This window comes from Centrocercus urophasianus, unplaced genomic scaffold (assembly GCF_019232065.1).
Source record: "Centrocercus urophasianus isolate 14NV4802_14NV808 unplaced genomic scaffold, USGS_Curo_1.0 seq_12, whole genome shotgun sequence".
NCBI lineage: Eukaryota > Metazoa > Chordata > Aves > Galliformes > Phasianidae > Centrocercus > Centrocercus urophasianus.
In genome coordinates, this window is record NW_024884364.1 from 31,381,762 (window position 1) to 31,453,850 (window position 72,089).

General features: G+C 42.0%; 1 protein-coding gene across 1 annotated transcript; it reads left to right on the forward strand.

Annotated features, from left to right (window-relative positions):
* The first annotated feature begins 27,735 nt into the window (after nt 1-27,735).
* Nucleotides 27,736-42,105, forward strand: ETS2 (ETS proto-oncogene 2, transcription factor). Its single transcript, XM_042810590.1, has 10 exons — nt 27,736-27,943; nt 30,881-30,952; nt 33,524-33,644; nt 35,689-35,808; nt 36,245-36,445; nt 37,150-37,233; nt 38,042-38,284; nt 38,418-38,681; nt 39,344-39,462; nt 40,407-42,105. Exons 2-10 carry the CDS (start codon nt 30,881-30,883, stop codon nt 40,620-40,622), a joined length of 1,440 nt encoding a protein of 479 aa, XP_042666524.1. The 5' UTR covers nt 27,736-27,943; the 3' UTR covers nt 40,623-42,105.
* The last annotated feature ends 29,984 nt before the right edge of the window (nt 42,106-72,089 follow it).

Genomic DNA, 72,089 nt, shown 5'->3' on the forward strand with positions numbered 1-72,089 from the left:
ATCTGGAATATCTAGGTACCCCTCTGCTCTTTGCACGTCTCTTCTCTGGTGTCATCAGCTTTCACTTTAATTCCACAGGTGTCAGAAATTGAGCTTAATCCTCTGGAGCGCTCCACCAGCCAACCATGCTCAGAGTACAGCTAACATGGACTCAGTTTCCTCATCAAAGGAATTTAAAAACGTTTCTTTTAAATAGCACTATAGCAGGTGGAGGTGCACAGCTTGTTAGTGTTCAACCATGCCTTCCAAGGAAATGAAAGGGCTGGAAACAACACACTCTGCAGCCTGTGGGGAGTCGAATGTGCTTTCCAAAAGAGCACATTAATCTCCAGGTTGACTGAGGAACGCCATACCCTCCTGTTAATGCTGCGTCTGTGTGAATCCGGGAAGGCGTGTGCTGTCAGGGCTAAGACATGCAAGCAAGCAGTGGAACAGCACTGAGGGGCAGAACGATTTATGACACCAGGGTTCATAACTGCTTCTGAGTTCTCAAACCCTCATATAACCTCATGATACTACGAAGAAAAGAAAGATCTATCTGCAGTAGTATTGAGACAATTTCCAAAATGCTCTTGCTTAGTTTTTTTTTACAGTTAGTTTGTATGAGGTCTTGCCTTGTCCCTGAAGATGTTCGTGGCCAGGTTGCATGGGGTCCTGGGATCTAGTGCATGGCAACCCTGCCCAGATCAGGGGGTTGGAACTAGATGATCTTTAAGGTCTTTTCCAATCCAACCCATTCTATGATCCTATGTTTCCATAATAATATGATTCTATATTTCTCTGGTTTTATTAGTTCTCAAAAAGCAGTTTATTCAGCCTAAGAAGTGATAAGTTACTGTGTTTTGATGGAAGTCATTCAAGTGACCACAGTGCAGGCTTGAAAATGTAAGGAAAACTGAATTACTCAGCCCTACACAGTCTCACCCATGAGTACAGTATGCAGATTGACTGCTATCTGTGATTTCACTACTTCACCTACTGTGAATGACTGTTCTAATTTGTCTCAGAAAAGCTCAGGAAGGCCTGGGGAGAGGCAACACAAAGCAGGCCTGATGTGCATTACAATTGTTTCTAAAAGGAACTATGGAATTAAATAAGGAATTGGTCAAAATTGCTCTGCATGTATTAGTAATCTGTGTGCACAGGTATGATTAATATCACTAGCCAGTTCAGTTTTCTCCTTTAAGTTTCAAAACCTGAAAAAACTAGTTGGTGTCATGACATCTGTGAGAGAAAAGAGCAACCCAATAAACCTTGGCACATTTTGATGGGAACAGATTTTCCCTGAAGGAACACATATATAAACACAAATTGCAGAAGTAGGCACTAGGGCTAGGCACGCTTGCCCATTCCATTTCTGCAGTAGCATGGATGGGATAAACATGCATTGCCTTGTGGAAGGTGTCTACCCACACTAACATCCCCTCCTGCCATGCACCGCCAACATTTGTAATCTCATTACAACCACCCCAGTGTTTGCTCGCTTCTCCACTCCCCTTCAAATTTCAGTTTCAGAAACCGAGAAATTGTGTGAAGGTTTTCATTTTCATATTGTTTTTTTGTTTACTTCAAAAGTAGCTCAAAAGGATAAGACAAATTCATCATACAGGCTCTGAAAACAAATTCAAAAGCCTCAGCCTATGTAAGAAATAAAATACAATCTTAAGCTCAACTGTACTTCCAAGGAAATACCATGTTTTTCTCTCTCTCTTTTTTTTTTTTTTTTTAATATATATATAAAACATGGCCATCTTTGTTCTAATGATTTATCACATCCATCTCTTCAAATATATTAAAAAGCCTCTGAAAAAATGCTAAACAGAATGCATTATTTTGTCACAGTGAATTGCAAGCCACAACTCCTTAAGGAGGAAGAAAATAGCTGCTTTCTTGAAAGACTGACCTATCTCATGTGACCTCTATTTTACTCCTAAGATAGAGAGAATAGAACATTTGCTTTCATGCAGATATCATTTCTTTCCCTCTCTGAGACAAAGAAACCAGAGCAAGACAAATCAAGAGTATGTCTTGCATTGTAACTGCATGGGCAACCTGTGGATTCACTCCATGTCAAGCAACCCACCAGTGGTGACATGGATGAAGCCATGGTGCTGAAGCACCGTGTTAACCATAGCAACCTTTGGAACAGTTTGTCCAGTGAGGTCGTGGAGTCATTATCTCTAGAGGTTTTTCAGAAAAGGGTAGATGTCACACTGAATGACACTGTTTAGAGCAGTCACAGGTAAGGGCCGACATTTCGTCTACATAATCTTAGCAGTCTTTCCAACATTAATGATTCTGTGATTCAAGCTCAAAGAGGGTAGATTTAGGTTATACGGACAAGATCTTACAGTGAAGGTGGTGAAGCACTGGAACAGATTACCTAGTGCTGTGGTTGATGCTCCATCGCTGGAGACTTTTAAGGCGAGGCTGGATAAGGCTTTGGGCAAGCTGATCTAGCTGTGGTGTCCCTGTTTGTTGCAGGGGAGTTGGACTAGATGGCCTTCAGAGGTCCCTTCCAACTCTAAGGATTCTATGATTCTATGATTCTCAGACATCAGCTTCCAATGTTGGGCTGCTGCTGGCATGCATGGAGCTTGCTCCATGGAAATGCAGTATGAGCACACGCTGCTGTGACTGTGAGGAGCAGCAACACAATTAGAAGCAGAAACAAGGAGGTGATGGGAAATGGAAAGATTAATCCCATTGCACTGCAACTTCTTTTTTATTCAGTGAAAAGGAAATACAATTAGGTGGAACACATTAAACATACCTACACAGATATCTGAGCATCTCCCCGGTGCACGAGAATTCATGCCTGCAGATGAAACAGGCAGGCTCCACTTCCTTAATCTAATTAGAAAACTAAACTTAAAATTATCCTCCTCCAGAGAGACATTTACACCTCCAAATATGTTCAGCAAAATAGAATATGAAGCTGAAAGGAAATCACTGAATTATTTATTATGGTTTTCTAATGTGCTGGGCTTACAGCTTCAGACAGTAAAAAATACAGTAGAAAATGACTGATTACAGTGTATACCGGAAATTTTGGGGAATTAAAAGAAAGCTGCTTTTGCATAATTGCACACTTCCATTTCTTGTGGAAAATTAAAAAGCCATTGCTTCTCACTAAAGATGACTATAATTGCAAATAAGGGATTTTGGAGGCGGGAGGGGGAAGAGCAAGGATAGAGAAGAGAAAGAACAGTGGCAAAGATTCACAATGTGCTTGTGGAGGCTAATGCATGAAATTAAGCAATGCTCAAAAATACAGCTGAGGTCCAGAGGAGCAAAAAGCTTGCCTTCCACAACTATGCCAGACAGTGGGCCACTTCCATGTGTATGGCTCTGCCACAGGGCGCTTCAAGTGTGGTGAGAGTGGGAGAAGGGAGTGAAGAACCATCAGCACTACTGGTTCGGGGAGTTTGCATTAGCAACTTGCAGTTGTGAATTGGAGAATGCAGGGACACATTATATATTCTGCTGCACTCATAAGGGATGGTTTCTCTTCCTTCTTCAACAGAACAATTAGATACAATCTAAGGAGACTCAGAAAATCTCTCCTCTGGTCCTCTCAGGGACTTTCGTATCAGAAACAGAGATCAATCTTTGCTGTTTATAATATTGCTGTGTAGGGATTTCTTTAAGTCTTGTAGATGAATTAAGCATTACCGAATGTAATAAAGTCTAATGTTTACAGATAGCAAATGCTTTAGTATATAAATGCACCTAACGAATTCATGCTTACATGTGTGTAAGCATATGCATATTAACACATGTATTTTTATATATTATTGTACAGTTACAGTAAAGCAAATTTACACATCCTAAACCTAAGGTTGCATTTGTCTATGCTATCTATACTCAATTATTTTATGTTTACATATAACAGAAAAAAATAAGTCATTATTAAAATTGCTTGCTGCTTTCCAAATATCAACCTATAAAGAAATTTTGCATCTTTTTGTCAGACTAGTGCATAAGACACAAACAATCATGTCATGAGTGTGCTAAAATGCATAACAATAGACTACAGAATTTGCACCTGGACACTTTATTGAAGACAATGTTCCCAAGTGGCAGGCAGCCCTACAACTCACAACCTGGAAATAGTCCCACTCAGGTTTCTGAAACAATCAGAGGAATTGCTCTCACAGCTTCTATCACATATGTTTTTTCCTGTACTTGTTTGACACGGTTTTGTTTTATAGTAAAAACATTAGCATGTCTGTACAAAAAAAAATGCTTACAACTTAAACCTTGGTATCTCATCCACATAGCCAGGGGCTAGGATTCCCCTCAGAAACATTCTATTTCTTGGAGAGTATGTCACTGTTTAGGTAAATCTTGTGGCATGATGATGCATGTTTCAGTAGCCTGCCTTTCTCCCTGAAAGGAGGTGGTGGAAAGATTCTCAGTGTTACCCTGAAGATTTGGGCAGTTCAGGAGGAGTCTGCCAGCCCACTGGTTTTTCAGATTGCCCTGCATGGTTTGTGTGTTATGTTAGAGGTGCCTTCAGGGGAACTCACTGAAGTGCTGTCACAAACTACTCATAAATAGTAAGATGACTCCTGGATCCAATCCATTTTGGAAGACGTTCCAGCAGAAAAGTTGGGTAATCTTTACATGGATTTCTCTCAGACAAACACACACGTTCACTGAGTCAGGAATCATTTCCAGACATGATCAAAAGTTTCTATGATGGCACATAGGTAACTGACTGCCTAGATGATCAAAACTATGGTTTACAATGTGCATTCTGGAAAGTTCTTCAAGACTGTCAGACATCAAACAAAAATTCAAACAATGAGTAAATAAATAAATGCTAGTTACACCCAGTAAAGTCAACCCTGTGCTCTGCACACCTGGAAATGCCCCCAAACAGCCATGCTCAGAGCAAGTCTGTTTGTTAGATGTCCCCTAGTTCTGAAGCTGCCAACGTTGACACATCTAGGCTAAAAGGAATTCACTGACCCTAGAGTATCATTTCTTCCTGGTTTTTACAGGGAGAGAGTAGATTTTGTAGCAGTCATAGGAGGAGGACCTGCATTTGGCTCAGTGAGGTTTCCAGTCCTACTCCCAAGATGAAGTGGCACAGGAACATGTGGAGAGATGTCCCAGCTGAAGCCTCCTTTCACCCACATGCAGGCTTGTCTCACCAAACTGTCTCTGCCATCCTCTCCCACCCAGAGCCAACAGTTGAGGATGGAAAGCCACCATCTGCAGGGCAAGGTGGAGGAACCAAAATTGCTCCCCCTAAAATACAGATGGAACGGAAAATGGTGCCATGGGGGAAGCAGAACAGGTCCTAAAGGAGTATGGGTAAAAGCATGAGGAGACGTTATTTCCTGATGTTTGAGAGCTGTGACACTGATGCATTTTCAACACAGAAATCCATACGTCAGTGAGTGACAAATCCACAAAGATAATCTCAATTTAAGTTAGTATAAAAACAGATTACATGGTGGTCAGGCAGTAAGTGCCAACACAATGGGAGGTTTTCACTTTGAGTCAGCAAGGAAATGTCATTTTTTCCCCTTTGTTCTACTTCCAGTCACCCAAAATCTTGCTGGCCCAACTTTCTGCCATAGAGTATGTAACTAAACAAAAGTTGTTTCTTAACTGTGGGAAAGGAGTGGAAAAATCTTCTTCCCCTCTGGACAAAGCAATTCACTCCCAGAGCCTTCTTGTCTTGGCTGGCTGAAGAGCTAACTCAGCACATCAAAGATAGACTCCCATCAAGTTTGCCTTTCATTTTTCAAAGCTGTTATTCTGAAATGTCATTTAAGGGAACAGAGAGAATTTACATTGTCACGGGAAAATAATGGCACTGACCTCATCAAATTATGGCACCACTGTGGATTAAGTACCAGATAGTCCTATCAGCAATGGTAGTCCAAAACAGGATATGTTAATGTCAGAGTGGAACCCACACTTTTGATGATTATTATTTTTTTTAATTGATATCAGGGAGAAGTAAAGAAGTTTCACTTCCATGCAAAAAGGAAAAAGAAAAAAAAGCTTGTTCAAGAGATGATGCCACTGCTAATTCCAGTGAGAGTGTGACAGCCCGAATTACTGGGAGATGGCAAACAGAGCATTCTTTCATTGTTACCACGGTACAAGATGTGGAGAGGAGGGGAAAGATATATATATATTCTTTCACAAACTGCCTTGCTACACTGTGCAATTTATTACCATCGGATGTAATGGCAGCCAAAAATACACATGGAAAGATTAGTCCAATTCATGGAAGAGAAGTCCGCTGCAAGCTGTTAAACACAAAAACACAAACGTGGTCTCTGGATAAGGAAATCCCAGTGCAGCTGGCTTCCGGGAGCGGGAAGGAGGCACTGGAAGAAAGGGTAGCATGTGCCTGCTCCAGCATCTAGTGTTGGATGGCTCCAGGGCAGAGCAGGTCTCTGGCAGCACAAATTTTCTTCTGCCAGTGGAAGAATACTTAGATTAAAACTTCCAGTTACCCAGGAATCTGAGTCGTATTCAACACTTGTCAAGCTCCGAGTGTAAAATTTGTGCAAATGCTGAGGCAGTTTCCTTCAATTTCTATAACTGTTTTCAAAAATCTCATGTTTGCAGCAAGGGTGAAAAAATAAGCAGTGAAAGTGAGTGCAGTTCTCAGGGGAAGGTAGCCAGACTGGAACTTGGGCATACAAACACAACCATAGTGAATAAGTGGGGTCATCTGACCATCTAAAAAAGTCTGAAAAATCTAGGTACAATCAGAAATATATCATCTATACATGTTCATTAGCTGTTTGGAGGAATGTACAGGTGGATTTCTTGCTAAAGTCCAGTGCTGTTAGGCCTGTTGCAGCTTGGGAAAGGAGACACTATTTGCTCTTCTACTTTTCTTTCTAGCTTAACACTTGTTCTATCTATCTCTTGTCAACAAACATTTTTAGTATAAATTTTTAAATAATCAGAGATATAAATATCAGAAAATTCCCAGAAAATAAGGCAACTGAAGCCAGTGTTTTACCGTCCTATGTGTAAACAGTATCTTTCCTAACCAGACCATGGGAATTGACTTTATTGAGACTTTTTACAAAAATCATTTGTTAAGTGGAAACAGCTTAAAAAAGATAGAGATATGCTTAAAAAAGAAAGAGATATGTGCTTGTTATGTAACTTACTTGAATCTCTTTTTCTCTTCTTTTTGCCAAGATCTGCTTGATAATGGTGTGAATTGTTTAGGCATGCAGCCTACAGACATATGTACATACAATCCTTAACAGAACTTTCTGTTCCTTGTTCCCAGGTACACACCATATCATGTTGGATATTTAAAAACCTGCTATAGCTTGTTAATGGAGTGTGGAAATAACCCTGGAGGATAAAGCACACAGAGTTTATTACATAAACGAAGAAATTTTGGCCAGGAGAAATTGTTGATCCTATTAAATATGTTTTAATGAAGTCAAGATTTAGGTGATTTTTATGATAATATCTTCATTCCAGTTGCTGTTCCAGCATGCCAAGTTCTGTGTCCCATTAGCCCATTCATTACCAAAGAACAAACTGTTATTGGTGGACTTTACTTTTAGCTTTTATTTTTAAAGGGCAGGATGGGAAGTCACTTATGTTGACTCTTTCTTGATACTATTATTCCCCCAAAATCTGACTATAAAGGGAATTTCAGTGAATCCATTAATAAGTGAAGCAATAATAAGTAGTTCTGAAAGAAAAGCTCATGGACTGTCCTTCACTGCAAAACTTATAGCTGAAATGCTGCCTTTCAGTGGAGGCCTACTTTGCTTGCATATGAGTAACTTTTAAACCAATCTCAGTTGCTTTACAGGAAAAATAGGTTAAAGTTTCAGCTAGCACACAGTTTCGCTTGCTAACAGAACAATTTGGGCAACTTTTTTCTTTTTTTTTCTGGGTACTCCTCTAACCTGGGTGCTGAGATAATATTGTATTAAAATTAAAATTAAATTAAATTAAAATTAAAAATTCATGGTGTTGTTCAAATTAATGTAGAGATGCCCAGGCTAAGCCCTATAGCAGTCTTTGCACAATACATGCTTGAGTAGAAGACCAGTAGGTAATCAACAGCCCAAAATTCATTTCATGGAGGTGCTGCTTTTATCTACAATGAAGTAACATGAGACCAACATGAGACCAAACCAAGACAAGCAAAACCAAATTAAACCAAAACAAAACAAATTGAACTTTAGTTAATAACACTGAAGTTAAGTCAGCAATGAAGACACATCTTTTCTTTGACAGCAAACTGAAATAGTACAGCCCTTATGCCATGTCACTGGTCTTAATACTAAAAGGTTGCATTTCAGAATTTTTGGACTGTGCTTCAGATCTCAACTGTTTTATACTCTGCTCTGAAGCACATCAAGCCTCATGTTTTCTGCTGCAATTGACTTTGAGGAAATGTTAAAATGGGAATACTAAATGAATTGCATTGAAATCTTTGATTTTCCACTGAAAATAGTTCAGTGAATAACGTGCCTGAAAACTCATTAAACGTAGGCATCATCTGAATATCTTCATGTTTTTCATAGTATTTGATGAGGTATTCAGTCATGGTATTTATATTTTTTACTGAATATTCTTGATTACTACAATAATGAAATCATTTCAAAATCCTGGTGAGAACTGGAGGAAATTCCCCTGTACCTGTAAATGGATCCATGATGAAATTGGAGCAGTGTAAAACATAGACTGTATCTTTCCAGTCATAATCTGGCATGAGTTTGACCCTCTTCATGTGAAGTTAAGATTTTCCATTTTATACTGGTGTGCCTGCCACTGAGATGGGTCCCACAGCAGAGCTAATACATGAATACCAAGAGAGATCTCTCAGTCCTTCTCCCCCATACTCTTTTTCTGAAGTGAATTTCCTTAGGCTACACTAACATAATCTATGAATGCCTCTTGTAGAGAAAGCTGAACAACTGGATGCTTTCATAAATTAACTGATCATATCACTGAAAGAAGAGTAATTTACAGAACCCTTTGCAGTTTGCTAAATTCTTTTATAATATTTTTTTTCCAATACTTTTTTCCCTCTTTGGCCTGGGGTGTTCTCATCCTCACACCTTATGAGGACCAAATAACCATAACCCCATATGTTGTTTCATATGGAAAGCACGTGGAGTTATATATTGCATAGGTGTCCTGAGGTAAACAAATAGCCAAGTACCAAAAAGCCATTATGAAAAATATAATAAAAACATTTAAGACTGGGTAAGATCAATTACACACTCATCAGTAAAACTAAAGACACTGAAGATTGCAAGAGCTCCAGGTACATGTCATAGGGCAGGTTGCCAAATGCTGTGAGTGTTTCATCTGAAGAAACTATAAGCTACATTAGCATCAGGGAAAAAAAAAAAAAAAAAAAAAAGAAAAAAAAAAAAGAAAAAAAAAAAGGAATGAAAGGACCTACGCTACAAGAGCTATTAAAAAAAACTGTTCAAAGCACAATACAAATGCACATTTTCTTGTAGCTATAAGTTGTGATTCAGGCTTAACTTACACAGCTACATGGGATTCAACTCCATCAGCAGGACTGAAGTATATATGTATACATATGTACAAATAAAGATAGAGGTTTCTGAGTCCAAAGACTTGTGTAAGATTTGGTTTAAACATAATCTTTCAAAAGTGACTTTTAAAACTCGTCCTTTCCAGTGACAGCTGAAATTCAACACGTTACTTACAGACATAATGGTCTCAAAGCAATATGTTTCTAATGTAAGACTTGCTAAATTCAGAATGAAACTTCCTTCATCCATCATCACAACAAACGTATCAGGATATTGCTGCTACAACAAAGCCTCCTGTTTTTTAATGTATAAAAATAAACATTTCCTGACCAGCAAGCTCAATCCATTGTGTTTCAGGTCTAATTTTTAAGTCAGATGAAGTACAGAGACATGGAATGGGCACAACTGCATTCAATAGAGGAAACAATGAATAATGACAGGCTCTCACAATAGAATCTGACAGATCTTGCTTCTGCGGGTTTCTTATCATTCTCATCTGGCTGTCCCGCCCTTCTGCTGAAGATAGCCACCCCACGGCAGAGATGCAAGAAGCCATGTGTGCATCCCAACAGCTTTGCTCTGGTCCACTGCCTGCAACTGCCAACAGGTTTCTTTCCCAGGAACGTGGGGTTGCACCAGTATTGTGAAGCAGAATAGATATGGGTTCATATTCCACTTTTGGCATTGTTTTGGGGGCAGTAACATCCGTCAGAAGGGTAGGAGCAAAACAGCTAGAGCAGGCAAGAACCTCTTAAACTACCACAGCTGTTTTCTTAGGGAGTGTGCGTCACTCTTTAATATAGCCTTTGTGACTTGTCATTATACTTTGGTTTCACCCTACTCCTACTGAAAATCAGCAAAAACTTTGAAACTGATTTCAGAGGGAGCAGAAGTCAGGTCTTTGCTGTGAAGCATAGGAAAAAGAACACTAAAAATGTTGACTTCTTGCTGTTTCCCCTGCCTTCTTTCCCACACCTCAGCAGAAGCATCCTTCATGCTGGCTTATGATCCCCAATTGAGCAATGGTGACTGTAGGAGCTAAAACCAGTGAACTTAAGAAGGCTTTATGGGCAGCTTTCAAGTGTCTATCGAGCACTCGTTTCAGCACGAGCAGCAGCCAGCTGGTTCTGTGCTCTCTCAATCTGATATTTGCAGAGCTCCTTTCTGCCAGATGACATTTAAGGCCTTGGATGGTTTCACTCTATTCGCTTGGTTGGGTTTCAAGTTTACACATAAACAGCCACTACATGAAATGCCAGCAAACTTTGACTCAATTCCTCATCAGAAAACAATTTTGTACTCCCACACTGATTACACAAATGCATCTGACTCTCTAATAAACGAGCATTCAAAACTTGCTTTCTGTTAGAGGGCCAAGACCTGGCCGGCAGCAGAGCACCCTTTCTCAAACAAGAAGGTGCAGAAAGACCCTCAACACCCATTTTGTAACAGAAGTGCCCATTACTGTTCTTATCTTCTCTTGGGACCTAACCTTTTAGTAGCCTTACAGAGAAGGTGAAACCTCAATGACATGCTACCACGAAACACCTGCCATTCTGCCTTTTCCAACTCCTCCAGTTAATTTGTACACCAAATGACGAGTCAGAGACCTACGAACATTACCACATACTTTGATTGGTAGAAATATAATTACAGCTGAGGTAAAGCCAATCTAAAAATAAAGCTGTGCCTAAAAACGATAGGAGAGTTCATACCAGGAAAAAGCAAGTCCTGAACGCCGGGCATCAGTTTACATAGCCAGTGATGTTCATGAGTGCAGTGCAACAGGAAGGAAGCCCAGGGTTCCAGCTCCTTTCTCAGCCTACGTTATTCACCCTGGCAGCTCTTCGGGGGAGAGTATCCTTATGCACTTATGTGGCTTGTCAGACACAAGGGCAAAAGTTTCCATTGGGACCCTTTAGGTGACATTCTCTTGTGAAAACAACTTGTGCCCAAACAGGCCCAACAGGCCAACCCTGTGGGGAGGGATTGCTTGGCTGAAGCACGAGGATAGCTGGCATGTAAGTTCACCCAGCACAGCACGCAAGGGGCTGGCTGCAGCAGCACCTGCAACCATGTATGTGACGTGATGCAAGCCCTTCTCCAAGCTGACACAGACCCAAATGCAGCCTGTCTGTCAGAACTTATCTGCCAGGTAGTGCTAAGGAAAGTTAAGGCATAAAAGTGTCAAGGCACTGAGCTCAGGATGAAATATGTTCCAGATCCTGAAGAGCTAAAGACCTCATAGGCTTCCTTCAGGATTGCATAGATCCAGTTAGCAAGAACTTTGTGTGTACTGTGTGAGGTAACCTGCTCATTTTTAGTCTTCACAGTCCTGCCAAAGAAACAGATCCACCAGATGTGACAAGTAATAATTTTTGGATGGGGGAAGCAGAGATGAGCTCCATTTGGTGCAGCTGCAGACAGGATAAGGCATACATCCATAGCTCACACTTCAGCTGAGGGTTTAGGATTTTCATTTTTCCCCACAAAAAATGTCAACGTATATGAGCCAGCCTAATTCTCACAGGTTTAGTTTGTTCTGATTTTCTCTGTTTACCTGGTTTTGACCAGCTCCAGCCCACAAAAGTCAGTTTCTCTTCCTATTCTGAATTTTCTTGCCACAAAGAAATAAACCATGCAAAACCAGCGGCTGGACTGGGAAGGAGAGAGTGAGAGGACTGGAATGGCCTCCTCTGTAATGCACAGGAATAATCTCCATGATTTTCATAACCTGAATGTTTTACATAGGTGGGAGGAAACAGATTCTTCTAAAACCTAGTGCTATTTCAGTAGCACATTTTCAGTAGCACATTCAGTAGCACATATCTCGTTAGGTACCAAATCTGTGATTCCCAGAAATAAGGAGTTTGTGCCCCTTCTCCAACTTCCAATTCCCTGTTAGCCCAGAGGAATGGCCTGAACTAGAAATATCCCTGGAGAGACAGAAACGGGAGAAAAAAAGATGAGCTGCTAAATCCCTCCAATTTCTACATTCAGGTGCAGCAAATGCTAGGAGCTTTCCAGGCTGCCTTCACAAGTATCACTGACAAACGAACAAGAAGTTCAGACATGTCCCCTACATTTTACAGAATACTCTAACAACAACACTAATAATTCTCAGAGGCTGCCACAGGGGAAAAAAAGAAAAAAGACTACTTTTGTCTATGAGCTAAACATCAAACTGAAGATCAGACTACATCTGTTCAATTCAATAGCTGAAGTCTTTCCGGCCCAGGAAGCTGAAAAGCTAGCTCTGTCCAGATGTTTCCACACCACGCTAGCTGTATCAGACATTCACTGAGAGACACCTTTGAGAGGATTTCAAATACTCAGTAAAGTTTAGAGGCAGCAGGATCACATCACCCTTTTCCATGCAGCACTCCCAGCTCTGGCCTGGGAAGTGTTCAAGACAGCACTTAACGCCATGGGTTAGAAAAAAAACAAAGAAGAATAACAGTCCGAATTGAAAACCAAGGAAGCTAGGCAGAAAACAATGACTGAAACTGGAACTTAGCCAGAACTGCCTGGCTGAACAATCTTAGCCTTGCACTCATACATAAAAAATGCCATCGGATAGTTATGAATGATGAGTGGCGAAGATCTCAATTTTCTGCAGAAGACTGCAGAGTCTTATTAGTGCTTTGATGGGACAGAGGTTCATTAATAGCTGAGAGAAAGACTGTCAACTGCTTAATCACCAAAATGCTTCCTGCAGCACCCACAGGCTGTGTGATGAAACTGCACCAAGTATTGATTAGTCCCAGCCCTACTAGGCATGCAAGATCAGATAAGGTCACAGCTCAAAGTGATTCACTGCTAACTTGGAAAAAACCTTCATACAAGGAGCAACACTCATTAGCTACACTACTTAATGGAAAATATGCATTCTAGAGGAAAAGAAAAACACTGCCAGGATTACTGTTCTAAATCCAGTTACACATTGCTAAGCATGAATGAGCATTTACACACAGCTTTAAAATAGTTTCCGTTGGAAAACTCAGTTCACATGGAAGATCGCAAAGATCTACTGTAGTAGGGTATGAGATGAAGGTCTCCAAAGTCTGATCAAACTCTTAGATATTCTTTAACAAATCAACGTATCACAAGTACAATTAGTAAATGCCATCGGATCATCCAGGTGCTTCTGTGAGTCTTTCATTCAAAAGCATCTGATACTGCTTACACTGATTCATCAATCTACCAGGCTTTTTCACTTGGGCTTTGTCTTCTCACAGGTTACAACCAACGAAGAACAGTGACTGATTAGAAAATTCCAACTTTAACTTCTATCTTACCCATACACAACATCCACCACCTACAACAACAAAAAAAATGTCGTGTTGAAAGTTTCTTGATGACAATCAAAGCAAGTGAAACATGAAATAAAAATGCAATGAACTGAATCAGTCAGCAGAAATATAACAGCTTTTCAGTACAGTACAGCTTGTATATATCCCAAAGAAAAGATGTATTAAGAATGTTTACAAGGTAGAAAAGTGAATGCTTAGTTCCAAGTTTATTAGATGAGGAGGAATTCTCCAGGGTTAGAGCTTTTCTGCAACAGATGTTCTTCACTACATAACCAGGAGTGCTTCTGAACTCAAGAAATGTGAAAGTCTCTCAGAGTTGTTCATTTTCTCCATTACATATCTTTCCCACTCTGTACTGTGACACCATCACTAGATTTTCACTGTTATTAATGATGGGGCACAAAAGCAGATACATTGCTCTACTAGAGTGGTGGGACCCTCCTCGTTTAAGGATGGTTCCTTCCAATTAAGGCAAAGAGCCTGTCTTCTGCAGCTACTGCAGCCCCTTCATACTACTGAAGAACATAAAGTGGCTACTTTGCTACCTGGACATTCTTTGGCCACATAGGTAAACTTTGCACAGTGCATGTGTTTACATGCAAGGCATACCTGTGCCATTGGTTTTGCAGACCCAGCATAGACCTGTTTCCTAAGGAGAGGATTTGTGGATGAGGGAACATGCATGTAGGCATCTTCACATAGCCTCCGTGCAGACCACTACTCCTCAGCATTGTTCAAGGAGTCAAATCCTCTCACTGAGCAAGATGCAGACATGGGAATATCATCCCTCGGTATTATGCTTTCTGATGAGGATCCATGGAGCTCTGGGGAATAACGTGGCTCTCTTTGACTGAACTGTTCACATCAAATGGAGTCAGAATCCCAGAGGTCCCTTTTTGGGGTCAGTGGCTAGGGAAATTGGACTGTTTATTTTAGCCAAGCTCCTTTCCATAATGTACAGAAGTACATGCCCTGAGGACAAGCTCCATGGCACACTGGGAGTCTACTCAGTATGATGATCTCTATGCTGACCATGGGCCGTCACACTGAACAGTGAGCATGTTGTGGATATCATCATACTTTGCTTGTTTTCTCAGCATGTTTAGCTCTTGAAAAGACAAGTGTTTCCACTGAAAGAATATTCTTTCATTTCTTTGTGATTCTGAAAGCAATGTCAAAACACACTAAAATGAGATAACTTTACCTGAAGACATGAGTAAGTCCTGCTCTAGGCCACATTACATGAGGACTAATCAAAATTGCAAATAGCACCTCAGAAATAAATGTAGGCTCTGTCTGCAGGGCCAGAACTTCCATTGGTATGGTCCGACCGAATTAAGTGAGGAGAAGCTGACACAGCTGCACTGTATGAAGGATGATAAAGTCTTGCTTTAATCTTAGGCTTTTGCATTTTTTACTACATTTCAGCAATTCTGTTTTCTGCTTAAAAAAAAAAAAATGGTGTTGGAGAAAGCTGCACTCAGTTTCTGTAAGTGTCTGTAAGTTTCTGTAAGGTCTTTGCTACTGTAATAATTGCCAATGAGCACCAATTTGACTTTAAAAATAACAGTGAAGCAGCAGAGGCACAGCTGAGCAGAGCTTAACAACACACACTGCACAGGAGTGCAAAGAGACAACTTTTCAAGGTGCCCACAAAAGCAAGGAGCATGAACCCCCTCCCTCTCCCCATTTCACAATCCTCCTAGAAGATCCAGGAGGGGAATCTTGTGGGTGCATACAGGGAGCATGGGCAGGAGGAGGATGGGCAGCGGGGTGGCTGTGCAGCCTGCTACCCCTTGTATGTCACCACCGTGGCCATAAATGGTGGTGCCAAAAAAACCCTGGTTTTGTCAGCAATAAGATGACCATATCAAATAGGAAGGAAGTTCAACAATTATTCCCATTGCTTAAGGTAGGGGCTGACAACATTGAAAGGACTGATAATTAAAAATACAGCAATGCTTTCCTGAAGTCTTTTGCAAACTTATTTCCTCTTTTGTGATTGGTATTCTACAAAGCGTAATTTTATCAGCACCTGAAAATATCTCCACGCTGTCTAGCGGCTGTTCCCCTTGCACAGAACACCAAATCATGAGCTTTCTCATTCTGTTTGATTTAACTGCATAAAGAACTGAAGCAGGGATAGGAGTGAGGCAGTCTGTCAAGGTCCCATGTCTGTGCATGTGCCTAGCATTAAGTGTGCAGAACTTTCACACCTCCAGGGATGGGGCATCCATAGCTTCTTTGGGCAACCCCTAAAGAGCCTCAGATGCCCTAGTCCTGGGATGGGAGTGGGTGGGGGAGGAGCTGATGCCCCCCAAGTAAAACCCTTTCTCTGTAAGGCACTGTGATTGATACTGGATGGTATCATGACACGTTTATTTGGCAGGCGAATTGGGAAAGATGCAGATAACATCGCCCATCACCACCCGATGATGGCATTGAGCAAGACACCCGACCGCTGTCCAAGGAGGCTTGGGGCTGGCTCTTCTCCCTGAGGCTGGCTTGCTTAGGCAGCTCCTATTTGCATCCTCTGAGTCATGGATGTTTCCCAAAGTAGGGATCAGAGGCTGACACCAGGCAGGAGGGCTGCGCTATCTAGTTCATCTACCTCAAAGCAAAGTGCTGGCAGCCCTGGCTTGGAAGAAGTGTGCCTCTTTTGTAAGTCCAAGATGATGTAGGAAAGGCAGGAGGGGAGGTTTGTTCCAGTTTCTCCTCACTGTGTGCACTACATGATGTATTCCCCCTGATTTCTCCTGCACGTGACACAATCGCTCCAGCTGTGGCCAGTGAGCACATGATGACAGAGAGGTGAGTTTGCATGGCGTGGGTGTATGATTCCCTCACACCCTCCTGAAGTAAGTAATGAACAGGGAGCAGGCTACAGGAGGCATGGGGACAACAGAGTAAGTGCCCTGCTGAGACACGAGCACCAGCCCCAGCACGCTCAGGAGTGGTAAGGACTGTTACTCTGCCAGCAGCACCATCCTGACCACACAAATTAAGGATTATAAATCAAGATGATGAATGCTAAGAGAGGGAAATGTGTCAACAGCTCAAGGATTCGTGGGGATATCCTAAAATGACCATGTCCTGACAACTGCTGGGATGCCCGTCACCTCAGTGGCTGCCCACAACATCTGAAAACTTGAAAAAACAGATTTTGTACTTGCACCACCTCACTTAATTTATATTTACAAAATTAAATACCAAACTGATGTTCTGTCCATCTCTGCCTAGAAGATTAGCAATTATTCCATATTTTCAAGAAGCCGTATTACAAATAGTCAGTTCTAACTAATTGCTTTAATTATTCAACCCCTGATTTAAATGCAAGTTTTTCAGCATTACTGCTGGTGAGTTAATTAATTGTAATTATGTACAGGTCACGTTCCAGATATATAATCTTTATAAATGATAGGCAGATGAGTAAGGATAGGAATCCAGATCGCCAAACACAAGTTCAGCCCCCAATTAAAGAACTGTGTGCATCCCAAATGTAAATGCTGCACACTAATTATTTCTATAAATAATAGTATCTGGAGAAGGAGCTGATGACAGAGCGTATCCCAATAATTAGGAATGACTCCAACTTTGTTTACTATTCCCTCGAGATGCATGCCTATTGCTTTGGTTTCTAAATTAGATGCTCATCCAGGTACCTTGGAGTATGCTATCAAATATTCAAACTGTCCCTTCACATGCCTGCTCCTCACAAGCCTGCCTCTCAGGGACGTCATGACTGGGGCTGAAGCAGTGTGCTGTCCCTGCAGAGGAACTGAAGCGTTAGCCAACAGCACAGCACATTAACAGCACATCTTAGAGCTTATTTCTTAACTACTTGTTCACCAAAAGCCATTTCTGACATGTTTTAATTCAAAAGAGTAAAGTAAAATGCACTTATTTCTTTAAGTAAAACATAGACTATGTGATTTGTTAAGGCAAGTTGAAAAACCATTGAGTTGATTCAGATATTTTCCTACTTTTTACCTCTTGACTTTCCTCTTGAATTCTTCACCTCAAGTGCTACAGAAACTGCTGCCTCTGAAGTCATCCTAGTGGTTTGTCACTTCACCACCTTTTTTCCTCAAGGCTCTATATCACATTAGCCACAGGCATCCAGCCCTTACCAAGGACTTGACTCATGGCATTTAGTCCTTCCTACACACCAATCTTTGCACCTTCTCACCTGCTCCTGGAGCCCCCACTGTATTCCAGACCAAAATGACTTTGTTTCTTTTTCCACATGAAAAATACAAAGCATCTGGCTATCCACTGGTCTTCTTCCTGAGGGTGAACACACAAACACACAGAGTAAAAAAAAAAAAAAAAAAGAAACAAGCAAACATCAAATAATGGAGTTAGACAACTAGTTGTTATCCTCTATACATTAATTCACTTCTCCTTCAAAAATCTTGAATTGAAACCTACAAATCTTGAATTTAAACACTACAAAGTTCTAGCCATGCTTGTAGTCCACTGTCATCTTTAAGCTGGACATCAGGTCTTTGGAAAAGGAATCAATTCCTTTTTTTGTACAAAATGACACAGATAACAGCTTCACGGAATCCCTAGGAGCAAAAGCAAGCCAGTGAAATGAAAACTGAGACCCAGAGGATGCAAACAAACACAGAGTGTAACTTTGAGGTTGATAAGGAAGATTAGGATTAAGAGCTATACAAAGTTTGCTCTTAAATTTACTGTTTACAAAAGATGTCAGAAATCTGAGAAAAATAAAAAAAACAAATTTGGAAGTCCAAAGACAAAAGATGTCTTAGATTCCAAGTTTCATATTGATAAGCACACATAATGGAATTAGAATCATTATCTGATGATCAGTCTTCCAAATATCAGAAATCAGAATGCATCTTCTATCCTACCACTTCTGGTTAAGGAGTATACTCTTTGTAACAAACATGTATATGATAAATTCTTCTTACTGAAATATTGAAAACATGGGAAGAAGTTGAGATGAAGGTTAGGGAGCACTGAAACCTGGAAGAAAGGCTGTCGCAGCAGGGAACGGAGTGCAGAAAGAACTCTGCCACTTTCCTCACTTCCACCATGAGGTTCCCAAACTACTCAAAGAAATTGCACACAACAAACAAACCAAAAAAAAAAAAAAAAAAAAAAAAAAAGAACAGTGAATGTAGGTATTTAACTCCCTGAATTGAAACAAGATATGCAATTCACTCTCTAGGGATGGATAGGTGCCCATTTACTATTCTTGCTCATTCATTCCTGCTCAGATTTGGCAAACCTAAGTATCAATGGCAGTGGCCATTTGCCAAATAGGTTCCCAAATGAAACTGCCAACTCACTAATTATTAGCATTTGAATAGTCTTCAGCCAGTAATGACATTCAGCCACCATTGATCTTGTTTGGACAGGAGCGTGTCTATTTGCCATCTTCCCATGAGGTCTGGGAGGCACCCAACCCCACGACTTGTAGGTCTGGCAAACGATTTAAGGTTGATCCTTGCAATTCAGCTCTTCAGTCAACAACGAAACAGCAACAAAAGCCCAAGTCTCCTTTCACATGTCATCAAATATTCCCATAAGAGAATAAGCTGGCTCAGACAGAGCTTCAGTAGTGATGAGAAGCCACTAAGTAGAAATAAAATACTATACTTTACCAAAGCAACAAGTAGTTCTGCAAAGAGGAGAACAAATGATGCCCTGCTGCTGTGATTCGTGTTGTAGGTTGACTTATCTCACATCTAATAAGCTACAAGCTCTTATCTTAAGCCTCATAAGGTGTGAGCTCTGATCAAAGGTCCTCCTTAATAGCATTTCTTTCTTGTGTGATTCTCTGGAAACAAACACAGTTGAGCCCATGTTTCTGCCTTTATCTCCACAGGGGCACTAGCTCTGGTGTCTTTTATCTACTCTGCTGCCTTTTATTTCTGAGAAGTATATGCACTTTATTTCCCGTAGGAACACGAGCTCCCTTCCAGGGTTGATTAAAGCTGACCAAAGGGTTCAAAAGTTGTTGGGGGGAAACAGGAAGCCAGAACAAAAAAATGGCTGAGTGACTGCGTGACTCTCATTTCCTTGAGCAAATCTTAAGCTACTACATATCACTGCAAAAAAAGAACGAACCTAAATAAAAAATATTTGATAAACAAACTACGAGGACATATTCCTTACAAGGGAAAATAAATGTATACATGTAGAAACGTGAAATAGATGAACTAGAAAAACTAAATTCATATTGGTATTCTCAGAATCCCTGAAAACAGCAAAAGGAGTGAAGTAGGCTCATTGAGAATCTCTTTATCCCTTTATCAATAACTAAACTTTCCACTGGAGCACAAAACAAAACAGGATACAGAGGGCCAAAGAAAGTGAGGGAAACTTTAATTGTTAAGTGTCTGATATGGGAAGCAGGCATAGCATTTATGGGGCAATTTATACATAATTCTCAACTCTTTTATAGACATATGTATATATGTATATACCTGTATATAGGTATATATACAATATATACAGGTATATATACAATTGGAGGCACATAGGAGGCCCATACTGCACAAATGCTGGCCTTTGCGGTTGAGAGTCCAGCAAGGTCCTTTTGGGAAGCATCCTCACAGTGCAGATTTGCCTGTGCTTGGAGGCTGCCAGCAGCAGCAGCTTGACCAGAACAAGGCAGGGCTGCAAGCTGCACAAGCGCTGGGAAGGCATGAAGAGCCCAACAGAAGGGAAAGGGCATTTAAAGATGATTGCTGACCTCCAACCCTGGTACAGGCTGAGTGTGATTTCCCAGAAACTCTGGGTTCCTGAGGGAGCCCAGGAGGAATTTAAAGAAGGTGGGTCCACAATCTTTGTCTTCTAAAACCCATTTAGTTTGCTTCCTGCACGACCAAAGCATGTGTTCCCCTGAGATAAGAGCTCCACACCGCAGTTAGCTTTTCCTTGGTTGACTTAGGAACATTAAAAGCAATACAGATTATGCTCACAGAAACCCAATGGAAATCAATGGAGTTCACCACCCAGATGGGATCCAAGAGCACAGCTTCCATACCAAGAGCTCAGTCTCCATACAAGCACAAAGTTATAGCTATATTGTGGATAACAATCCCTTGGATGACAGAGATGAGAAAGCAAATGAATAATTACCATAGAGGTCACAGTAGAATATATACACTTATTTAAAGTCCTTTGTGCAATCATCAGCTCTGTTAAAAACAAAACAAAACAAACAAAAAAAAAGAAACAGAAGTGCTTTGTACAGGGATGAAGGAAAGATACTGCAAAAAAAAAAAAATAGAGAGATAGAAAATTTGTAATCAAGTGGACGATTTATTTCTCTTCCAATTAAAAGATTTCTAATGCTGGGGAAAGGCAGTGAAATAACAAATTCCTATGGTTGCTTCTCTGGGCAATTCACTTCACACCTGCATCAATCCAGAAATCTCAGTGCTGTCAGCAGGACCAACCCCTTAATGATGGGAACACTCAGCTGTAGGAGGAGAATAGGGCATCTGGCCCAGAGTGGGGGAAAAGCTGCACAGAGATTTGTGCATAGAGAAACTGTCTACAGTACACTCTCACAAGATGATTCCTTTGCTTGGTATGTCCAGAGCTCCACCAAAATCCACTTTCATAAAAAGACAATTTAAAATAAATACATTTTAAAAAATTTAAAAAATAAAAGCCAGAAGCAAAAAGAATGCAAAGGTTTGATCAATCACAGCTAGCTTTGCTTTGTTTTTAAAGTTGGGTGGGTTTTTTTTGTTTTGTTTTGTTTTTGTTTTGTTTTGTTTTTTTCCAAAATGCAATTCATTGAGTAGTTTTGAGACCAATTTTTGTTGTTCCTCTGGGAAAACTGCCCAAGCTCCAACAGAATCTCATGGATTTCAGCCTAGTTCTGTGTCAGCCTGGCACAGAGGAAATGGGTTTTATGCTGTATGCTATGAAGTGCCTGCAGAGAACTCTCAGCACCTGGGCTTCATATGTGACTAGACAGCCACAGCCACGTGGGACACGGCCACTCCATGTGAGAACATCTGTTTCACTGGGATGCTGCTCAAAGAGCAAGGGGACCACCATGCCCAAGCTTTTCCCATGAACAGAACTGCACGTGGGATGAGTAGCCTGGCCCCAGCCTGACACTGCTGCAGGATATCAGCTTGCCCCACACCCTATAATCAGTCTCCCCTAGAAGCTAAGTATTTTGAACTCCAAGTGGGGAATTTTCTAACTAGGGTTAATCAGTGCAACTAAGCTCATTTTTTGTTCTGCTAGTAATAACCAACCAGTATGATTTTCAAGATTCCTGGTATATGGCATATGCCGTATGTCCTCCACAAACATTAAACATACTCCCACCCATCCCTTCCATATTTCTACTTCATTTACTGTTATGACACAGATATTCTTTAATGAATCTTAATGACTCACCTCAAATGTTGTTTTTTTGCATTCTGATAGCACAGGGCGGGATGACGAATATAATACTATATGCAACACCTAGACAGCATGAGCAATTCAGCGTTTGCTTAAGCCATATTAGACACTGATAACAGACACAGGCATTGTACCTGCTCCACTGTACAAAGCACAAAACAAAATAAAATGACACCACAGGACAGATACAGCAACTGCTGCTTCTATTTGTATAAAGCAAATTTGTCTTGTCAGAGTTCCAGAGAACATATGTTGTGGCTATTATGAGCCTTTCTTCTCTTATAAAAATGACTAATTTGACATTGTGCCCTTGGGGAAGAAAAAGCAAAAGTTAGCCAGCTTGGCTAGGACTAAGTAGCGCTTCACAGTGAAGATGTCTGCTAGTCAAAGGTGGGTGGCTTCCAAGACTAACCATGTACACAGTGACAGACACAATAACATATATACTCCCTTACGGCTAAAGCTGGTACTCCCTTTCTCTTCCTGCTTCTTTGAGATTTAGGTTAAATTACTTGAGATAGAAGGCCAAACAATCTTTTAACAGGAGAGTATTAAAACGGGATATAGGTTTTGCATAGGTGCTAGTTAAGGCCACACAATAGGTATCTTCCCATCAAGATGAGATCCTCAGCACTGAGCAGGCTGGATGACCTCAACAACAGTGTTCTGTGTCTGAATTTTTGCTGAGGTCAAGAAAGAGGATAGCATCTTCTTCTATAGGTCCCAGCATGTGGTACCAGCCAGGCTCAGATCCATAATTTTAAAATATTGTGTAAAACAAGCTATCTCTCTTATTCGCTAATCACAATAAGACACACCGCTGCTCTTTCTGTAAGAATGTGTGCAGACATTAAGCATGCAGCAAGAGGACATATGGATGCAATCATTGCATTTTCTTGTCAGAAAGAAGCAATCAGTTAGACGTGATCCCATGCTCCCTTTCTGTTCCACAAATTCTGCCAGCACCTAGCTCTTCACTTGTATCGTCGCTATATAACAGTAAGTCGATGAAATAAAAAAGCAAACTGTTAGGATTTGCTCTGGAAGATAGGAGATGGGAAAGAAGCAGGCTGAGAGACGGTAATAGATAACATAAAACCTAGTAATGGTCCTTCATATTCTGTAGCACAAACGTCATTACCAATTAACCTGGAACAAACTTAAGTTTGTAAAATGCTTGTGGCATCTTACTGCTACCAGCACACAGCTTTACAGCCACTGACAAACAATGCAAAACTCTGATATTTTTGGAGATGGGGAAGGAGAAGAGGAATCATGTCAACCACAACACAAAGTACTGCCCTAGAGAAGTACTTCTGTCTACCCAGATGGGAGTGAAAATGTGGTGATGCAGGTCACCTCACAGTTGTTCGTGAGCTGAACAAGAGGACTGTAAGCCTAGACACAAGCAAGGTAGTTTTTAAATGAAACCAGCAGTATGCATAGTGCAGGGAAAAAAGAAAAGCTCTGATGCCAAAGGATGCTAAAGTGTATTTTTTTAAGTACAGTCATCCAAAAGTAATTATTAGCTCTTCAGTTTCTGAATACACTTGGCCTTAAAGTATTAACATGTGCTTTTTATTTTATGCCTCAAATTGCATGAAATGAATTAAATACACACCAAATGGTATGAGCAATCTCTTAAGCACTAGCTAGTTCAGTGACTGATCTTCTGCTTTAGTATGAAGGGTAAAGGTTTATTTTTTTCTGTCATATGATCCATCATCATACAGTTCATGTGTTAGGAATCTCTCTCTGTCCACTGGCAACATTACTTGAAGCATGCTTGTAACATTTTCGCTCAGTTAAGAAATGAGAAGCAGGAGAAACACTTGCGAAGCTGGCAGTTTATTTAATTTCCTTCAGTTTTATGCAACATGAAATGCAGCAATTTTTGTTACCGCTCAAACATGCTGACAGAACTTTGACATAGTATTTTTTTTTCTCCGTGGTAATTACTAGTGTTGGTTTGCATGTGCTAAGAATAATGACACACATGAATAACTTGCTACACTTTATGACTCACGGAGATGCCTTCGCAGAAATGATCTTGGTCACAGTGTGTTTGCCAGGCACTGCGTGGAGAGCTTTTCAGTGGGGATGGTTAGTGGTGTTTTATTTTATCAGCTTCTCCCTCATCAGGTGAAGAATACACTACCTATATAAAGACTGCTCGAAACTGCCCTTCCCCCAGCCCTGTATAAATATTTTGGTTTAGCCCCATTTGAATCACAGAGCCAAGGAGTTTCATCCTTTGTTTCAACCATAACAGTGTGTTGTTTGAAGTCACTCTTTCAAACTGAGATAACCAGGTCTCTGCTTTCCAAAGCCGCCACTTCCCGAGACCCTTGAGGCTGTGATCTTACACATGCTCCCTGCTGGCATTCCATTGGTAACTGTTTTTGGGGGAGGCACACACAGGCAGCCCCCCCTTCCCAGTGCAGGGGGAAGTTGTTGTTCACCTTAATGGCTGCAGTGGGACACGGTGGCCAGGCACCAAACATAACCCTGTATTGGGCACCCATGCTCCAGGGCACCTGGAGATGCTTCAGCCCACGCAGCTGGGCAGGAGGAGGAGGAGGCACACACGTGCGCCAGAAACACTCAGGCAGGGGAGCTGAGCCAAAATGCAGATGAGTGCACGGCACATACTTTGAAAGCACGACAGGGTTTTCACTCCTGAGTGTCCTCTCCAGTGTCGCAAGAGAAATTCTGGAGGAGTAAGTCATACCTTCGCTGGAGCGCTGGCTGCAATGCAGCTCTGCCACATACCTGCCACCTCTCGTTCCCTCCTTGTGCTTTAAACCTCTACATTTTTAGGACCTTATTCCCACTCTGTTTTGGCAGCAGTGAGAATACTTCCCTGGGATGCCCAAACAGTCAGCTATTCCTCCTCTCCTCCAGTGAACTCCCAAATGAGCACTGCAGCAGCTTGGAGGGACAAATCAAATCCTTGGATAATGGTCCATTGTGTTCAGCACAAGATGTCACGTACCTTAATATTTTTAAAAATGCTAACAAGTTTCTTTAATTCAGTATGAGAGAGCATTTTTTGGCCTAATTCTGAGGCATCATTGCTGAAAACAACAGAAAGCATCAGTGGGTCTTCAACAAAACATCTCCAAAGTTTACAGCCTGGTGCTGACACCTCGACTGTGCATTAGGTTATGCAGAACTCCTGTCATCTCTCATTGTCAGTATGTCAACATTCACACAAAAGCACAGATAAGGACTAAAGCGATTGTGAGGACGATTAAGCTTCCTAAAAGAGAATTAAACACATAGGTACACTATGGAATTATTTCAAGACAAAACAAAAACTATTCTTATCTTTAACTCTCTAGCTTAAATATTTTGAAAAAGTGTAGTACAGTGGTATTATAGAGAGAACAATAGAGAATAATTCAGGTTGGAAAGGAGCTCTGAAGGTCTTTGTCCCAATCTGCTCAAAGAAGGGCTACCTACAGGGCTCAGCCAGGCTGCTCAGAGCTTTGACCAGCCCAGCCCAGAGAGACCTTCAAGGACACAGCTTTCCCTTGCTCTGTGAGCATTAATTTCTGTATATCCAACTGGCATGCTCTCTGCTGCAGCTGTGCTCCTCTGAGAAGAGTCTGGCTCCTTCTTTGCTAAAACTTCCACTGAGTAGTTGAAAGCAGCAACAAGATTCCACATTAGCCTGCTCTTGTCCACACCAGTGGAACCCAGATCCTGCACTTGTAAAGGAGTAACAGAGAACTTTACACTAAGTGGTAATGAAATTAAATACTGTATATAATAAGAATGACTTAAAAAAAAAAAAATTAGAAATTGAATAGAGGAAAATACAGCCAAGTTAATCATTTTGCTCTGGATCCGGAACATCAATTTAGCAAGAAATAAGTAACACCCAGCCTTTCATCTTATCTTTTTGACAGATGTTTCCCCTGTATAAAGGGTGGCACAATTGTTTTTGTCAGTATTATAATTAAAATTGCTATCCAGCCAACACAAAGTTTTTAATGGTTTCCCTTGAGATTATAACAGATGTTGCCTTATTAGATAAGAACTCTCCCAAAGTGAGAAATGTTACTGGCATAAAACTTTTCATTCAATCTCAACGTGTGCTGTCACGATTCACCTGGTAACATTTGGCCATAAGGAATGAAGTACCAGCCACCGTCCTGAAGAGAGAGGAAAAGGCATCCTGAAGGTTTTGGAAGAAGTACTAGAAAACCAAGAGTTGTGGTTTGATCTTTGCTATGGCCAGAAGTAGATGGAGAGCATAGAAGGAGGTTGCCTTGTCAGCTGCACCTCCACCAGCCAGATACTACAGGTTCTTATCAGTATAAATAACCATCATTTAATCATTTGGCAGAGGGTCTTTGGAAATCTGGTGAGTAGCAGTTTTCTGGTTCCCGTTACAAGAAAAGATACAACTGCATGCTAAGTTGAAATGGCAGCTAGTTTAAATAAAGCAACATGTAACGGTGAACTCCAAGAACGCTTTGCAAAGGCAGCTTAGGTCCCTGACTCTCACTGAACAGCTGGAGAAGTGGAGGGTGGAAGTGCTGAGGTGCTGTGGTGCTCAGCCTGCGTGTCGGTGGCACGGGGCTCCATGGCACCCTCCCAGGGCTACCAACTTTGTGTGAGGTCTGAGAAGCTGCTTAGCCGATTGTAGTCCCCAAGACATCTACAGAACATGCAACATGGCACAACTGCTGAGTTTCTTTAAGTAATGTGTCCCAGTGTATTATGAAATACACTAGTCATACAGATACTTGGGATTTCATGGGTTGATTCTCCTAATCTTAGCCCTCCCGAGGACAGGTATTAATTAACCATACAAAAATATTTGCCAAGCGCTGGCACAGCTGCCGGGAGAGGCTGTGGTGCCCCATCCCTGGAGGCGCTCAAGGCCAGGTTGGATGGGGCCCTGGGCAGCCTGAGCTGGTGGGGGGCAGCCCTACCCAAGGCACGGGTGGGGGTGGGCAAGCTTTGAGGTAACTTCCAAACCAAACTGTTTTGTGATGCTGCGAGCTCTTGTACAGCAAAGGGAAGAAAGCTGCCTTTCTGAACGACACCAAAGATCCTATCCTCTTCCCATGCTCCCCAGCGAATCCCGCAGGCCCTACTCTGAGCACAGCGTTAAACCAAACACTCCTCCCGTTGCCCGGAGGGAACCTCACTCTTGTGCTGACAGACTGACAGACAGACCTACACACATACGCACACAATCAGCGGGGGATTCACAAGCCCCCGGAGCAGCCCCGCCAGACCCAGCGAGGCCCCCGGAGGGCCGAATCCCACCCCGCTGCCCGCCGCCCTAGATGAGCGCCGAGGCAGGCCGCACGCAGAGGCCGGCCTCCGGGGGGCGGTCCCGCCTCCGCCCCCGCCCCTGCCCGCTGAAAGCGCCCGGCAGGCCAGGCGGCGCGGCACAGCGCGGCACAGCGCGGCAAAGGGTGGCACGGCCCTACGAAGCGGCCAGCGGCACGGCCGGTAGCGCCCACGCAGGCGCCCGCCTCCCGCCCGCCCCTTTTCTCCTCCTCCGGGACTCTCCGCTGGGATCGAGCCGGCCGTGCCGCTGTTGTTGTTGTCGGTCGGTTGTGCCACATCGAGGATATTTTGGCTCCCGCAGAGGCAGCGGCGCTTTCTTTTATCCGTTTTCTGGGGAGAACTGCGTGTGCGCGGCGCCGCTGCGAAGCGGAGGACCAGGTGAGCCGGGCTGCTCGCCCCGTGCCGTCCCATCTCACCCCCGGGCGGCGGCGGGGACCTGGCGGCGGTGGGGGGAAGGGGTTAATAGGGCGCTCTGGACTGGCTGCGGAGAGACCCCGAGGGCTGAGCTGTACCATCGCTGCGCCCAACTTTGAGGTGGGAGAAGAGCGCGCGTGGGGAGGCGAAGCTGTTCTCTGTTTCCGGGCCCCCGGGAGCTGCTGTGTCCGAACCGATGGGGAGCGAAATCTGTCTGTCGGCTTTCAGGACTTGCCGTGGGATCGCGGCGTGCCGGCTGTGGGTGCGCACCTGGTCCTCGCTGAAAAGGAGTCGATCAGAATTCAGGAGTATTAGTTAATAAGTGCCTGATCCTGTTGACCCTGTTCTGGTTCACCCACTCAGCTATGCGGGGGAGGCGAGGAAGGTGTCCTGCCGGCTAAACCAATTACAGCTGGCAGGGAGCAGTCATCGGCGTTGCTGAGGAGCTGGGAGCCAGGCCCAGGCACACCGTGTGTCTTGTCTGAACTCAACTCAAAACCAGCTGCAGCTCTCTGCATCGCTGGAGCTGCTCTGTCCTCTCGGTGCCGTGGTGCCTCCTCAGGTGTTTGGGGCTGGTGGTGCTGAGGGAGGGAGAAAACTGGAGCGAAACAGCTCTTCCTGTGTTGTTGGTAGAGCAGAGAGCTGCATGCCTTGTGAGAAACCTGATGGGAAGGCCACAGAATGAACAGTCTGACATAGAAATACAAGGAGCCAGGTTAAGGAGCAACACTGGGTGGTGAGGGCTTCTTGGAGATCTTTTATCTCAGCACCCAAAGTGCTTCTGAGGAAACAGAAAAATCAGGAAGGGAAGAAGCTCTTAATCACAGAATTGTAGGGCTTGGAAGGGACCTCTGGAGATCATCTAGCCCAGCTCCCTGCTAAAGCAGGTTCCCTTCAGCAGGTCACGCAGGAGAGTGTTCAGATGGGTCTTGAATATGTCCAAAGAGGGAGACTCAATCAATGGGAACGTCCCAAAGAGGAGTCCTGTGAAGGCCTGGCTAGCACCTGAATTGTCAGAAATTCTATCCCCCACTGGAGATTGGATCTAGGATTACTGAAAATGTGCATAGTGTCCTCTTGAATGCCTTCCGATTGTTGAGGCTTGCAGCTAGTTTTCCTATGTACCTGTAGAGGTTACAAAGGCCGTTAAAAATTCCATATACATAGGTTTGTTTGTTTGTTTGTTTTTTACAAAAAGCCCATTTGAATTAAGGATGAACGGTTGTTTAGACTTGTGAATTTAATGAGAAAAATGAGGATGCTTGCTGAGTGAGACTCATGCTGTGTGAAATTCTTTGGTGCTCAATGAGATGTGTAATTTAGATCAAATATTAGTGCATGCTATTTGAGGTAAAACCCATCTTTCTGTGGATTGCACTTTTGGGTAACATTAACGAAGGATAAGTGGACTATTCCTTTTATATTGGTCTGATTTATGTTGCTTCAGTGATAAGCCCCATACATCTAATAACTGTGAAGTTGAAATGGGCCTCTCAGGTTGAGGACTCTTGACTTTTAAGTGATTGCAAACATAGGAGGATGAAAGGGATCTGTGGCTGTTGGGTATTTTTCTTCTGCTAGGTGGACAGATGTTGAATGTGTGTTGTCATTTTAGCAGCTCTACTTGTTTTGTGGCTTTGGTTTATTTGTTGTATTGTTGTTTATTTGTTTTTTTTTTTTTTTTAAGCTCTAATTTGCCATCTTTTTTCAAGTTCAGGATTGTACGTTGGTTTTTGTGTGTATTGAAATGGCTTAAGAGAAATGGCTTGTATTTAGTAATCACAGTTTTGTGGCAATAATAGTGCCCTCAGTTGCTTTGTGTAAATTGGAGTACGCGTTTTCAGACAGTTTCTGTGGAACAAAACAATGCAGCACAATGCAGTGACAAAGTAGAAGGAAAATTGTTGAGACAACTTGCCACAGTCTGGCCTGATGAGGTATCATTTACCGACACCTGAATTACAGCGTCGTGATAAACTTGAACAATGGCAGTAAAATCTGCATTATTCATTGCATTTGATCTCTCATGGGATAAGGATCTTATCACTGTGTTCCTTGAATCATATATAAGAGAACATGTTATACAGCCCTCACACAACCCTGCTTCTGGTGGCACAGGGAACTTGATAGCCTTGACTTGAGCAGCATGAAAGTGCTGTTGGTGGTCTCAGCGCTGAGAAGGGTGTTTTATATCGTGAACCCTTTTTGACTAGTATGCCTTTAGCAAGCTCAAGTTTAAGTGTACTAATCCAGAGTTCATAAAATAGGCAAAATAATGCGTGTCAGAGATGCTGATCTAATGAAGAAAGCAGGTTGTTGGTATCTGGAGCTTGTTTTCAGAGATAATTCATGAGATGAGTGAGCAAGGCACATGTCAGTCTGAAGGTGCTCCAGTGAGCACTGCTGCTTCTCTTCAGTACTTTAAAGGCAAAGTCCAAAGTGAATTGTGGTGTGTAAGCATGAATATAGTAAGTGAAGGTAGACAGCACTTCATGTTTAAAATAATGGGTGGAAGGCACTGCAAGCTGCATAACTGCAAGCAATAGGTACTTGATGGACAAAGGACTTACGAAGGCTTTCATGCTCATCTAATGGGATGAGCTACTGAAAGCACTCACTTAGGGTACCAGAAGTTAATCATCCTCTTGTGCACTCGTTTCACAAGACTGTGCTGATTCCTGGGAGAAGTCTTCCAGGAAAAGCTGTGTAAGCAAGATGAGAATTTTGCTGTATATGATTGGGATGCAAACAACATGAGGGGTTGGGCGGGGGAACAGAAACAGCTTTGCCTTTACCACACTCAGAGCTGTTCTGCGGTCTGTTGTAAAGCAGTAAGATGCCTCTTAACATCCTTGCTTTCTCAGTAGCAGTGCATCTCACATAATCCTTCTTGTTTTTCAGATGAGTGAATTTGCAATCAGAAACATGGATCAAGTAGCTCCTGTCTCCAGTATGTACAGAGGAATGCTCAAGGTGAGCTCTCCTGAGTGAGCAGCTGCTAAACCCCTCTGATCTCATCAAATTTTTCCTAAATAAAGGTCCCAGGACTGGCAGCATGGTTGACCTTTATATGTCTATTTCGAGGAGAGTAGTGAAGTGCTGTTCTGATGCGACTAGTTAAGTCTAATTTGTTCAAGAGCATTTTATGAAAAAAGGAGGTTATTCTCTTACTACATGCAACTAAGTCCAGCACTTAGGAAGAGACCAAGGCTAGTTATTCATTATATTTTTATTGGTAGATAAGCTGTCTCTGTTACCTTGTTTTGAAATGAACTTACAAACTGAAGAGAAATCGGAAGCAAACTACAAAGATTCCATTTATTAAGTGCTTCTGTCCTGTTATTCACACCAATTACTTTTTTATCCCAATGTCATTTTTTTAACATAGCATTTATTAATGTGAACTAGGCAAGGATTAGGAGGACACTTTCAATTCTCATTAACTTTGAGCAATGTACATGTTTTGAAGAATCATTTAGTGAATCTTTAGTATTCTGACTCCTGATGTTTTATGGCCACTCTTACCTTTTTCTGTTGCCCAAACAACAGCAGTAGGGTACAAAAGAGATCCCCTAACTTGACAGCTGTGTACTCCTGGATGCAGTAGCTGTTTTTAAGCAGATGTTCAGTTGTGATATAATTAAGTCAAAATCAATATGTAGGTTCTACTACTCTGTAGCTGCTTTTTTTTTTTTTTTTTTTTTTTTTTTTTTTTTTTTTTTGTTATTTTGTTCTGTGGTAATTAGTCTTAACATATGTTGAAAGGCCACATAAAGTGGTTGCATGGCTGATAGGGCAAGCAGAGTTTATTTCTACATTACTTTGTTTTTTCTTTCCTTCCCTTTGGTTACCATTAAAACAAGAACCTATTTAAACGCTAACCCTTTTTGAAATATGAAACTAGTGCAGTATAGATTTTACTCATTCACATGCCACAGCATTTTTTCCAGTGACTCAGGATAAGGGTCAGCTATTTACACAAAATGCAGGAGTTTCCAGATTATGTTGAAAGAACTTGCCCTTTCTTCTAGGTACTAGCAATGAGTCAGTGCTTTTATCTCGTAGCATACCAAGTATTCTTTATTAACAGTTGCCCAATGTGCCAGTAGCTTGTTTTGTGTGGCTGTGAGCTTTTTTTCCATGGGTTGGCACTGAGTCTTTCCAGTACCTGTGGTGGGCACCTGGACTGATTATATGGAATTTGTCTCCACCGTCTGTCTGGCTCCCAGTGGGGATTCCTGAAGCCAGTTAACCCCTAGAGACATATTATGTTCTTCCACAGCTTTTTCTTGTTTTTTGTCAAAGCCTCATAGAGACAGCAAAAGAAAAGTTAGTGGGTACATGGAAATACCCTTGCAGTTGCAGAAACACGATTCAGATTGCTTTTGCCTCATAACTGAATACTGCCCTTAAGCGTGTTTGTACTTTGCTTTGGCATAAGCTGGTATACCACTGCATGTATGAAAGAAGGAAGTGTTTGGAAGGTGCCTTAGTCTCCACATCTCTGAGCTGCAATAGCTGCTGTTTGTGCTATAGCTTTTCAGAACAGTTTTCTATCTTCAGATGCTTTTAAAATCTCAGGGGCATCTTTTTACCTTGTTTTGCTTCTGGATATGACAGATACTGTTTCCTTGTGACTAAAGGGCAAGCTGCATAAGTTGTTTTTAAAGTTATTTTCTACTCTTTTGTATTTTCCTCCCTTCCCCTTACGAGGCTGGAGAGCTCTAGTGGTTGTACTCTGTGCTTCTAGGATGCACACTTGTCAAGTATGTCAAGGCAAGAAACTTAAGTTTTTAAAATGCATCTGTATCAGTATCTGTAAGGCTGCCATATATGAGTAGAATTTGTTTTTATCTGGACTATTTTCATTATGCTCATGTTTGTCCCTTTCTGTACAATTTAATTAGCAGTATTTCACTGAATGCTTGAAGACTGCAGAATGTAGTGGCTGGCAAATCATGTAACTCACAAGCGTAGAAGTCCTTAAGTCTTCTAAAGATGGCTGTACTGCTTGAAGATACAAGCAATGATGTACTTCAGGCTAGATTCTGTTTTTGTTGTTTTTTTTTTTTCTCCTGAAAATTACATACACCTATTGTAGGCCATGCACTACCAATTGCTTCTCCATCACTTATCCTGCCGTCAAAATCCCAAGCGATTAGTGAATTTCACAGAAGAAATGATAAGATTTCTTCAGAGCATATCTGAGTGTGTGTGTGTGTGTGTGTGTAGATATATTTGCATTCTCTATTGTTAAAAGCATCAATCACAGGAAACCTAAGAATATCCTTCCTTGGCTTTACCTGACTTGTAGAATGTGCTGCACAGTTAGTTCTGTGTTGTGAGCATTGGCTTCTTGTACGTGAATACAAAACAGCCGTGTTGCAATTGTGTTCAAGTATTTCAAAGGTAGGGGTTAGTTGATTTGAGGTAGTGGTTGTGCATGATCTCAAAGTTTAGGAAGTGGTTGGGTTTGGTTTCCTAGCAGCAGTGCTCTAGAAGAAAATCTAATGTTGGGGCTTCTGTTATTCTGTTGCTTTGCAGCGGCAACCAGCGTTTGACACCTTTGATAGCTCCAACTCCCTGTTTGCTGGCTATTTCTTACCGCTAAATGAAGATCAAACACTCCAGGAAGTGCCGACGGGATTTGATTCTACTTCTTACGGTAACTTTTAACTCTGTTCCTTGGTCCAATCTGTAGGTCAGAAAGAAATATGTGGAGTCTGAGTGTCAGATAATTTCCCTAAAAACAAACAAAAAATAACACTTTGTTTTATTACGTGGACTTCTGTGTACATATTTGATTTAAAACGTGTGAGTTGCTCTGTTGGTAGTTGCTGTTATCTGCTCTGAAAAAGACCGGGAACTGGGGCTGAGCAGTTTAAGATAGATTGACACTCCACAGAAGAGGCCTTAACTGTTATTAAAGTAGATCTAGTTCAAGCCCGTTTAAAATATTTAAATTTAAACAAAAAAATTATAACTGTATAAACTTAAAAATCAGTTATGGTTGAGGCATTGCAAATATTCGGCAAGCTCCTATTTTGACCCTCTGGCATTAAATCCTAGAACACAGGAATGCTTGTTTCCTTTCCTACTTCTCTTTTCCTTAGGAGTTTGTTTTAGTCCTTACCTTAAAAAACAGGGGATGTTTACATATGTGTGTGTGTATAGGACAGTACCTGCCAACAGTTCTGTGTAAATCCTAGCCTGAACTCCCTGGCTACTATTCTAACTGCCCCAACCCCCCCCAAAAAAGTCAGTATGTCAGTATTCTACCCAATGCTGCCTTTATTTCCTACTTGGAAAATGGATTTGGGGAAAGAAAAAAAAAAAAAAGCCCTAAAACCTATGGAAAAACTGCCAGTCCTTTGTTCTGCTGTGATTCTAATCAGTCACCTTCTCTGGTCAGCAAAGCAGGTCTTAACTGATATTTAGGATGGGTGTGGTGCAAACAGAAGCAAAAACATGGCTGGCATGAGCTCTGCTTGTTGGATCAAGTGGAGCCTGTACCTAGTGAGGACCTAGGAAAACGAGAAGAGCCACACACCTTCCTGAATGGACTTGAAGTCTGGCTTTACATACCTTGTCACCGTTATATGCTTCTCAAATAGCAGAATTTTCAAGTGCTACCTGTGTGCTAGTGTTCAGAAGCTTCCAAATATTATTCAGGGGTACCATAGGGAGGTGGTTCAGGTGTCCATAAATTATTCCTAGATGAGCAGTGTCAATCACAAACAAAATACCATTGAAAGATTTATTTATTTATTTTTTAATCTGAAACATTCAGGTGGTCTGGCTGACTTTTTTTTTCATCATCTTGTGAGCACTTTCAGAATAATCTGAGGCATCTTCCCATGAGAATTCTCCAACAAGATGGAGTGGAAACAAAACTTGTCCATAAAATAAATCTGGGCAGCCTGATCTGGTGGTTGGTGACCCTGTGTGTAGCAGGAGGTTGAAACTAGATGATCTTTGAGGTCCTTCTGAACCCAGGCCATTCTATGATTCTACCCATAATAGTAATCAATTTGTCATTTCAAATCTAGCTTGACTATAACTAACAAACATAAAAATCAATCATGTGGATTAGTAATTTGTGGATGATGTTGTTTTTGGATTTCATTGTATTATTTTAGGCACTGAGTGACAGCTTGTGACCAGTCACAGCTGTTTGGTTGAGGTGATTTGAGGAATACATGGGAAGGTTGGAAACAGTCCACTGGATCACATCGTTGAGTAGTGCATGCTAGTTCTTCATAACCCTATTATCAGTTGCATAGCTCTCAGACTAAATTAAGGCTGTCTGGAGTTATAATAAAGAAGTCTGGGGTCAAATTATAGATGAGAAAATAGGGATAAGCAGTCTCATATTTCCTTTAAAGAAAAAAAAAATACAGTAAAAGTTCACTACAACAAGGGCATGTCGTGCAAGTATGAACAATCAGTAATGATTTATGTGATGAACAGCAGCAAAGCTTTAATTTAGCATGATGCAATTTTAGCAACCCAGCACTACGAATTCTGTAGTGTTGAAAATATGTTAAGATAATTTGAAAACAGATCTACCTTGTTTGTTTTAAAATACCTGGTTTCTAGCAGCCTTTTATTATTCTTCAAACGGCACAACAAAAACCTGTCACTTCTTTGACTGGCCTAAAAGCTAATGCATCTCCTTTTTCCCCTCCTCCCCCTATTCTTTCTTGTAGAGTCCAACAACTGTGAATTGCCTCTGTTAACCCCGTGCAGTAAGGCTGTGATGAGTCAAGCCCTGAAAGATACTTTCAGTGGTTTCACAAAGGAACAGTGTCGGCTGGGTATACCAAATAGTAAGTGTTTTCTATTTATAAGGTCTTTTTTTGATGCTAAGGAGGGCACTGAATAGCGGTTCTTTCAAAAGAGAAAGAATGATGTCAGTAGGGAATACAAGAATGGATCCTATGTGAATCTGGCACAGCTTGACTTGGAAGGAGTGAACTTGCTGGTATTAAAAATGGGTGCATAGACAGCTCATATTTTGGCAGCATAAGAGAGTCGACGAAGCTGAGGGCATCTCTGATTAGAAGTGAATGCAGAAAGAAAATAGAGAGCTGCTTTTCTTTAAGTTCAAGAATACATTCATTCTGAAGCTTCATTCTAAAGCTTAAACTTCAGAAGTAACTGGGTTAAAAGTTTCTTTCATTCACTGCCTTTTAATGAAGACTATTTCAGGAGCTGACAAATGTTAGGATTTCTCTCAAATGCTGGATGCTTTCTGTCTTTCAGATCCCTGGCTGTGGACTGAACAGCAAGTTTGCCAGTGGCTTTCGTGGGCTACCAACGAATTTAGCTTGGCAAATGTGAACATCCATCAGTTTCTTATGAGTGGCCAAGACCTCTGCAACTTGGGCAAGGAACGCTTCCTGGAACTTGCGCCTGACTATGTGGGTGACATTCTGTGGGAACACCTGGAGCAGATGATAAAAGGTATCTATGGAGCCAGAAAAAGCTAAGGCTTTTCTGACAGAAGCAGAAATAGGATTCTTTCAAAAGCTAATGTCACTGTGAAGCATTTTTGTTACGTATCAAAAGTCAAGATGAAGTGTAAAGCGTGGTTAATGAGAGCATTATCAGAAGTAGTGCTGCATCCATCATAAGAAAAGTGCAAATGCAGGTATCTGCTGAAGTCATTCTGTGTTCAGGCAAAGTACCTCTTGCATTTGTGTTCTATTTGCATTAATAATTGAAATAATGAGATTAAGGCTACTGTAATACTCATTTATTAAAAATACATGTAGTCAACCAGAAGTAAGGCAGAACTTGCATATGGAGTTTTAGCAGCATCATCAGTGTTCACCCATGTGCTCCCTTGCTTTTGGAGCATAACACTCTATAGTTGCAAATGTTAAGATCTGGACCTTTAAATTACTGTTGTTTCATTGTTAAAATACCATTCATATGGAGATTTTCAAGTGTGCTGGAAGTTATGAGGTTTCTTCTGATGTTTGTTTTTCTGTGGGATTTTGGGGGCGTTTTAGGGGTATTTTTTCCCTTCTGAAAGAGTTTGATGCAGTACACTAGTAAAGCCTATGTAAATGATGACCCTAAAACACTTGAGTCTGAATCTTTTCTTATATGTGTCAGATCTTTAGAACTGTAAAACCAAGCTTTCTTTTTTCTCTACCTCTCAGACAGCCAAGAAAAAGCACAGGATCAATATGTGGAGAGCTCTCATCTCACCTCAGTTCCTCACTGGGTCAATAATAACTCCTTAAGTAAGTATCTTAAGAAATTTGACACTTCAGATATTGTAAGTTTATTCTAAGAAAGTCACAGATCCTTCTTTGAAAAAGCACCAGAACACTTACTGTGCATCAGGAGAACACTTCAATTGCTGCAGTTCTTTTTCCTACTATTGTTTGTCATCTAACTCATACCAGAAATCTTTTGAAGACTAAAGGGTATGGAAAGAAAAAAAAAAAAAAAAAAAAAAGCCAACAAATTTCCTCTTGGAATGCCAAAGCCTACATCTGTGGAGCAGAGTGACCACTCCCACCTCTAGCAAACAGCCAAAAAGCAGCAGCAGGAGCTATGTTTAGCTTTTCTGAGGGCTGTGGAAGCGTAACAAAACGTTTGACAGTGTACGGTATAACCATAGAGACCAAGTGCTAGATCCTTCAGATTGTGCTTTTGGTGCCATGTTTTACTGAAACCACAGTTTGATCTCTAGATTAGCCTTATTGCATCACTCAATGATGAGAGCCTGCCTCAAAACCACTTAAGTTTCTCCAGCTTTTTCTGCAGCCCTGCAGTGTCTTTCAAGAACAAACAATATACGTATTTGTGGTGTGAAGATACAGATGGAGATTAACAGAGTCTGACTTGGAGACCAGTAAATGGGAGTCTCATCACTGATGTCAGTAGCCATTCTAGGAGGTCCACAGCATCTAATAAACCTCTGTCAGATTTCTAAAGAGGGAAACTACTTAGTGGCACAGCTTTTGTGGGGTTCTTGAGGTGTATTAGTCTGTTCAAGGAGAAAACCACTTTAATTCATTCTTTCATATTTTTTTTTTCTTTCAGCTGTTAATGTGGATCAGACCCCCTATGGTATGCAGATGCCTGGGTACCCTAAAGCCCTCAGTTATCCCAAACCCAATCTCCTGAGTGATATCTGCCAGACTTCCACAGGACCAAATCTCCTTAATCCAGAACAAGACTTTCCATTGTTCCCCAAAACCCAAGTGGATGCAGTTAGTGTGAACTACTGTGCAGTAAATCAAGATTTCACAAGAAGTAATCTGAACTTGCTGATAGATAATTCTGGTGAGTTACTGTCTGTATGACAATAATGGGTTCAAGGCAATATTCTCTGTCTTTTCCTCCCTTGCATAGTTTATATACAAGCTTGAAAAGAGAAGGAAAAACATTTTTCTTTTTTTTTTTTTTTCTTATAAAGGTAAACTTAGAGAACATGAATCTAGTGAAAGTGGTGCAGAAAGCTATGAAAGCTCAGATTCGATGCTGCAGTCCTGGAACAGCCAGTCATCACTAGTGGATTTACAGCGTGTGCCATCCTATGAGAGTTTTGAAGATGACTGTAGCCAGTCCTTGTGTATGAGCAAACCTACAATGTCTTTTAAAGACTATATTCAAGATCGAAGCGATCCTGTAGAGCAAGGGAAACCAGTTATACCAGCAGCGATTCTAGCTGGCTTTACTGGTAAGTTGTGAAGCAAAATGGTCACTACTCATGCTACAAAATATCTTCTATAAATGCATATTGGTGCTGATAGAGTTGTGTAGTTGTAAAGTATGTCTTATAGTGTGGTGAAAGTCCACAACTCTTGAAGGTTTTCAATTTTAAGTGTACATAGGAGAAGTCTTATGGGACTATCTGTCTAAAGCAAGAAAACTTGGGTACATCAGAATGCTGTGAATATCAAATGCTCCTTCTGATTATTTTGAAAAAAGAAAAGCTTGGACAAAGCCTTCCCCAGTTCTGGATTCCTGCAGATGATGGCTTGCCTGTTAGGACCTTGTTCCTGCAGTCCTTGCTAAAATCAGATTTTCCTCTAGAAAGTCTGCCAAGCCAAGGGAGTGGAAGGGAGGGATGAGGAATCTACTTGCAAACAATGGAAGACATAGCTTGCATCAGATCCAATGTTTCCATGAAAAATGTTAATTTTTAACCTATCTATGAACAGACTTGTAGAGGAAAAATCTTAACAATAAAGCTTTTTTCCTTCTATTTAAAAACAAACAAACAAAAAGACTAATCACCAGATTGACCTTGTGATCTGAATATGGTTGCATATATTAATGGTGATACGAGCTTGCAGAACTATTAATTATGACTTCTCCCCACCCCTGCTCTCTTAACAGGCAGTGGACCTATACAGCTATGGCAATTCCTGCTGGAGTTACTGACTGACAAGTCCTGCCAGTCATTTATTAGTTGGACTGGAGACGGATGGGAATTTAAACTTGCTGACCCAGATGAGGTATGTGTTTAATTGTGGTGTACAGAAAGATTTTAGGGTCTCATCTGTTATCTCTGGGCTTCCTCTAGACTATAAAGCATTTGTGAGATCAGACACTTGCTGAAATCTCTTCATCTGCAAATACTTTACTGTGTGGTCAGGACTGCTGTGGGATGTGCTCCCCCTCTCCTGGGATATCAGCATTTGCTTATAGTAATGAGAACACATTGTGTAGCTTGAAACTTAAAGCATATGAAGTTAGATGTTTTGACAGGCTAAGCAATACTGTAGGCTAGCTTACTGAATACAGTTGAATCAGCAACGTCTGGGATTGCACAAATTCCCAGGGAAAAAGCACTGAAGGTATTACAGCTCTTCTAGTAAACAGCCAATGTGATAGTGCTGCATTTTAAACTTGTTGGGAAATTATGGCTTTAGTCATGAAAAATTAGGAGACCATACCTTTGTTTCCTGACTGCTGCTACCAGTAGGAAAGTTACTGCATTAGGAGATACGATTTAAAGTCCCCTGAATCCTGTTTTATTTCAAGAAGGGAAGGGGAATCATCAACTCCAAGGAACTTCTTAGAATTAAACTTCTGTTTAAAAAGCTGTCCCTTCTTCTTAATAGCAAATTAAATCTTTAATTGTGTCTTTTTTGAGAGAGGTGACTACATTTCACTTAAGCTTGATCTTCTTAAAGATATTTGGGCCCATCCTCTGCAAGGAAGTGTTCTTGCCGTCATTTGCAACCACCACTTTGTCTTGTATGACCTACTTTGTCGTGTAGCTCATACTTGTCTCGGGGTTTGAGCCACCAACTCTGTGTTATCCAAGTTTGGGACACCCAAACAAGTAAACTGCTTTGATTGAAATGGGGTTTTAATAACTGCCTTTATCAGCTGCTGACCAGAAAAGTGTGACTTGAACAAACCCTTTACATTTGTTTTCTTTTTGTACTGGCAGGTGGCACGGAGGTGGGGAAGGAGGAAAAACAAGCCAAAAATGAACTATGAGAAACTCAGCCGAGGGCTGCGCTACTACTACGACAAGAACATCATCCACAAGACCTCGGGGAAGCGCTACGTTTATCGCTTCGTGTGCGACCTGCAGAACTTGCTGGGATACACGGCGGAGGAGCTGCATGCGATGCTGGGGGTGCAGCCCGACACTGAGGACTGAGCCCAACCGTCTGGTGCTGCACGAGCAGGGAGCGCTTGTTGGGACTGTGACCAGGAGCCGTCTGCAGTCAGTCCTTCTGGCTGTTCGGATGGGTGCAACTGTGATGAAATAAGGACCTTGACTGATTTTGTAACCAGGGAAAGTTGGAAGGAAGTGGCCTTATTTCATCAGTGGCTTCAGATGTTGCTGTGTCAGGCACTTGAGCAGCATGGAAGTCGATACAGATCACAGCTCTGTCACGACGACACAAAAATGCTTTAGGGTTGAGCGTTTTGACCACCTATTCTGCCATATAAAATGTTTTGGCTACTTACACTGCCATGTAATGATGGGTTGGCTTTAAAACCAAAGGTTGGATGAGGAAACTGGTGATGGAGCTGAACAATTGCTCAGATTCTTTTTTCACATGCCATCATCCTTGCTTCCATCTCCTATCATGCAATTATTTAAGAAAAACTAATTTATTTTGAAAGAGCGGTAAGAAGAATTGATATTAATGTTTTGTTCTCAAGCATGGTTTTTTTTAACTATTATTATTATTACTCCAGAAATGTGCTGCATAGGTACATCAACACTCTGTGTCCAAAACCAGATGTAGCAACTGTCAAAAACAGAAAAAACCCTCATGAGAAAGGAAGGAAAATCATACCATTTCAATATTCAGTTTTGTATATATTCTGTGATTCTTTTTGCAACTACGTAATGTTCCTATTTAACAGATCTGTATAGTGTAAATTAAACTAATTGTATGTGTGTTTGTTTTTTTTTTTAAATAGGACGAATGTAAATCTATTGAATGGCTATTTCATGTTTGTCTAGGATATACAACCTTCTGCAAATATTTAATTGGCCTCAGAGACAACATAAGTACTGAGTATGCATGCATATGGTATGCCAATGCCATGACACTGGGGGGTGGGTGCGGTGGGAAGCTGGCTCAGTGTTTTGTTAAGACTGAAGCTGGCAGTTCTTTGTGCATTTTGGCATTTTTACATGAAACTAATATTATATTCTTGGACATTAAGGGCCTATTTGTGGTTTCTTCTTTAACTGAAAATGAAAATACTAATATGGATAAAATTAACTTTTTCCTTTACAAATGGCATATGTTTTTCAACTTCTATGCATGTCCTTTTAAAAAAAAAAAAAAAAAAAAAAAAAAAAAAAAATTATATACAAGCCTTATTTTTTCAGTTGACTTGTCTCTTCTTCCTGCAGTTTATCCTGTATGATTAAGATATGAATTCTATTTTTGGAATAACTGTGACTCCTTTTCAGAGAACAGGAGGGATTTATGTAGCAGCTATTTTTACTGCACAAAAAAAAAAAAAAAAAAAAAAAAAAACCACCATAAAACAATTCACTGGAAAAATGTACTTTGTAAGAAAGCTTTATTTTTTATCTGAGCTTGGTGTACATTTAAATGTTGTAAAGTGTGAGAGGTTTAAAAATGAGTCCTTATTAAAACCTCTTGAACAAGGGAGAGGAAGGTACTGTGCTTCTTTACCTCGATATTACGGAGTGTAAGGGAGGGTGGGGGGAGGAAGTCCTCCAGCCTGGATCTCTGCGGAAGTATGTGGGGGGAAAAATAGTAAAAATTGGGCAGCAGAGAGCTTCTTAAAGAAAAATCTGTAAGACTCTGGCAGGCTAATGGCCTTGGACAGGTTAAAGGTATACCAGTGTTCTCTGTTTAGGTATAAATTGGAAGCTAATGTCTTTGTTCTGTGTGTTTGAAAGAGAACTGGTGGTTCTGAGCTGTGTTGCGTATTAATGTGTAACTATGGGTAAATATAGGAGAGAGCAGGTGTGTGAAGACTGCTGGTGCTTGACCTGTTCTTGCTTCTGTCTCACACAGTGAACCTACTGTTGTCGCTATCTTGATCTCGTGTTCTTCTCCATCCCCCCATGTTACAGAAAAGCAGGAAATAAGAAACCATTCACTTTAAATCATCTATTAAAGAAATAGGAAAATGGGATGTTAATTGTTTTTTAAAAAGGGACTTTCCCTAGGTTTCCTCATCTTTCTATCAAAAGGTGGCTGTACTTTGATCTTGCTTTCAGTACTGTCATCCTGGTGTAGCAGCACGTTAACAACTTGAAGAAAATGGATGTATTTTTATTTTTTAAGAGTATGCCCTTCTAAATGTCTGGAGCTGAAAGAGTAGACCTGCATCTTGCACTGTAGCTGCAGTCATACCCGTACATTTGCAGATAGCTTCTGTTAGTCTTACTTTTATGATCCCTGAGAAGGAAAAGGAGCCTCCTGCACCCTTCCTCCTTCACCCCAACCACTGCTGCTGGCTTAGGTACAACCCAGTGAGCGCTGACCACAGATGGTATCATTCTGATGGTGAAGAGGATGAAAGGGCGTAAAGCAATCTGCAATTCTGTGAGCTGAGACAGAACTTGGCAAAAAGAGAAAACAAAAAAGAAGTTTTTCTTGTGCTTCGAGTAATATTCCTAAAAAGATATTGCTACGCTTTAGCTGCTTGAATGATCTGCTTTGGTCATCTAAGTCGGCTCTTTTGAGATGAGATACATTACTTTTTAGGAAATAATGTATAGTCTACAATGTTTTTTTTTCTTCCCTGGGTGTCTTTCAACTGGGCTACTAACCTGTAATCTTTCTCTCAGTCTGTAGAAGTTTCATTTTCAGTCTGTTTTCCTAAATACAGAACTGTTTTTCATTTACACTGAAAGATAATTTGCTTCTTACTTGCATAGTCAATGCTAGCTTAAACCTAGAGGCTGGAGGGAAGTTATTTGCTTTGCTCACTTAGCAGAAAAAGCAGAAGAACCAACCATGCTGCCACACAACCTGCACTGCATCTTCAGAAGCAAAATCTGCTATCCTGCCCTGCGTTGGGTCAGTGCAGTGGTACAAGCTGCAACTCAGTGTGACCCAGAAGACAATCATTAAAGGGTATTTTGTCAGAGCACACAGAAAATACTGCTCTGTTTTCTCAGCCACCCAGAGTCAAAGAGGCTGTTGAAAGTCTGGCTAAATTCTTCATCTTCTCCTGGACATGTCTCCCTGCCCTTCCTACTGCCAGCTTTCCTCTTGAGATGGCAGCCAAAATAAAGTGTTGCAGTTGGCACCTACCCATAGTTGGCCTGTCACCTCCAATAACAAAGTTTGATTTCAAAGCCCTGTCTGCTCTTTTATATATATATATATATACATATATATATACAAAAAAAAAAAAATATAATTTCATTCTTTAAAAAAAAAAGAAAAAAAAGAAAAAAAAAAAGACACCACCACCTCTGGCTTGGGAAGTCTGTAAGCCACAAGGGCTCCATGTCCAACAGGCTATTTTGGGAAATATTTATCTACTGTGCCCTATTTGTAGGCTCAACTTTTGACCACAGTCAGGTACAGGATAAGATCATTAGAAACAGGGCAGATGATGGATCACTCAGCCCAGTCCTATATTCCGCAAGTGGGAGATGGAATGAGCAACCTTGTTCCTTCCCCATGTACTGCTCCAACACCCTGCGTTTGGTGTGCAGGGGGGAACACCCTGCTCACATCCTTTACTACCTACTTAAGAATTTCTTGCCTTGCTTGAGCTGTAAGGAGACCTCTTGACCTCTCTCTGCTGACTTGTCCTCAAGCAGGGAAGACCAGCCCCTCACACAGGGGCTCACGTAAGAGTACACCGAAATTTCAACAGCAGCAAAATAAAACTCTCTCCTCAGTACACTTCCTCATGATGGAAGGCCTATTTTTGGATTTTTTGGTCGTCCCTGCACACTGAGGTGATCACTTCAGAGAGCTATCAGTGATGACTCTGATCTGTTTCCTGATAACTACCATTTTCAAGGTTGGCATCATCTAGTGTTTATCTAGGTTATTTTTCTTTGAGTGCGTTACCTTACATTAATCTACACTGACTTTCATCTGCCACATTTTGTCCACTAGCTTGTGAGGCCCTTCTGGAGTTTCATGCTGTCTCTGTGACATTTGACCACTCAAACTACTCAGCATTATCTGCAAACTTGGAGATTTCAGCAACTGCTCATTAGTCCAGGATTAGCCACGATTTCTGCCTCTGGTCGGAGCTAAAGTGGCTATTCTTATGCTAAGTGCCAAGAGGGCTAATGGAAGATTCAGCACTGTTTCTCAAGTTTGAGATCCTTATGGTGTCAAGCAAGGTTGAGCAGCCAGTTTGCTGCTCTGGACTTCAGGAGAGCAGACTTCAACCTCTTCAGGAAGCTGCTTGACAGGGTGACTTAACATAAAGCCCTGGGGGGAAGAGGGGCCCAAGAAAGTTGGTAAGTATTCAAAGACCATCTCATCCAAAGCCAGAAACAGTGCATCCTGAGAGAAAGGAAGGTAAGCAAGAATGCCAGGATGCCTCTGCATCAACAACATGCTCCTGGACGTACTAAAGTGCAAAAAAGAAAGTCTATAGGGAGTGGAAGTGGGAATGGGTTACCTGGGAGGACTACAAAGAAGTTGTCTGAGCAGCCAGGAATCAGATGAGGAAAGCTAAAACGCGGATAGAATTAAATCAGCCAGGGACATAAAGGGGAACGAGAAGAAATTCTACACGTTTATCAGTGATAAAAGGAAGGACAGGGAAGATGTGGGCCCTCTCTAGAAGGAAACTGTAGACCTGGTCACAAGGGATATAGAGAAAGCTGATGTACTCAATGACTTCTCTGAGTCTTCACCAGCAAGGGCTCTAGCCACACTGCTCAAGCTGCAGAACACAAAGGTAAGAATCTGGAGAAGGAAGATCTGCCTGCTGTAAGTGAAGATCAGAATCAAGACCATATAAAGAACCTCTCACCCCTGTACCTGGCAAGATCATGGAGCAGATCCTTCTGAAGGCCCTACTAAGGCACCTGGAAAATAGAGATGAGGTCATTGGTGTTAACCAACATGGATTCACCAAGGGCAAGTCATGCCTGACAAACTTGGTGGCCTTTTGTGATGGAGTTATAATGTCAGTGGGTAAAGAAAGAGTAACGGACATCATTTACTTGGACTTGTGCAAAGCATTTGATGCTGTCCCACATGACACTCTGGTTACCAAACTGGAGAAAAATTGATTTGATGATGGACTACTCACTGGAGAAGGAATTGGCTAGATGGTCACACTCAGTGTCCAAGTGGAGACCAGTGACAACTGGTGTTCCTCAGGGATTGGTACTGGTACTGGTGTTATTTAACATCTTTGAAGGTGACAATGGACAGTGTTATCCAGCGCACCTTCATGAAGTTTGCAGACAACACCAAGCTGAGCAGTGCAGTTGACACTCTAGAGGGAAGGGATGCCATCCAGAAGGATCTGGACAGGCTTGAGAGGTGGGTCCAAACCAACCTCATGAAATTCAGCAAGGCCAGGTACAAGATCCAGCAGCTGGGTTGTGGCCATCCAAGCACAGATACATACTGGGTGGAGAATGACTTGAGAGCAGCCCTGAGGAGAAGGATTTTTGGGTGTTGGTTGGTGAAAGGCTCTACATGAGCCGGCAGTGTTTGCTTGAAGGCCAGTGGGCCAACTGTATCCTGGGTTGCATCAAGAAAAGTAGGTTGAGGGAGATGATTCTGCCCTTCTACCCCACTTGGAGTACTGGGCCCAGTTCTGGAAACCCCAACACAAGAAGGACATCGAGCTGTTGTAGCGGGTCCAGAGGAGAGCCACAAAGATGATCAGAAGGCTGGAGCACCTATCCTATGAGGACAGGCTGAGAGAGTTGGGGCGCTTCAGCATGGAGAAGAGAAGGTTCTTATGGGACTTTACAGCAGCCTTCCAGTACCTGAAGGGGGCCTACAGAAAAACTTGGGTGGGACTTTGTATAAGGGCAGGTAGTGACAGGATGAGGGAAAATGGCTTTAAACTGGAAGAGGGTAGATTTAGACTATATATCATGAAGAAATTCTTTACTGTGCGGGTGGTGAGACACTGGAACAGGTTGCTCTGTGAGGTTGTGGATGTCCCTTCCCTGGAAGCACCCAAGGGCAGGCTGGATGGAGCTTTGAGCAACCTGGTGTAGAGGGAGTGTCCTTGCCAATAGGAGGGCAGTTGGAAGTAGATGATCTTAAAGGTCCCTTCCAGCCCAAACCTTTCAATGATTCTATGATTCTGTGACTCTATGATTATGTGTGCTACTACTGGCCCCGAGGCATTGTTCTGCTAAATCTTTTGTAGGATTTCCCTCACCATGAATAGGTTATGGGCCACCATTCTTGTGATGTGGGACCGCACCTGGAACCTCTCATATTCTTATTGAATTAGCCTCTTGGAATTGAAGAGGAAGCAAGAACTAAAAAGGCATATACACACTCATAGAATCATAAAATATCTCAGGTTGGAAGGGATCCATAAAGTTCGAGTTCAACTCCTGGCTCCACAGAGTCATCCAAAAATCAGACCATATACCAGAGCATATGTTCAGAGCGCTAGTTAGTATTGTGGATGCCCTCTTCAAGGATGGTCCAAATTTTGATGGTAAGGAATTGCCAGATGTCAGCTATCTCAGTTTGTCTTGTCTCATGCTTCTTTTTTTGGCCTGTGTGAAGCTGAACACCAGTTCAACCGCATGTGGTCACACAGCCATGTGACTCAAACAGGCTTCATATGCTAGACATGTGAACGGTCAACATGCTAAAGAGGGAATAAAAGATGTCCCTGTAAGCAAGAAGAATTAAAAACTAAGCCCACTGTGTACAATATTTGAGAAAGATTTCTAGTATCTAATTTGTAATGGGTGCCATGTGATGTGTATTTTGAAACCACACAATACAGAAAGATATGAAAAATAAGTAAAATACACTGGCTAACATAATATGCTCTGTGAAAACAGATTTTCAAGTGATTAGTGTCATTTATGAATGGAAGAGTTTGACAACAATTCTGTGATTTTGGGATGAAGCGTAAGATCTCACTACTTTTCTCCCTTCTAAGTCTTTTGGTAATTTACACTGATGTAAATAATAGAATCATAGAATAATAAAGGTTGGAAAGACCATTAAGATCATTAAGTCCAATCACCAGCCCATCCCCACCATGCCCTCTGACCATGTCCCTCAGTGCCACCTCCACACAGCTCTTGAACACCTCCAGGGACAGTGACTCCACTCCCTGAGCAGCCTGTTCCAAGAAAATAATGAATTTAACAAAATATAATATTTGACAAGCATAACAAGCATAATGAAATCACTGCATGAGCAGAAAAATAGGATGTACTAACAAAATGTCCCACTCTCTCATGTAAAAGGTTTGCAGTGACTTTTTGCATCACATCCTAAAATGGGAGTATAAATGTATCATAATGCCATTCCTCTGAATATCCAAAAAGGGCTTCTTTATTGTTTTCTTTCACTGTAAGGAGAATAAGGAGAACCAGAACTGAAAACAGTTTTGGCTGTGTAATATGTAACATTCCAGTTCTTGGGCCGTGATGTGAAAACTGGAGCTGAGAAGGAGGTGGATAAATACAGCAGAAAGTGAATGATGGGGAAATGGAAGGATCCAACACACTGAGCAGTGAATCCCTTCCAGCTCAACATCACTGTGCACTGGGGCCCTCCTAGCCCAATCCAGACACTTATACATGGGCCTGAAGGCAACACAAGCTGATGCCATACGTGACCTTCCTGGGAAACTGGGGCTGAGATTGCCATGCTTAAGTTTTGTCAAAGGGGACGCTGGTGGAGAGGTGGTTCCCACTCACCTTGGTGTACAATCTGCTCACCTGCATGGCAAGGTCTGGGATCAGACTGCTGTGCCACAGCAGCATTTCCAGTGCCCATTTCCCATCTTTGAAATCCAAGCAAAGCCATGTCATTATGAAGAAAAGGAGGAAGGAACTACTACTTTAGCCTACTTTTTAGGCTAAAGAGATGTATGTATTCCTTCTTGTGTTTCTTTGACTTGATAAATCTTGAATCAATAGTCTCTTTTTTTTTCCCCCTTAATCTATTTTTCCTTTTTTATTTTTCTTTCTTTATTTTTGACAGAGGCCAAAGATGCAGTTCTTCCATTTAGCTTCCTCCCATTTGCAGGGAGATTTTATTCTGTTACAGCGCACCAGTTCCCTTGAGGAAGAAGAGATATTCCAAAAGAAATTATCCCTCCTGCACGCCTTTGAACAGATCTGTTTGTTTGTTTTCCCCATCCTGAGTGCCAGCCCCTAGGAGAGTGCCAGCTAAGAACCCAGGTATCGTCTTGAAGTTAGGACCAGGTCCCAAAACTGTGTTCTCATGCTCTACCCTCTGCAGAGCCAGCACTAACTCAAGCTAACACTGCCACTGGTAAACAAACAGGGACGATTTCTTGCATAAGGATGAACTGTTTTTGAACAGTTTCCCCAATGTCCTGGACACAACGCTCCTTTTCTTTCTCACTAGGACTCTACATCTGCTGGCTTCCCTTTTTTTTTTTTTTCTTTTAAACAAGTATATGCATTGTTGCTTATGCAGGGAAAATTCCACTTTCTCCTGCAGGAGCTTTGCCAGCAACTGAAGGCTCAGAATGGATCTTTTCCACAGGCAGCCCCCCCCCAAAACTCAAGGCTCTCTCCCCTCTTTCATACGCATGAATTTTATTTCCCTTTTTTGAGCAATCTATGGCATCTCCAATAGAGCCCGGTGCCACAGCTGAGTTCCCATCTGATGACTTGCACACGGCAAAGGAAGGGCACTCCCCCAAGCATGGTTCATGGCTAAGAAGGAACAGCTAGAGTTGCCAGAATGATCTTTCTTTGTGTAGTCCTCCCTGTTTCTCTGCCTGATCCAACTTCAAGTGATTCAGAAATGGGAAAATTTGTCATTTCCCTTGAAGGAGCTTTGCTCAGACCTTACCGATACTCATTCAAATGCTGTTAACATTCATGGTGCCTGCTGCAATGCCGTTACCAACGTGTAACCACTGACTGTTCTCCAGTGGGTCAGTACAACTAGCTCTCAGTGGAGTTACTACCACTCGTGTATTTACCCAACTTTGAAGACCGCAGTCTAAAATGACACTGCTAGCAGTAACACCAGTGCTTGAGCAATTTTGGCCACTGCCATGTGACTTTTCCCAGATCGGCCATGAGCAATTGTTCATTCAGAAAAACATCAGTGGAGACCACAGAGGTCCAGATATGCTCCATCTTCCCTTCCTAAATGAGTGAATCTTTCCACTAGTTTCAGCACAGAGATGTTTACGAGGAGCCAGAGCCGCAACGATGCCAGTTCTCTTCAGAGCACAGCAACAGAACAGCTTCTCAGGGCAGTGCTTTCCACTGCAGTATGATTGGACCCAAAGCATTCGTATTTTATTGCATCCATTTTTCTCCAAGAAATATTAAAATGCTTTCTCTATGTTAAGGGAGGAGAGGAAAAAAACCACAAGCTTCCTTGCCATCCCTAAGCAACCTATCAAATAAAGCAATAAACCATTAGTAGACAGAACAGTTTTAACAGGACCCACAGCAGATTCAGGCTGTCAGGGGAAGAATAGGAATGGAAATGATTCCGAAAATTATTAGTAGTACCTTAACAGCAGCCCTTTAATATCTCCCATGGTATTCACAGTCATTAGCACAGCCAAGATGCTGTTCCGTGCCAATTACTGTCCCAATTTTCTTCATACCAGAAAGGGATATGCAGTGAATCCAGCTGAAGTAAGGTTTCCCTGAGTTTCTGCTGTCCTGCCCTCTCTCTGCTCTCACACCACAGTGGTAGGTGGAAACTCTCCTAGCTCTTCCCTGGAGAATGGAAGGCATACTCCAGGTTATGGCTGTGACAAGGAATGGGTCACGACAGCAGTGTTTCTGCAGCTTCTTTACTGCAGGAATTGACTTCTCTACTTTGTGGAAAACGCAGTGGATGTTGTTTGCCTTGACTTCAGCAAGGAGTTAGATATCATCTCCCACAACATCCTTGTTATGAAACTTAGAAAGTGTGGGATAGATGAGTAGATGGTGAGGTGGATTAAGAACTGGCTGACTGACAGAGCTCAGAGGTCTGGTTGGAGACCTGTAACTAGCAGTGCTCCCCAGATGTTGGTGTTGGGTCTGGTCTTGTTCAAGACCTTCACATCCTGGATGAGGGGATAAAATCCACCCTTAGCAAGTTTGCTGGTGACACAAAGCTGGGAGGAGTGGCTGATAGACTGGAAGGCCGTGCTACCATTCAATAAGATCTGGACAAGCTAGAGAGGTGGGCAGGGAGAAAGCTGATGAAGTTTAACAAGACCAAGTACAGAGTCTTGCACTTGGGGAGGAATAACCGCATGTATCAGTACAGCTTAAGGGATGAGCTGCTGGACAGGAGCTCTGTGGAGGAGGACCTGGGTATTCTAGTGGACGACAGGTTGGCCATGAGCCAGCAGTGTGCCCTTGTGGCCAAGAAGGCCAAAGGTATCTTGGGGTGCATTAAAAAGAGTGTGGCCAGCAGGTCGAGGGAGGTGATCCTCACTCTCTACTCTGCCCTGGTAAGGCCACACGTAGAATACTTGTGTCCAATTCTTGGCTTCCCAATTCAAAAAAGACAGAGATCTCCTGAAAGGAGTCCAGTGGAGGGTCACAAAGATAATAAAGGACCTGGAGCATCTCCTGTATGTAAAGGCTGAGTAACCTGGATCTGTTCTGCCTGTAGAAAAGAAGACTGGGGTGGTAGGGGGGGGTCTGATTAATATTTATAAATGTTAGAAAGGAGGTGGGAGGCAAATTCATGAGGATAAGCTCTTTTCGGTGGTACATAGTGATAGGACAAGGAGTAATGGCCTAAAATTTGAACATAGGATGTTCCATACAAACATGCAGAAGAACTTTTTTACCGTAAAGATGATGGAGCACTGGAACAGGTTGCCCAGAGAGGTTGTGGAGTCTCCTTATATGGAGATTTTCAAGACCCATCTGGACTCCTACCTGTACAAAGGTAGGGTTGCTTTTTTTTTGTCCTGCTTGCTTTAGCAGGAAGGTTGGACTCAATGATCTCTTGAAGTCCCTTCCAGTCCCTGCAATTCTGTAATTCTGTGATTATCACTAACAGAGCTGCAGGGGACAATCAGGAGCCATTAACAACATGCATACAACCCAAACCCTCTGGGTCTGTCAGGTTTTGTTTTTACCTTTTCTCTCATCCTGTGTTGTCACAAAGTACTTACGACAGACATGCCTTCTCTGCAAGCTCATGTAGCCTTGGAGATGCCCTGCTTCAAGTAGACACTGCGCTACGAACACTGCCAGCCTCAGTTATTGCATGTCTTGGTCTTTTGTTTGCAACAACCCAACACATCCTTCACTCTGATATTGCAAGGTCATGCCATGACAACAAGAACAGCTATTTTTGTTGGCTGCCTGTCTTCTGAAAGCACCTTCCTTCACCCAACTGTGTGAGCAAGTCTGTTGTATGGAGTCAAGGGACTGCAAAATTTGTGCCTTGACACCTTCTCAGAGATGTGGGATGTCCTCAAAGGACAGGAGTGACCATGGTCCAGCATGGCAGAGGGGCCACACAACAGTCACTGTGCTGCTGGAGCTGTGGGGCTCCCAACCAGATGTACAAGGCCTAGTAGTAAAGTCAGCACTTCTGGGCCCTTAAAAACACAGTTGACTCTTAAATTGCTCACAGTTGCCAGTATAGATAGGCTCTTCCACCCTGCTAGCAAGCCTTACATCTTCAGGTGTTAAAATAAGGCATGGAATAGTGTTTTCCACCTGTTACAGTTATTTAGTGTTTGTGTTATAGTGTTTAGTGTAATAATAGTGCTATTCCACCTCCACCTTATCTCTGGGTAGAACATCTCCCTGATGGGGCTGCTGCTACTTGGCTTGTCTTCTCCCATAATATTTTCTCCTTAGTTCCATACATCAGGGAAGGGGCCTGGAATGCAGGCAGAGAGCAGGCTGGGACCCCACTTGTCCCTCATTCCCACACATGTGTGGCTGATGAAATGCCATTCACCACAGAGCAACAAAAACAGCACCTGTCAGCTCCGCGTGCAAAAACAGAGGAACCGAAAGTTGTACCCAGATGAAGACATGGGGTGATAACTATGTGAACACAGATTTTTTTTCATCCAGTTACGAAATGCCTCCTGACCTGCTAGGAAGGAGTTGTAACATTGCAGTACAGACTGTGCGCTGGATATTGCTGCTCAGCTATTATAAAACAAGGAAAGTTGCAACATGCAACCACATTTACAAAGTGTAGGAGAAGGTTACATCATGGTATTGTAAATGTCCCTACTATTTTGGCTCTGACGGGCTTGCATGTCAGGAATAAGTGCTGGCTTCGTAAAGTAATCACGTATGTCAGCATTCAGAAGGCATTCAGCAGCATCACAAAGCAGAAGCTGCTTTTCATATTTTCAGTTTTTCTACTTGTTTTAATACTGTTCTGTCTTGCCTCTTTCCTGTAATCTTGTTTCAAAACGCTTTCCCAACAGATTTGCTTTTTCCTTTCTTTGTTTGTGCCTCCCCTCTGCCAATTTTGCCTGAAATGAAAACTTGAAAACAGAACTTTACGTACATTATTAATGAAGTGTTTTATCTGATTGAAAATAAGTGTTATATTTGGGGATAGGGAAATGACACTCAAAAACACAGTTTTAGTTTTGGCATTCTAAACAAGGAATGTTGTATCTTTATTGCCCTGTTATTTGAACGAATTGGGAGAGCATGAAAACCAAGACAAGGTGTTTTAGATGGTTCCCTTGCTGGAAATGGGGTGCATTTGCATGCAATGCACAAAGCAGTGTAAGTGTTACATTTTAAAATACATATTTATGGAATAAAATTACTTGCATCATCATGTCTTCATTTCTAATGTGATTCTCTTTTGTACTGATGGAAAAGACAAGCAAGAACAAGGCAGCATAGCTCAGCCCATGAAAGTCCTGACAGCATATCCGTTCCTCAGCTGAGTTCCTCTTTCTCATCTCTCCTAATATAATATTGGTCATTGTTAATGGCTCCAAGTCTGGACAAGTCCTGAATTTCTATGGAGGAAAACAAACAAACACTGATAAACCTAATTTAGAGAAGCAGTCTGTTCTCTGGTTGTTTGTTTATTTAAAAGAAAACAAGCGGCTATGTAGCATTTCACAAGAAAATTTGAAGGGGTAACAGGCAGGAGGATTTCAACTGGCTTTTTTTTTCTTAGATCCGGCAAGTGCTTTTTATCAGATTTAGTGAAACAGGTTTTGATTATTTTCTTAGTGTTGCTCTTTTATTTGTAAATTCAGATAGAACATAAAGAAATCTAATTATTGTCCATGACTTTGATCACAGAATAAAAATTAATACCAACAGGAAAAATCATCTGGATTTGTATGCAAAGATGAGAGTAGATTCCCTGCTGCAACTGCAAACATTTTAGTTGTTGTCCAAATTTTGAAAATTTATCACCTTGGAAAACATATCCCATTCCTGACGTGATACACAGTGTGACCAAATGCACTTACTACTCAGAAAACACTTGTGAGATTAACCCCTCCCTGTTCTGGAAAATGTTGGAAACAAAATCTGAAGATGTATGACAACTCCATCTCCCCTGGGGCTAGACTGGGACTGGACCTCCTGAGCTGGCAGCACATGCCTATGCAGGGGGAGCAAATGAGGGACCAACTTGAGCTGTGGTACAGTAGCCTACAAGGTTCAGAGACTGGGAACACAATAACCTGAAGCTCCTGCTCACCCACTGGTCCTTATCTGACCAAGGGCTTTGACCTTCATACCTTGCTGGGAGTCCAGTAGCAAAGAAGCTAGCTTCCTTAGATTTCTGCTTTGGGTTTCATGACTGCTCCAATTACTGACTCCCAGAACAACAGTCAGGAGTAATTCCCACTGGCCACATAAAGCTATACTCCAAGAATGGGCCTTAAAATGGGATAGAACTACTGAAACTGTGCAACTCTGTCATCTGGTAAATGGCAGCATGTGTGACCCAACATGTGCATTTCCGTAACTGAGCCTTCTAAGATGGAGTTTGGTAACAGACTGCTTATGATGCTTGTAGCAGTCACTTTTTAGTGCTTTCCGCATTTCTCTCTAGGGAAGGAAGCAAACAGTGCAAAACAGTCAGCCTCGTGGAACATTTCTGAGACCTAATAGCCATCAAGGAAGATAACAGACCAAACAGATTATTGATACAGAGACAACTGGTAAGATGGAAAAAATAAACTATGTATTGAGACAGGTATGAAAATCATAAAGCCTGGGGCAAGAAAATATATAGGCTAGTGAAGGAGAAACTGATAATGATTATGTCTCTTTCAACCTGATGTGTATATCATCACAGTATGACACTTAACTGGAGACCTAACACCGTCTTTGGGTGTGTAGGTAGGAGAACACCAAAATTAAAAATAGAAAGCTGATGTGTCTTCTGAGTTTAAGGTTTCTAAAGCACCAGACTTCTTGTCTCACAAGACCACCAGTATCTTCAAGTCTTACAGTCCAAGAATCAAGTCTGATCTTATTCCACTACAGCCTGTCTCTGGCCCAACCATTTCCTCAGTGTACTCTGGGAATGCAACCCCTGCCTGATGGTTGGCTCATGGCATGTCCTCTCATTACTACACAGTGCTACAGCTTGAAGACACACTTTCTACATGATGAACTATTCTCCACAAACATTTACACATACTCTTTTCTAGTTCCTTTCCAGCCTTCCACCACTGTGCTCACTGCCAAACAGCTGGCAAAAGATCCAACTGCTTCAGGGACCCCATGATCTGCCCTAGCAATGCTGCCATCTCTTGTCTCCCTGCCTTGCCCCCAGCCATGGTTGCCATTTGTACATCATGAAATGTAATGGTGTCCCATACTTTCCCTAGGCTCCCCAAGTATGGTGGCTAATTCTAAAGGGGGGTGGTTTGGAAAGCAATTCTGAATTGTGGCTCCTAACATGCATATTGCCCATGACCAAATGCAGTGAACAGGTGATGCTGTGTGCTAGTTACCCTTTTGGACTGCACAGACCACCCTATGTATGTATAATGACTGAGCCTTCAGTTGGATCCAATGGGGTACTGTTACATGGATATTCACAGCAAGACTTAGCAGGACCATTAAGGTACAAGGGGCTTCTGGTACAACAATTAAATTTAATAATTGTATAAAAGTGTATCAGTTCTGCACAGCTTTCTAGGAAAAACAAACAGACAAACAAAAAAACCAACAAGCTTTTAAACAGAAACTAGTATTTTCTTTGAAGAACTTTGAAAACTCAGTCTAACTTTCTTAACATAAAAAAGGTAGAGCAATGGGTCAATAATGTGTCCTTGGAAAATGCAAATTGTTCATCTATTCATCTAATATTCATCTGAGACAGATGAATATACAAGACTCAGTGTCTCAAAACTAAAGCCAGATATGAGTGAACTACAAAAAATAAGCACATTTCTCACAATGAAGGGAATTAACCAATGTAAAACATCTTGTGTGGTGTGCTAGATTCCTGATTTCAAGAAATGTCATCATCAACACACAGAAAGGGTTGTTGCTTTTATTTTTTTGCTGATGCACTTACGTTTACATGAACATCATTTCAATGAAATTGCAGTTCAAGGAAATCCAAGAGGTGACATGATATTTCAGAGGTCAAACACTGTCAGAGATCAGGTTGGTCCCATAACCCTTCAGTGGGAAACCTCACAGTTCCTATCTTGCGCTGTGATTCTCTCTAAGCTTTAACCTTTTACAGAGTGGCAATGGAACAATTTACAATCCTTCAACAGGAACTTGCAGCTGGGGGACTGTGCAATAGAAAGAAAAGAAGAAATACCTCCTCATCCTTTCTTTTGCTGTCTTCTCCTTGTGCCCATTACAGCCTCTCTGATCTTTCTAAATTCTCCTTGCTTTGCTCACCAAATGAAGGCTTTAATTTGGTATGCCATTTAATGGAGCTTTGTTTGTACAAATGCCTGGAAAGACTTTCTATAAACCATTTCTACCAAGCATTCAAAGTAATGCTCTAACATGCAGGCAGCCTCTCAGTGTTGCTCAACATCGTTTGATGTGTCATTAAAGAGGCATTGCAGTTTAATCCTCATTCTTTCCATGCTCTCAAAAGAATGACATTTCAAGAAAAGGGGCCGGTTTTGTTTCTGGAAGTGGTTGTACTCTTTGGTTTCCTGCTGAGTGTCACGGCAGTCTCACAATTAACAGGTGCTATTTTGAGGTTGTATAACTCTGCCTGCAGCGCTGTATTTCTGTATTTTGGGTGTGCATCACATAGCTGCAGCACAACCATTGGACGTGGGAATGCTCCTCACACTTCAGAAATGTGAGACCACGGGTGCATTCTCTCACCTTCTACACACCAGCCCCAGTGGGGAGGAACAGCTAGAGATCAGGAGCCATTGCATGACCAGCTTAAAAACAAGCTGCATGACGTACGCTTGTTACAGCCAATAATTTATTGTGGACAGAATTGAAAATGGGATAATGAAAGCCACTAGTTAATTAAAAATAAATAAATAAAAAGGAAAAAAAAAAGGGAAGAAAAAAAAGAAAAAAAAAAGATGTTTACAGGGTTTGGCCTGCCAGTGCTGTACTCTACACTAGTGTCCAGTCTGAGACCACATCTGGACAAGCAGTATGGAGACAATAATTAAGATATCCAATCACAGATCAAGCCCTCTTTTTTCTCATAGTGGAAGAGGAGACATACCATCATGGGTGGCATCTCCTGGGAGCATAGCTGCATGGACCTTCTGCTTGGAATTCATCTGGACAACACAGAGCAACCAGCAGAAGCCATGACACACATGTAGAAATGTTACCTGGTTTAAATCATTCACCACTTTTCCAAACTTGGGGCAGCAAGGCATAGCAGGAGTATCTGAGCTGCACTCAAATCCTTATCCTATGTTAAAAGGGTGGGAAATATTTCCTATCGCAAGACTGAAGGATGCAGCAAAGTAATAAGATTTGGTGTCCCATGAAAATCCACTTTTCTCAGAAAATGTGTGTGTGTCTGAACATCTATGTCTTTGAATTGGGTATAGATCACCACTCTGATGCATCATTCATGGACAACTGTCAACTAGGCATTCAAAAGGCTGAAAACCCCCTCAAGACAGGGGAATAAATTGTAATCAACTGTAGTTACAAAGATTAGACACACATTTTTTACAGATGTATCTGTCAGACCAGCACACAACGCACATCACAAGCTCTTCTAGTGGCAAAGATATGTTCAATTCAGAGGACAAGTTAAAAAAAAAAAAAAAGCAGCATATGGGTTGCATGGTCTGTTTCCTTTCAGTTAAGGATCACAAATCAAATGGATTATGAAGTCACAAATCCTTACAACAAAGCAAAGCAAAGACATATTTGCCAATACTCTGCATTGCTTGTTTCAGAGCTCTTGACATTGAAAATTATTGCAGCTATTTGAGGGAGAACCTTTGTTCTTTTCTCTTGACCACAAATCCAAATGGTCCAGAGTGAGACACTTGACTGAAATTCTGCTGAAGACAAGTAAGTTATCATTTCAAGTCCTATAATCAGAGTATTTCGTCTTGAAATAACAAGCAACCCAACAGCCTAGGAGATGGGCCATCAATGTGATGTCTCAAGGAAAGTTACCTCTCATAAAATTGCTTAAACTGGCTTCAGTGTCCAAAGAGGAGAAACAAACAGAAAACAAACAAACAACTGTACAGAAATCCTTTAGTAAGCAAGCCTCTTTTCTTTCACCATGTTCCTCATAAAGAGTGGAAATCTTTTACACCCATGAGGCAAGCTGTTCGTCTTATGCAGGGTTATGGTGGCTTTCTCAATTTGATACCTGAAAATGAAAGAACACACATAGGGGAACTCTTTGTAAGTCTGCCCTCAGGTGAAACTAGACTGTGACTCACCATTCAGGTAGACAGTTCAGGTGGAACCCAAGGACATCTGAAGGGTCAATCAGTTATCAGAAACCACAGTCATAAAAATACTGTGAACACTTTTGTCATTAAAATGAAACAGTAAGTCTTGCAAACCTTTCAGCAACAACTACCCCTTGAGAAACCCAATCCAGCTTTAAGTAATGCCAGGCTAGGGAGTCTACCCCAGCTGGATTTGCTCCCCTGCCACTTCAGTCTGAGCACTTCCAAGAGGCATTGCATGGGCACAGAGGACAAAGCTGAAACTGCTCCAAGACTGCCTTAGAGTAGAACTACTCTTACAAAAAATTAGTTACAAATGTCAAGCTGTGGGCAGTGAAGTGAGGAGGAGAACAACAATAAGAGCTAATACTTTATGTTTCTCACGCGTGCAATTGGCATGAATAGCTATTACTAGGAGTTGCTTCCATATAGTGTGGTACGGCCATGCAGTTACAAATGCATGACTTTAGAGAGCATGTGGAGTTCTTTAGAAGTTATTACTTTGGAAGTAAAATAAATTTACACTGCTTCAAATTTGAGGCAGACCCTTTCCTTTTGAAAACTTCAATTTGTTGTACTTTCACAGACCCATGTGGAAGTGAAGATAAATGCTCCTGCATTTAGTGCTTTGTGAATTGTGTTGACACATGAGCTGGAGGCAAAACACAGTATGCAGTTTGGCTGCAGCAGTTAGATGTAGATATGATACATAATCATTATGGGGCAGATCTTAAGTCCCAGTCAGGGAATCCTACGTTGCTTTTGGTTAATTTCTGTTTTGTCTTACAAAATGATGGCCATTAAACAGTACAGTTTGCTGACTAAAGCAGTGGTTTTGAACAGTGAACCCTTCCAGCAGCTTGCCATAAAGTCATTGTGTAAAACTCTTGAATTTCCCAGTTGAAATCTCTTGATGTCAAGCAGTCCAAATGCTCTGGGTTGCCAGTAGGAAAGTATGACAGGAGGTCTGTGGATTGCTTAGTATGTTCTCTTGGTACCACTTCCAATAAAACAATTCAGAAATAATAATAAACTCTACTTAGAAACTATTCAGGATTGGAAAGAAGTTGCCCCATACTCTTACTAAAAACTGTCTTTGGACCTCACTGTTCTGATGGAGCAGAAGTATATGGTTTCTTGCATAAATTCAGTGAAGATAAGTTTGTGTGTTCCTCTATCCATGCTAATTTCCATAGCCATTTATTCCTTACAGGAATGAAGAGAGTACTTGCAGTCATCTACACTTAAATTATTCTATATTAGACATACATAGAGTCAAACTGGTTCTTTCTTAACCTCTGTGTCTATGAGTATCCAGCAGTATGATGGAAGAGTGAAGCAGTGGAATATTCCTTTTTTTAAAAAAAGAGTCTTGTCAAATGAGATACCTCTTGGGGATATACTGGCCATAGAGAAGTGACTAACAGAGAACAGCAACTCTCTTTGCCAAGAGTGTTAGTTCAAAAAGGCACTTCAGTAATGCCAGGTATGCATACTGCAGTGAGATCACAGCAAGCAAAATCACACTCAGTGCAACCCATGAGAACACACATCACTAACAACCTGCCTTTCACACAGATTCTGTGAACTGTGGGTGTTTAGCCCTTTTAGATGGATGAGCCAAATATGCCATCTAAAAATGAATAGTTTTTGTGATTCAACAGTATTCCTGTATCGGAAGCAGTCCAGGCAGCACTATCTGCAAACATTTATGCAGTACACCACAAGAAGGATGAGCAAATGGCTTTGGAAATTTGATTTAAATTCTCCATACACTGCCCATCAGCTGAAAATTTAGTTCCTGTACTGGATACAAGATGCAACGTTATGACAAACGGAATATCTTTATGCGTGATCAGGCCCTCCCACACAACCAGTTATGTTAGTAAAGTAGAAGAAGACCTAAATTCAATGTTTGACTAGCACTATCCCCAAATAATTTTGGGGCATGACTTGATAGAGCATTTCAGGGGTCACTCCCAAAAGATGTACTTGCACACAGCAACCTTGCTTTGGACAGTGAAATAGTTTACCACCTTGTCTGATCTGTGTCTGCAGGTGTCAGCCCTTGGCAATGATCCTGGTCATATTTCTTTTATCAGAATAGATCAAGTCAAAGTTTTTCTTTCATTAAAACCATTTTGGAAGCGAGTTCAATTCTTTCATCCATTTGGCACTAATATCAAACATGGTATATCAAGTTGCCTTGAAAGAAGAAGAGTAGTTAAAACAAAAGTTTATGGCAACTGAGTTTGCACGGTTAATCCCTCAAGCACAGCCAGTCTCATTCAATGTACTGCCAAAACACGATGTTTCCATGTTAGCCAAAAATGTGATTTGGCACTGAAATACAACCAACCTATGCAAGGTCCTACAGAAAATGGAAAACCTCTTCCCATGTTTTATTTTTTTAATCAAAATCAGATGTTTATTATTTAGCCATTGCAGAAGAGTATAGGAATGACTGAACACAAGAACTTGATCTTTAACAAAAATAATAAGCACATCTCATAGCATTGACAACAACAAAAAGATACACTGTATGCACGTATGTACATACACATGTCACATATTTATATACTACATGGTTATTTTAAATTCAGTTAGGATGCCAAATCAAGACTTTCAAACCACATTCATATTCCATATGCCAAAGAAATCAGTAGGAATGACACATATGACGTGAATGTAGACCTATACAAGCATTGCTAGAAGCAATCCTTTATAAAAGGATTATATATTATTAAACCTTTATAAATCACAGTGAGTTCAATGGATTAACAGTTGGGAGAATCTTGGACTGAAGACTGCTACATTTCTAACGTGGAGGCACGACACCTCCAAGAGATACTAGCTCCATAAAATACTGTGTTTGGACAAACTCAAAGTTCATATCACAAAGAAAGCTCCCCGAAGGTCAGAATGTATCCTAACACCAAGTATCAGGAGCAAAAGCACAAGCAAAGGTGTATATGAGAGATCAGCCTAAAGTAATTTTGGAAAATAAATCTACTGATGTCCTGGCAGAAGAGATGTAAACTTATCTGTGAAAATCTATTAGTAGGACCTATAAAATTGGTGCAGGGAATATAGTGTAAATGCATCTACAGTAGTGCACAGGCTTATAGTTAGGATGAGATTATCGAAGGAAGGAAGGAAGGAAGGAAGGAAGGAAGGAAGGAAGGAAGGAAGGAAGGAAGGAAGGAAAAGAACTGAGACCCAGTTCTGATAAAGAAAAAAAAAATTTTCCTGTCCTTCAGAAAAAAAAAGTATATATCTATATCTATATCTATCTATCTATATCTATATCTATATCTATATCTATATCTATATCTATATCTATATCTATATCTATATCTATATCTATCTATATTTAGAGGAAACTGTAATAGAATATGGTAGGCTCCTTTGGTGAGGGTGAAAGTGGGGACAAAGGAGGACATCCTGGTCCCTAGTAAAAGCGAAAGAAACTTATCTCTTCTCTTTTAACTGGGACAAGGCACTGAGGTTCTCTCCAACCCCAGCCACATGAATGTCCCTCCAGACAAAGCTGCTGTTTGATCTCAGGTGCAATGGGACAGGTTTAGTCTGATCCCTTTGATGGAATTTGAACTGTTGCCACCTTTGCGTCCCAACTCTGCAGCAGATAAACAATGTTTAGGACTTAATAGCTACCAATAACATTTTATTGTCTGCAAAGTGTATTCAGAAAAGATGGTTTTGAGTGAACATAATCTTTACAGGAAAAGCAAGCCCCATCCGGTAATTATCTTTGACAGTTAAATCAGCCCTTAACTAACTTGAAAGTGATAGATTCTGGCAAATTAAGAACAAGCCTTTGCAAGCGAAGTCCCCTCTGGAGCACGTGGAGTCTGTTTTTTCCCTCTAAGAACAGCAGCAGTCCTACTCCTTGTTCCCTGGGGACTCAAAACATAACTGAAAGAGATCTGCAGAAGCAGCATATGTGTAAGGAGAGGATTGGCTGTGCCTTTGCCAGTCTATCAGTTCAGCTATGCTCCTCAAGATCGTTAAAACCTGACAAAACTTGTTTCCAGCTACTAATAACATCCAGAGGGTTTGGTGTTTTTTTTTTGTTGTTGTTGTTGTTTTTGCTTTTATGGAGCGGAAGGAGGGTGGGCATGCAAGAGTCCAGCAATGAAGGCATTCAGGGTTAATGTCCTGTAGAGCAGGCTCAAGTACCTTAGGTAGTCTTCCTTCCCCTGCTGTGCCCCTGGAAACCAACATAGCTCTCTGGGCAGCTCACTCAAAACCAGCCTGGAGTTGCACTACTGTCTTGTGGCTGCCTTAGCCAGGATTAGCTCTGTCCCAGCTGCCTGATACTGGCACAGGCAATGAAGGAGGGAATCCTCCGTGTGCAGCATTTGCTGGGGGTTCACCAAAGAGCTACACAAGGGGTGAGCAACCAAAGAGCCCCTCTGGGGCCCCCTGGGGCAGTAGGGCACATACAAAGGACAGCAGCGAGAGTCGGATATATTTACAAGGCTGCAATTATTGAAGTAGCACCTACTTACAGATGCATACAATATGAGCAAGGGTGCGTCAGCTTTTACAATACTCTCAGGATCTCATAAACCCATTTTATGACTTGACTCAGAAGTGAGGCTTGGCACCCTAGGTCCTGATCCCTGGATGAATTAGGGACAGTGAGCAGCCTTGTCCTTGGAGCGGAAGGAGGAGTAGGGAGCACCAAATGTGCTGGCTCTCCATTCGTCTGTCTGAGCAAGCAAAGGTTTCAGTGCTTTGCTATACAACCCAGGACTTCCATGTTGAGCAATGGTGCAGCAATAAGTAACACTGATAAGGCTGCTGGGGTGTTGAGAGCACTATGGAAAGGAGTAAAAAGGCTACCCAAGCCAGCATTTAGCAATGCTGCCTGGTGGATGACCTCATTTTACAATTGGACATCAGTAGGCATCCTTAGCACTTCAGCTTTTTCTGTTTTTATTCACAGGTTGGAGAAGGCTTTAAACACAATTGGGAAGAATATGGACAGGCTTCTGGCAGAGAGAAAAAGAGTAACAATGAGGCAAAACCGAACTGTTTTCAAGAGAGGGAGAAAGAGGGGAGGAAAAACCCCAAACCCACAGCCTGTCAAAATACCATGCCAGCAGCCAGCCAGCTGCTTGTTTTCATCCTGATGGGGCGAGCTCTTGTGGGTGCAGCTCCTGGCTGGCTGCCCAGCCACGTAGGAGGTGTTCTCTGTAGGAAAGTTCAGGGCTGCCAGATGAGCCGTATCACCTGCTGAGGGAACTTTGTCCTTCCAGACTGGAAACTGCTCACCTCTTTTAAGCAAGCATGGCCCTTATAAAGCAGAAAGTGGGAAGCTGTCAATGTTGGTCACTATCACAGCGGGTGATCACAGAATCACAGAATGGTAGGAGTTGGAGAGGACATCTAGAGACCATTGAGACCACCCCCCTACTAAAGCAAGGCTCCTTACAGCAGTCACATAGGAAAGTGTCAAAATGGGTCTTAAATATGACCAGAGAAGGGGATCACACCACCTCCCTGGGCAGCCTGTTCCAGTTACTCTGTTACTCTCACAGTAAAGCTCTTCCTTGTGTTAGTATGGAATTTTCCAGCCTCTTCCCACTGCCCCTTGTCTTGACGCTGCTCCTCACTGAACAGAGTCTACCCCCATCAGCTTGACTCCCACACTTCAGATATTTATAAACAATAATGAGATCCTCTCTCAGCCTTCTCTTCTCCAGATTGAACAGTCCCAGGTCTCCCAACCTTTCCTCCTGTGCTCCCAGCCCCTCATAACCTTCATCACCCTCCACTGGATTCCCTCTAAAAGATCTCTGTTTTTTGGGTTTTTTGTTTTGTTTTGTTTTGTTTTGTTTTTTAATCTGAGAAGCCCAGGACTGGGTGCCCCAGATGTGGCAGAGTAGAAGGGAAGGGCTACCTCCCCTGACCTGTTGATGTTAACCTCAATTCAGGAGTGGAGAACAGAGGTGCCCCAGGATGCAGAGGAGGGGTTGGGGCAACCTCAGGGGTGACCAGGGGTCAGAATGTGACTGTAGAAGACCCGCAGGCCTACCAGACCTGCTCTTCTCTTGGCCTGCTGTGGAACAGATCTTCAGTTTTTGTTCAATGCATTTCACACTATTCACGTTGATGGAGCAATGCCAGCAGACTTGATAATAGACTCACAAACTTGGTGGCTGTACCACCACAGTGCGGCTTGTAGCAGGGTGAGCACGAGGAGGAAATGTCCCATCACGCCTGTTGCAAAGGAGACTGAATTACGATCCTCCTGGCCATGCCAAGGTACAGAGGAGAAGCACGGCCTGTGCCGTGTTTTCAGGAGCTGAAGGAGGTGGAACTGTGACCTAGCATGTTCTGCACCTGTCATGGGACTGCACCACGTCACATAGGCTGTGTCACCTGGCTCATTTATCTCCTGTGATCCACTCCCTCACTGCTACGCAAGCACTCACCCCTCTTTACACACTGCTGAAGGAAAATTTTCTCTGCAAGACAGTGCAGTATTTTCAACTGACTAAGCACTCTGCAATTGTTAAATCCAAGGCCAGGCTGTGCAAATTACATGGTGGCTTCATTAAAATAACTATTCACAGCTAGGAAGGCACTGGATTAGGAAAGACTTCCATTCCCTGCAGCTGACGGAGGTTGCATTGCACAGCAGCACAGTGCCATGTGTGGCCTGACCTCACACTGCACATCAGAACACGCACTAGAGCTCTTCAGATGTCCAAGCAATTTGTTCTCACATAGTTCCTGCTAGACGCCTATCTCAGACATGGTCACAGCCCTGGCACAAGTTAGAAGGGATGATGTGGCTATATGTGGCTATATCTCTCCCAGTCCATGTCACAGGCATGGGATGCATTGGTTCCCTCTCACATCAGCTCTTAACAGCATTCCATGTCTCTTTCTCCAGGATTTTTGCAGAAGTCAGCTCCAACTCCCTTGTATAAAGCTAGCAGGTGTCTCTCAGTACTTCATCCTGAAAATGAGTGATGTTTTAAAATCCTCAGCACTCTTACACACTTGTAATGTCAACAAAATCAAAGACATCTGCCATGAAACAAAGCCAGAATGAAAGATCTCAATTGCACTGAACACTCAGCCCATGGCCCTTGAATGCAGCACCAAGCACCATTCTGTCTCCCCTCGTGGGTCAACATGCAGCATCAACTTGCTACCCAAAACCCTTCATGAAGACTGCCTGGAAGATTGCGTTGAAATAACCTCTAGCTCAATTGTCACATGTGTTATTTGACAATTTATTTGGAATCTTTTAAAAACAGGCCCTGGAAAGAAAAACTGCTACTGACTGAAACTCTGGTATTGCTCCTTAAAACTGAAGAGACACATAGGGACATGTGTACAATACAGAGTCTGGGAGGAGGAAAGCTGAGTTTCTTTGCAAACACACCAAGACTTCACTGGGGATATATTGCCACTTGGTCAAAATAGCTGTTTCCTCCAGCTTCTTCTTCCACATACTTGGAGATGAGCTTTTTAGAATCAAAGAATATCACAAGTTGGAAGGGACAAGTCAAAATCCTGGCTCCACAAGAGACCACTCAAAAATGAGACCATACATCTGAGAGCTTTGTCACTTCTTGAACTATGCACAATTTCAGTGTTTATGGCTCTACCAAAGATTCATGTATGTAAGTCAGAGTAAGTTCCCATAAGTATCTAGATTTTCAGAACTGACAACCAGAGCAGCTGATTGCCAGGGCTGTGTTAAAAACCAGTAGCCACCTTTTGCTCCCATCTACTGCTGAGTTCCTAATTCCTTAAGCTCCAGATAATAAGCCCGGGCCCTGATTTTCAAAAGTGCTCATAAAAGTCCAAGGGAAGCCTGACATCTTCTTCTAGCTGTTGTAATGCACTTAACAAAAACCTCTCATTAAAAAATAAATTAAAAAAAAAATCTTGGCCTGTGTACGTCCACGGCCTACAAGAGTTTGCCAGTTCTCTTCAGCTGCCTTCGTAGGAACACTTAATGACAGTTTGCTTTGCTCTGCATGCACGGGTAATATATAATCCTTGTGCCACCACTTGCTTTGAGTGTTCTTCATGACTGGAGGCATTTTTTTTCCTTCTTGCTTTTGATCTCACCAAGACTGTTATTCTTGTAGTAGCAAAGCTATTTGTCCTTTTAAGCAAGCATGTGGTAATCCACAAAATTCATGATTCATAATGAAATTGGCTTCAATCTGCAGGAGTTTAATGGCTGTCCCAACCCAGTGCAACTGGCAATTTTGGCACTGAGCAGCTGCAACCTCTCCTTGAAGTAATAACATCTAAAGTGCTGGACAACTGGCTAGTTGATGATAACTAGCATAAAACATGATATATGGCATAGCTCTGGGTAAATTAGAGCGTGCTTTAATTTGCACTTGTACAACCACGTCTAGCAGCAGTTAGTTCTGACTGTTTTCATTAGTTGTAAAGTTAATACTGTTGGACGTGACTGTTGAAGTTTGACTTTGAATCTTTCAAGACCACCAGCTATCCTATAAACTGAGTTAGACCAACTTCTATGGAAAAATATAGTGTACTTTCAGTGATGCTCTTTCTTTACAGAACAAAACAAACTGAAACTGTACAGTGAGCTGTAACATTTTTAACCTATTATTCTTAAGGGTTATATACTTGATATGATATTACAATATATTTATGTTTTTGCATTTAAATTAAAAAATCTGGGAAGATGTCTTGGCACTACAACTCACAAAACAAAGCTTGATGCCCTTCTACACAAACACTACCATGCACAATTTTTTTTCCCTTCAGAACACAGCTAAATCATAGAATTATAGAATCAAGGTTGTAAAAGGCCTACAAGAACATCCAGTCCAACCGTCTGCCTATCACCAATAGTTTTCACTAAACTATGTCCCTCAACACAACATCTAAACATTCCTTGAACACCTCTAGGGTTGGTAAGTTCATTACTACCACCAAATGCATGTGCTGTGCTGCTAGTTAAAATGCACATCTGAAGTGGTATTTTCTCCTCCCACTGACCTGCAGTATTTTCCTAAATCTGACATGCAATGAAACAACCTGCTAGCCCTGATTCAAATAAAATAATTTGTTCTCTGCTTTGGAAGCTTTTACATACTGCAGTTCACAGATGAGAATTGGTTGAGAATTAACACTTGGAGGAGGAAAACAATAGTTTGCTTCTAGCTGTTTCTGAATACATACAGCTTGCCAGGGACGGTGAGTGAAGCCCAGCCAGGCCTTTGTTTCTTTTGATCCGCTGCAGCCTGAGCCTGTTTCCTTCTGCTGGAGCAACACTACAAGCAGGAGCATTCAGTGTGCTGCCTGCTTTCTCACTCCCTGTCTGTGTTCCTGTCTGCTTCCTGTTGGTTTGAAATTTCCCAGGATCACTTTTAGCTCATAAGTGATTTTTTTCTTGGAAAGCCCTTGCACAGGAGTACTTCAATGAACTCTCTTGGTACTCTAAGAATGGACACCATGTCCTTCTAATAGTAAAATATGTCAAGTGGTTGCGTGCTTCAGTAGCACCGAGGGAAAATAAAGCCAGTCATTAAATTGACTTGGGTGAAATTGGAAAAGATGCATCTCACAGGTTAAAGAGAAGAAAGAGGATGAGTGGTGAAAACATGCTTGTACAAAGAGTTCCATATTGTTGGTCTTTCTTGACATTTTCCACAGGTACTGCCAAGGAGGGAAGGAGCAACATCGGTGTTCAGAACCACAGAAAACCCAATTTCTTTGCTATGTTCCTCATCCTGAATGGTGCAAGCATGGCTGTAAGTTTAAAATGACCATATGCATCTCCTTGAGGCTTTACAAACACCCACAAAATCTGTAAGTAAATATGAAGATTTACCCAAACTTTACCCAAACTCTGCTATTTTTGGCATTTTCATCTTCCTGCATAACAGCTTTTATTCCAGCAGCAGTGACTGGCTGGTTTCTGTGCTAGACCCAGGCAATTCATGCTCATTTTGTGGTTTCAAATTCACCTGCTAAACTGGGGAGAAGTGCTAATGTTTCCACAAGACTCTTGGAGATGTCACTTCAGTAGGATCCGTACACATACAGCATCCAGCACCCATGTAAGCAACCCAGGTCTGGTGAGCTACAACACACCATGTGGATGTTGCTGACATTAAAGTCTTGCTTTGCAGTGTGACCTCTGCTCGTTTCACTTCTGTTCATGCATCTGAGCCTAAATCCCTTTCTTCTCCTCCAGTCGATGAACCTCAAGCAGTGAATGCAAAGCAAATATATTTGGATCTACTGCAGTGGTTCTTTTTAAGTGGTGCAGGAAAATAATAAAAAATAAGATTGCTGGGGTGCTGATCTCTGATAAAGGAGGAAAGTGGGTGGGCTATAGCCACTCAGATAGAGGACATCTGTTCAGGAATTGCTGCTCAATGAATAAGCATACCAGCATGCCTGGCCAAAGCCTTGGGAACATTATTTTGCTTGGGATGTTTTTTTTCTTTTATTTTCCTGTTTTATTTCTTTTTTCCATGTTGGGATTAATGCTGGGCGGGTGTTGCTGTAGTCTGTTGGGACTCTGTTTTGTGCAGTCATCCTCAACCAGCCCAAGTCCACCTTCCCAAACTGTGGCTTTGTGCTTCAAGTTCATGTGTCTTCCAGGTGAAGCTCTACAGCATTTCTTTCTCTGGGCAGCTTGCAAGTATAATTTGCCTTTGTAACATACTCTATGTAACACTGAATTAGATTTCTCATTAAAAATAAGCCAACAAAACTTCCTTTGTTCCCCAAACACATTTGTGTGAGGGTGGATCTGAGAGAAAAAGCCTCCATGAGACCCTCTTGGTGTTACAGGGCCCACCATCATCTTGCCCATAAGTCATTATGGAATCTACAGAAGAGGGAGCAAGGGTGTGAACATCAGCTCTTCCACTAGTTTGCCAAAATGGAGATCAGTTTTTGCTGCTACAGGCTTTGGATGCTTCCAGTTCACTCACTCAGGTAAATGGGCTTCTAGAAAACCCACCAGCCTGGACAGCATGGCAGTAGCACTGCAATAATCACATCTTCATGGCCCTCTGACAAGAGGATGTGTTGGAAAAAATGGAAAGAGAAACCACTGTCTTTTCCAAGTGATTCTCACTGTTTAGCTTTGAAATCCTGCCACTGCCTCTTTTGCCCAGCTATTTTCACTTGTCCCATCTGATCAGGGCAGGCAGGTTGCCAGCACTTGCTACCCAGGGAGGTGACATCCCACGTGAGCAGCTCCTCATGGGGCAATTGGAGCCTTTAATTTTCAAAGATGAAGTATTTGAGACATCTATCTGGGGAGGAAGCTAGCTATGCCTATCAGTACTCCACCCAAGGAGCAGTTTATCCCTATCTAGATAGGTCTAAAAAGGCACTTGAGCCATTTGTATGTGTGGGCAGATCAGATAAAGGTGACTTAATGCAGAAAAAGGCAGAAGAATTACCTCAGACTCCTGCCAAAGCACTAGGCAAGAATGAGCTTCTGCACCACTGGACAGCATCACAGCATCTTTTGGAAATCTTTCAAATTAAACTCCCAGCAAATAAATGTTCTTCAAAACTCTGGACTAAGCAGATGATGGAGATATAGCAAATATGTTACAACATAACTTTTAAAAATTTATTTCGGAATATAAATAGCTTTGTTAATTGCAGTTTCTTTTGAAACACTGGAAGACATAAACAGTGGTTGCCAGATGAGTGAGGAAATATATTGGAATTTCTGTGGTAGCAAGAGAGAATATATTTTAACAAACACCACTCAGAAAGGGCTTTCCAGTGTTCAGAGTGAAAAATAATCAGCATTTTATCTATCTATCTATGTATCTATCTATCTATCTATCTATCTATTTACAGCTTTTTGTTTTCTTGTTTCCAGCATGGAATCATTAAGGTTGGAAAAGGCCACTAAGATCACCTACTCCAACCACCAGCCCACCCCCCCCCCCACGCCCACTGCCCACGTCCCTCAGTGCCACATCCACACGGCTCCTGAACACCTCAGGGACGGTGACTGCACCACCTCCCAGGGCAGCCTGTGCCACTGCAGCACTGCTCTTGCTGAGTTTTTCCTCATATCTAACACGAACCTCCCCCGGCACAACTTGAGGCCATTACGTTTCATCGTAACACTGTTACCTGGGAGAAGAGGCTGATCCCTACCTCACCACCTCCTTTCAGGTAGCTGGTATGTACCACAAAGGTCTGTGTTCTTGAAAGATGGTGAAGCACAAACTTTTGTTTCAAAAAAGAAGAAATTTGCCTCTCCAGTTGGCTGTTGAGACAGTCTGACTTGGGCTCACTCAGAGTGAAGCACTCAGCTGTTGGTTCTGGTGTCAGATCTGCCAGTGGTGGTGGCAGGAAATGGGCAGCCATGCTGGGAACAGGAGCTCAGGAATCTCAGGAGGGATGTCCCATACCCTACAACAGGTGCTATTGAGAAGGTCCCCACCTGGATTTTAGGTTTGTCTCCAGTTCTTCTTCAATCCATGCATCATTTGACTTCAAGGGCCCCCAGGACCCAGCTACCACTGGAGTGGATTAATCAGAAAACCTTACAGGTCCCATAAGCCTACACAGTCACACCTCTGCATGTCAGGCATCCCTGTGCTCATCATCCCTCCGCCACAGTGAAAGAGGTATCCACACCTCCCTGAGACACTCTGCTGCCTTTCTTGCCATATTAGCACGTGTTCCTTTATTCAAAACCCACAGCCATTTCCCACTGTGTGTAAATCCCATGCCACTGAAATGGAAACTGCAATCCCAGGATGCTCCTCCCCCATGAAGCAAGCCAGCTGCATGCTTCCAAGGGTGCGGCGAACTGCCCGCTGGCTTTTTCACTCATTAAGTTTATTTTATTCACCTCTGTCAATGATATTCATGAGTAAGGCTGCTACTGCAATTCATGGAAATTGCATACAACACCCCTCACAGATATGTATTTTTCCTTCTGATGTCGTGGTGTCACGTATGTCTAAACACACACGTTCAGCTCCTGAGTCATTACTGAAATCAGTGATCATCTCCACTGCATGTTTTAAATCCTTATTTATCACCATCACCTCTTCTTCCTGTAGTCCAACAGCTTCACCTCCCTTTCCTCATGCCACCACCTCCCACTTGTGAAGGACAGCAACACCTTTACTGCTGTGATTCTCACTCATTCTAATCTCCACCACTGTTTTTTGTTGTTGTTATTTGCTTTGTATACTAAGTGAAACCAAACTTCCTCCCATCAGTAAGAAGTCTATGTCTGTTGTTCTAGTACATCTTACCTTTAATTCATTAACCTACACATCACCTCCAACAAATGCAGCAGTGGAGAGCAGAGGGAGTTTTCTAATTTGGTGATAAAACGTTTGCACACTTTTTCTATGTCAAACAGATGAGTTTGAAAAACATCCTGATATACAGTGTGAAAAAATTTCCAGGGAAAAATCTTCAGCCTCTCAAATTCTGACATGAGAGGACATGCTCCGTTGAGCTCCTCCCTCCAGTGCTCACAACAGCAAGTGTTGGTACTTATGTGTTTCTCATATCACTGCCATCGCTTAAACATTTCATTCCTTACACAACCTTCATGTGCAGGCTGACCCATAGCCCTGTAGCCAACCTCATT

What these genes read in the sequence shown, in the direction of transcription:
- ETS2 (XM_042810590.1), top strand. Translation starts at nt 30,881, where the DNA reads ATGAGTGAATTTGCAATCAGAAACATGGATCAAGTAGCTCCTGTCTCC. An exon ending in TCGGCTGGGTATACCAAATA is followed by an intron (nt 35,809 to 36,244) that starts GTAAGTGTTTTC and finishes TCTGTCTTTCAG; the next exon opens with ATCCCTGGCTGTGGACTGAA. An exon ending in AACTTGCTGACCCAGATGAG is followed by an intron (nt 39,463 to 40,406) that starts GTATGTGTTTAA and finishes TTGTACTGGCAG; the next exon opens with GTGGCACGGAGGTGGGGAAG.